General features: G+C 37.3%; 5 protein-coding genes across 11 annotated transcripts in view; 3 read left to right on the forward strand and 2 right to left on the reverse strand.

Annotated features, from left to right (window-relative positions):
• The window catches only part of ago3a (argonaute RISC catalytic component 3a), a 56,954-nt gene extending 47,557 nt beyond the window's left edge, over nt 1-9,397 (forward strand). For all 4 annotated transcript variants that reach the window (XM_079627075.1, XM_079627073.1, XM_079627074.1 and 1 more), the window contains exons 18-19: nt 1,634-1,833; nt 3,370-9,397. In XM_079627075.1, the coding sequence (XP_079483201.1) occupies nt 1,634-1,833; nt 3,370-3,478 (309 nt within the window). In that variant the 3' untranslated portion in view covers nt 3,479-9,397. The remainder of the gene's footprint in view (nt 1-1,633; nt 1,834-3,369) is intronic.
• Nucleotides 9,398-13,834: 4,437 nt separating this feature from the next.
• Nucleotides 13,835-21,991, reverse strand: LOC307005263 (uncharacterized protein). Its single transcript, XM_079625245.1, has 6 exons — nt 21,858-21,991; nt 21,728-21,787; nt 19,743-20,084; nt 18,000-18,236; nt 16,903-17,002; nt 13,835-15,200 (listed from the first exon to the last, which is right to left on the reverse strand). The coding sequence occupies exons 1-6, from the start codon at nt 21,862-21,864 to the stop codon at nt 15,137-15,139; spliced, it is 810 nt and encodes a 269-aa protein (XP_079481371.1). The 5' UTR covers nt 21,865-21,991; the 3' UTR covers nt 13,835-15,136.
• A 596-nt stretch (nt 21,992-22,587) lies between these two features.
• Nucleotides 22,588-31,215, reverse strand: LOC307005264 (uncharacterized protein). Of its 2 annotated transcripts, XM_079625246.1 has the most exons (6): nt 31,078-31,209; nt 30,919-30,975; nt 30,089-30,412; nt 29,685-29,912; nt 24,985-25,060; nt 22,588-22,731 (listed from the first exon to the last, which is right to left on the reverse strand). In XM_079625246.1, the coding sequence occupies exons 2-6, from the start codon at nt 30,965-30,967 to the stop codon at nt 22,674-22,676; spliced, it is 735 nt and encodes a 244-aa protein (XP_079481372.1). In that variant the 5' UTR covers nt 30,968-30,975; nt 31,078-31,209; the 3' UTR covers nt 22,588-22,673. The 2 variants fall into 2 exon arrangements, with proteins under 2 accessions (XP_079481372.1, XP_079481373.1); XM_079625247.1 differs by lacking the exon at nt 24,985-25,060 and having other exon boundaries at nt 22,596-22,731; nt 31,078-31,215.
• Nucleotides 31,034-43,858, forward strand: LOC307005262 (uncharacterized protein). Of its 3 annotated transcripts, none has more exons than XM_079625244.1 (9): nt 31,034-31,231; nt 31,852-31,909; nt 32,823-33,176; nt 34,738-35,004; nt 36,804-37,088; nt 37,412-37,516; nt 37,601-37,662; nt 38,136-39,758; nt 42,654-43,858. In XM_079625244.1, the coding sequence occupies exons 2-9, from the start codon at nt 31,867-31,869 to the stop codon at nt 42,678-42,680; spliced, it is 2,766 nt and encodes a 921-aa protein (XP_079481370.1). In that variant the 5' UTR covers nt 31,034-31,231; nt 31,852-31,866; the 3' UTR covers nt 42,681-43,858. The 3 variants fall into 3 exon arrangements, with proteins under 3 accessions (XP_079481370.1, XP_079481368.1, XP_079481369.1); XM_079625242.1 differs by lacking the exon at nt 31,034-31,231 and adding an exon at nt 31,501-31,618; XM_079625243.1 differs by lacking the exon at nt 31,034-31,231 and adding an exon at nt 31,549-31,746.
• A 3,882-nt stretch (nt 43,859-47,740) lies between these two features.
• LOC307006227 (free fatty acid receptor 3) lies at nt 47,741-48,884 on the forward strand. Its single transcript, XM_079626990.1, has one exon. The coding sequence runs from the start codon at nt 47,744-47,746 to the stop codon at nt 48,725-48,727; it is 984 nt and encodes a 327-aa protein (XP_079483116.1). The 5' UTR covers nt 47,741-47,743; the 3' UTR covers nt 48,728-48,884.
• The last annotated feature ends 8,288 nt before the right edge of the window (nt 48,885-57,172 follow it).

The raw sequence follows: 57,172 nt of genomic DNA on the forward strand, positions 1-57,172 counted from the left end.
AAAAAAAAACGATGTTTTTGCCTGCCGTGTCTCGCCTTAAGACGTCTGCTTTAAGCTAGAGATGCACCGATTGATCGGCTAGTGACCGGAATTGGCCGATATTCGCTTGATTTTATGCCGGTCAAATGCACTCGGGCGCCGCATGATTAACCTTTTGAGCGGTAACGTTACGGTCTCACATATGGGATTTTTATTTCTGTGCCCCTGAGAGTACGGTGCCACATTTAGCATGTTCAGTGACGTCGCGTCACTGCCAGATTCAAACTGTGCTTTCGCGCGTTGGCTAGCGCTGAGCCAGAGTCGGACGCGTTCAGCGCTGTCGTATACAGTATCACAACTATGTAGTGTTTTCAACCTCGTAATGTTTACTTTAGGTTTCAGACATTTAAATACACATAAGCACGAGTAAAACAATACATTTGGAGTTTGTAAAATACACACTGATGTCTGTTGAAGCAGCAATAACAATCCATTCAAATATAATTTGCCGACGTGTGTTATTCATATGTCAGACAAACATAGTGGAAGTAACTATAAAGTTTACTCTATTCTTCTCACAGTTCACCGGCCACTTTCTTGTATGTATTTCGGATTCACGTGCTGTGAATCCGACTCGCAGGACAACATTGCGGCGCCCATCTCACGTTATAGATCAAGATTATTTATAAAGGTTTTTAAACGGCCGAACACACTCACTTACACGTATTTGAGAATTGGAATATCAGATAGTTGATGACATGGTAAGCAAGTTTGTGAATATTTTGAATAAAAAAGGAAACGCGAAATAAAAGCGACACATCTGTCATTGTGGCTCATGGCTCATGTGACGTGTCGCCATGGAAACATTAAAGGGAACGTTTGCCTCGAAAAAACTCACTCTGAGGGGTCGGTTAGAATATTTTACGCGTGAAAGGGTTAAAGAAAAGATAGAAAATAAATATTTGTGTGTGCTGTAAAGTGGTTACAAAAAAATGAAATCGGTATCGGCAGGTCAAACTCAATGAAAAATCGGAAATCGGAATCGGCCTAGAAAATTGTAATCGGTGCATCTCTACTTTAAACATTACAATCCTCATGCTAACTTTCGTTAACTTTACATTCCTCATGCTAACTTTCGTTAACTTTACATTCCTCATGCTAACTTTCGTTAACTTTACATTAAGTAAATCCACTTCAAAAGCTAATTACTCCTGGACAGCAATGCCATAGAGATATACCAGCCCGATTTCATCCCAAGGCGTCATATACTGACGCTTTTGACATATCGTCTACATCCAACGCACATGGCACCCTTTAGCGTCAATATGAGACGCAGATAGATATGGGCCAGAAGGTGCCTCCTAGCGGTCTAACCCTAACCCTACCCCAGACCTAAACCCAACCATAACCGAACAAAGCTCTGTGCGTGTCATATTGACACTAAAGGGTGCCATGTGCGTTGGATGTAGACGAAATGTCAAACGTGTCAGTATATGACGCCCTAGGATAAGAATGCGTTGGATATGCAGAGCGACCGCAAAAACAGAAGTTCAAAGACAATATCCTAAAGATGGCTGTGCCCTCGTTTCTCTGGCGTAAGGTCTATAAGATGTTTGTGAAGGCATGAGTTGGACTCTTCTTCCTCTCGTCTCAGGGCACTAGCCGACCCTCCCACTACCATGTCCTGTGGGACGACAACTGCTTCACTGCTGATGAGTTCCAGCTGCTCACTTACCAGTTGTGCCACACGTACGTGCGCTGTACCCGCTCCGTCTCCATCCCTGCGCCAGCCTACTACGCCCACCTGGTGGCCTTCCGTGCCCGCTACCACTTGGTGGACAAAGAACACGACAGGTGTGTGTGCCATTGTTTCCGCATTGCACTATTACTGGTGATATAGCAGAAAAATTATGTATTGTGTTGTGAATTTTCAGTATATTGCTCCAGTCCCACCAGGATTTGTTTTATTTTTTGTGATCAAAATAACTGATTTTATGGCTGTAATTTCCAAATATTTGTGATGTTTGTTTATATATATATATATATATATATATATATATATATATATATATATATATATATATATACTTGACTTGACTATATATATATATATATATATATATATATATATACACACACACACACACACACACACACACACACACAGGTGAAACTCGAAAAATTTGAATATGGTGCAAAAGTTAATTTATTTCAGTAATTCAACTTAAAAGGTGAAACTTATATATTATATAGACTCATTACATAAAAAGTGAGATATTTCAAGCCTTTATTTGTTATAATTTTGATGATTATGGCTTACACTTTATGAAAACCCCAATTTCAAAATTAAAATATTGTGAAAAGGTTTTCATAAGCTGTAAGCCATAATCATCAAAATTATAACAAATAAAGGCTTGAAATATCTCACTTTTTATGTAATGAGTCTATATAATATATAAGTTTCACCTTTTAAGTTGAATTACTGAAATAAATGTACTGTATTTATGATGTTAGATATCTAACAAAAAAGTTTATTTTTGTGCTATCCAAGTAAGAAATGCTACAAAAAACGAATAATTAAATGTAAAATAAAAGGCTACAAAGTCTTTTCTGTATGAATAAAATCTGTTCAGTAAAGAGCAGTGAGAGATTTTCTCTTACGGTTGCACAAAATTAATTTGAGTAAAATTAATTGTCGCCATGTAATTAAATCAAATGTAGCATTAAATGTAATTAAATGTTGCACTTTTAGTGTGTGATGGATGTAATAATGTGATTTCTTGTGTTAAAATGGCTCCTGCAATAAGCATTATAGTCGGGCATTGAGGAACATTTGTTGTCTTTCAGTAAAGCAGTGACTTCCATCTCACATTTAGTGTCTGTTCTTTCATTATTAGAGTTTGTGGCCTTTTTTTTTTGTGCATAATAAAATTAAAAAGCCATTTTTAATTGTAATAAATTGTACTTTTTGTTTTCACCCTAAATTGCAACAGTGTTTCTGCGGGTCTTAAAGTCTTAATTTGCCATTACACAAATTAAGGCCTTAGAAAAGATTTAAAGTCATGGCATTAAATGTTGCATGTATTTTTTTTTTGTCCTTTTACCCAATGTAAAATTAAAAATTTTCTCTTCATTTTGATCGATTCAACACAAAAAAACACACCATTTTCGATCTCATTTTGAATATTTAAGTGTTGCTAGTACAACTCATTATGTTTCTCCTTAGACGTTTACATTTAGAGATGTTGTGTTTCCCTTGTTTTTACTTCTTTAAAAGGTCTTAAAGTCTTATATTTACCTTCTTAAAACCTGCAGAAACAGATTTTCTGTCAAAAGGATTGCAAAAAATGTGTGCCTTCTGTAACACAGTCTTCCTCTTTTGTTTCTCAGTGCCGAGGGAAGCCACGTCTCCGGGCAGAGCAACGGCCGGGATCCCCAAGCGCTGGCCAAAGCTGTGCAGATTCACCACGACACCCTGAGGACCATGTACTTTGCCTAAGCCAGCTCACACCAAGCCCATGTTTGACTAGTCATGCACACGAACCCGACAACCACACACACACACAGTCACACCTCCCAAAAGCCTGTGCGTCCCGAAGGGTCGATCTCCGTGTCGATGGAAGCACGGCTCACCCCGACACTGTGCAGCAGGATGAGGAAGGCCTGCTTTAATTCCACACGTGGACCTCGGCACTATTATGCAATATTAAACCAGCCAACTGAGGCCGTTCTGTCATATCCCCTCCAAACCCTCGACAACAACCAAAAGGGAAGCCCGTTTATATATCCCCGCTCCTCTTCCTGTCTGTAGACGTAACGTTTAATTACTTCCCCTGCCCGTCACGCCTTGTACCTCAACGTTTTCTAACAGCACTTTCCCCCTATTGTCCTCCCCCCTTTCCCCCAAAATGAGATTAGAAAGGAAAGACTGAGTTGGGAAGAAAGAAAGTTTTGGGGATAGAGGCGTCACACGCTCTTACTAGCAATTTTCTCAATGTACTTTTCTCCCGCTCTCAATTATTTTTGTAGCCAATGGTGACTTAACTACGTGTTAAAGTGTCAGTCGTGAAGAACCAATTGTGCGTTAGAGTTTCAAAACAGAAAAAGAAGCTTTTATTGTTAGAAAAGTGCCATTGCCGAGCGTAAAGTCCTTCGTGACGTAACCCCGCCAGGGGGGCAGAGAACTGACCGTTGATTTTAAAGCAAACGTTCCCATGTTACGCTCAGTAATATCTACCTGGCCTGTGAGCTTTCATGTACTACAATGGAAAGTGATCATGTTTTGATATGCTTTTTCTTTTTTTAACGCCTAAATTCCCTCCAATATTTATGTCTCGATCAACTCCTCGCAGATTTGTCTTGTTCACTTCCCTTCCGCACTTTGTCTCAATTTAAAATGCATAGTCCGTGTTATATGACCGATCATAGTTTAGTGCAATAATTAATTTGCGGGATGAATACCTCCTGTGCAAAGACTCCGTAGAGGTGAAAAAGGCTGCATGTGATGAGCATTGCGCTTGGTTTTTAAGGTGGAGGTGTGCATGTTTGGCACTTTTATAGTTGAGTTTTCTGAAAGTAGAGGCGGCGATTGACCATAGTGTGTTAACAAGTGCCTGCTAGAAACGCTTGATGTTGGGGATGTCGAACAGAAACGGATAGATGTTGTCAGAATTAACAAACGCACCTCATCTAGTCCAACCCAGGGCACAGTTGCGACCACACTCGACTGTACGGCCTTAACAAAATCTCTTAAAATGCGGTTTCAACTCACCGGTAACGTCTTGATTTTCACTGCCCTGCCTGTTCAAAGGATTTCGCTGCTATTGTACGTGTTAAAGTCAGACTGGCGGGTTCATGCTTCGGTTTCGCCTGAGCACGAGGGACTGCCTGGCGTGTTCAAGCAGCACCTGATGTGTGCTCGTTCACTGGAGGGCCACTAGGGGTCAGTATAGTGTTTTACTTGAAGAGTGCATCTCGGTGCAGTGAGCGTTGGGTGCCTTACCGTCTCTCTGTGCGCCATCTGAAGCATATCCAGCTGTTTAAAGGTGATAATCTGCACTAAACAATGCGTAATGCATGGTGCTATTAGGTGCGGCCCATCAGAAATTGGCAGAGACTTAATGTGTAAGACGGGAACATTAAATGGTGCTGGTTGCATATATTTCTCTCACTCCGAGGAGACATTTCTCACCAGGACAGACATTTGGTCGTTCTGTGTGTTTGTTTGTTTGTTGTTTGTCTGTTAGATTTGCATTTGATTTTATTGCGTAGAATGGTACAGCACTGTGGCCAGTCAGATTACGATTACGGTCAATTGCACGAAGCGCTAAAAACATTTTAATGCATAATTATGACTTTTCAATAACAATTTCAGCCCTTTTAAAACCCAGAACTATTTATGCAATCAGTTTGCTTTTCAGATTCTAATGTATGAATGATAAATAATCGCCTGTTAAGAATGAAACTAACGCAGTTGGCTGTTATATAGAGAGATTTCTGCTATTTTAGTTTTTTTTAAGTGTGCATTAGAGGTCGGACCTGTAGAGGAAGGTACATCATGTTTTCTGTCTATCAAAAGTGGTTTAAGTGAAGCTGTGAGCATCAGAATAGCAGCTCCTGAAATTGCGCCCTTTTTTTATTTCTCCTTCCCGAATGAAACCACTATTGGTGCTTCAGAGCCGTGGAAGTCAAACCGTCTGTGTGCGGATGCCAAACAGCTAGCCGTTTAAGAAGCAATCATGCAATTTTATTTTTGTGTAGTTTTAACTTCAAATATATATATATTTTACTAACCCTTGCCTCTTATTTTGGCAAGAAGTGTCTCTTTAAAGGAACGGTTCAGTTATAAGTGAGTACTCGCCCACACGTTGCATGACGTTATCGCTGTTCAATGAGTGTGTGAGCTGCTGTTTTCCATGCAACAAAAGCGAACGGGACTATTTTTACATTAGTTTTGGGGCTTGCTAGTAAAACTCAGTCCATTTTTTGTTGAGACGGCGTTCTGCACAACTGCTTCTTATGAAAGAAGTGAATTCTTGAACGACATGAGGGTGAGAAAATGATTATTTAATTTGTTCATTTCTAGCTGAACGATTCTTTAAAGTGACGACACGTTCTAACCGAAGATTGTACAGTGTGTGTGTGTGTGTGTGTCTTGTATTGGCAGTGGAGGGAGTAACTGTGGTAGCAGACGTTGTTGCAGGGAATGTGTAGCACAGTTTCAGTTCGTGACGTGGCGTCCGTTACCCATAAACCTAGAAGCGAAGTCAAACGGCCCCTTTTCTCCTCTCCTCTGTTCATCTCCAGCTTTTCGGGGGTCTTCTTTTAGGGTCTAAAAACGTAACACGAGTTCAGAGTTCATAGAAAGTGCCTTTCCTCATGATGGTGCTGAATAATCTGAGACTAAAGTGAGAAATCAAAGAGCATATTAGTCTTATTCTTACCTTGAAGAAGGTGTTGCACACACGCAAACACACACACACGAACACATTTGTATCTCGATCGGGAGGCTCTTTGTATATTCAGATATTATATTGACGATGATATATGCCAAGTGAACGGTATCATACTGTATTAGGAGTCCGGACCAATGCAATGGAAGCTCTTCTAGGTGAATGTGCTATCTTTAGATAGGGGGCAGAGCGGACACTCATATGACACGGCCTGACCCTGGACAGAAAAGCCTAGCACAGCACTTTAAAGACTGCCACCTAAACAAGGAAACAAAGTCACGGTGCTTTGCTCTCCTTTTCCTTTCCCCCCCATAAGCCCCTTTTTTCATGTACTCCAGCAAAAGTCTCCAGCTCGAGATTAATTGAGGTTTACACAAGGCTCCGGTGACGTCTTTTTGGACTATAAAATGTCTTCTTTTTTTTTTATTGCCGTGGCTTATCGATCCCTCACAATGTGCAATGGCCCCATATAAACCTAAATGCATACAGTATTTGTTTTAAACATGAGATTGACCCCCATGGCCTGTATTTTGTCACATGGGTGCCCGTCGGCCCAGGAGGATATACCTCGATGTAGATCTCAAACACACTGCACCTCACTTACCTTGGTATGCTGCAAATGTTATAGTGAATGGGTGAATCTCACGAAAGAACATGTCCTGCTCACATTTCATGGCCAAACTAAGAAACTATATTTTGCATGTCAAAAAATAAGCCTTTATATTTATTATATAAATAACTCCCCCTCCCCAAATTCTGGATAAATTGTGATGCATTTGTTCACACACACTAATATTAGCTGCATTGCTTTTTATTTATGCAGATTTAATGATTTAATAATAATTTTATCACTATTGATGGGAATTAGAAATCTGCTCAAAACTTTAGGGAGAAATGTGCTTGATTGTTACGAAAATAAAACAAATAATGTAACCGTTGTATTGGTTGCTATAATATGCTTCATTTTTGTCATGCAAAATGTGATTTATTTATTTTTATTCCATCACAAAACAAAAATAAGCATTTATTTATTTGCATAAAGAAAATGAAGCCTATTTTTGGCACTGTGATTTATTTTTATGACAATTAAATGCATTCCCCCGCTCTAAATACTCATTATGCAATTTTTTTTATAATAATATCATGGCAAATTTATTGCATTTCCTTTCATTTAAATGCTGATTTAATGTAATACAGCAAATATCATTCCATCGCCACCGAGAATGATGGGAATTACACAACTTTGAGGAAAATGCGCTTAATTGTCGTGAAAATAATGCAAGCATGTTAAATAGGCTTAATTTTCCCCGTGCAAAATATGTATATTTTCTTCTGGGGTGGTTATGTTTGTCTTGAGATTCAGCCAGATATTACTTTGATTACAGTATATTGCTCGACTAATGCCTGACAACAATATCCGTTACAGTTTTAGAGCATTGTCCTAATTGTCAGAAAACAAGTTGTTTTTAAATCATAACGCGTATCTTTATCTTCCTTTTATTGAGCCAACTTTTATTTTGTTGTCCTATTTAAATGTGTTTTTTTTTCTTTTAATATATTGGAAATATATATGGGAAATATTTAACGGTGTATTTATTGAGGGAGTGCTTTCGCGGCTGGAGTCTCCGCGTTGTTGGCCAGAGTCACGACGTCGAGTTAGGGGACGGGGTCAGGGGGTCAGACACCCTCTCACAAGCACAACCACAGAGTGGGCGGGGCCGGCACAAGCCCCCGAAGTGTTCGACGACATCACTTCCTCCTTGCCCTTTTGACTTACGTAGATGGTCCACCTCATTCTTCAGCTCTCCGGCGAAGAGGCTCGTCGCATCTCATCTCGCTATGGGACGGAGAACCACACTGACTTTGTTATTCCAAAAAGATAAAAAGCTGATTGTTTTCATCCAGAGCTGCTAAACTCTTAGCCATACACGTTTCCCTGGAAGGATGTTTGATGCGTCCGGTGCTTTAAGTGGAGTCGAGAAGCAGATAATGCTATTTGTCCTTTATCATTTGCTTGAGTTCAATTGTCTTCGTGCCAGAGAGGGGGTCCCATTCCACTCAGATATATATATATATATATATGAGCCTCAGCCTTAACTGTACTCTTGTTTTTCCCATTGGACTTGAGACGCCTGTCGAACGCCTTTAGTTGTGCGTAGAGAAGCATACTAACTCCCTATGTGGCATCTCGGTTCTCTTTTAAACCACTAACTGCGTGCTCTCGTTGCAAGCATCGCTTCGAGACTCTGAGAGTCTGTGTTTCGAACGGTCATGTTGGCATTTTTCCAGGAGGACAGAGACGCCGAGATCCGGACGAAGTTGCTCTGAAATCGCTGTCGATTTCCCTAAAAAAATGTTTACAAAACGGTTTACTGCAACGCAAAGCTCCAGCATTCCAGGAAAAAGAAAAAAAAAGACTGTGAACCATCCGATGCAAACGTACGCGAGTCTGTCCATCCTCCGTCTCCGTGATTTCACGTCCCGCGTCTCTTGGTACTCGAGGTCGGCGATTTCCACTGCTTACGGAAGAGCCAAAGTTCTGCCGTTCCTTTCCGTGCGAGTCGTGGCGTGTGTCTCCGGGATCTGGCGTCTCTGTCCTCCCGTCTCCTCTCTCTCCGTGTTTGCAAAGAGTCTCTGTAATGTACCAAGGGATCTTTCTTTTACTTTGAAATGTCTTTCTTTGTTTAATAATACTCTCTTTGTAGATCAATGGCCTTTTAGTGTTGCTTTGCTTCAGTTTGGAGTGTATCTTTCACTAATACTTGCAATAAAAAGCTTTGCTTTTGAAACACATCGGCTTCGTCCATTTCATCCGTGCGCTGGAGATTAAATCTTCACATTGGTTTTGTGTTATAATCCTAAATCGACAGACATTACATCCAAACTATATGAGCCTCACCTCTTCTACATCAACAGAATGCACCAAATTAAACACTTAAAGGATTTGTTCACTTTAAAAAAAACTTCTGCTGATAATTTACTCTCCCCGATGTCATCAAGATGTCCATGTCTTTCTTTCTTCAGTGGAAAAGAAATGAAGGTTTTTGATGAACACATTTCTCCATATAATGGACGTCAATGGGCCCCAAACGGGTCAAGGTCCAGATGACAGTGTCAGCGCCGCTTCAACGGGCTTTAAACGACACCAGACGATGAATACGGGTCTTATCTAGCGAAACCATCGTCATTTCAAAAATAAATAATAAAGTTTAAGTTTTATAAGCACAAACGCTCGCCTTGCTCTGTTCTGTGATGCGCGTTCGTGACGTCACGTAATACACAGTTACGTTGAAAAGGTCACGCACGCTTCTGTGAAAAGTCAAAAATTTCTGTCCTGACGAAAATTTTCTTTTAGGCTTTTTAATATTCCAACACCAGGATACGCACACGACATGGGCATTTTAAACTATAAACTGACACAAAGACATTTGAATATGTGTGTATGGTCCTCCTTCCGCACATCTGTAAACACTGACTCGTCAAGCGTGACCTTTTCAACGTAACTGCGTATCACGTGACGTCACGAACGCGCATCACAGAACAGAGCAAGGCGAGCGTTTGTGCTTATAAAACTTAAACTTGTTTATTTATTTTTGAAATGAGCGAACGTCTCGCTAGATAAGAGCCGTATTCATCGTCTGGTGTCGTTTAAAGCCCGTTGAAGCGGCGCTGACACTGTCATCTGGACCTTGACCCGTTTGGGGCCCATTGACGTCCATTATATGGAGAAATGTGTTCATCAAAAACCTTCATTTCTTTTTGACTGAAGAAAGAAAGACATGGACATCTTGGATGACATCGGGGTGAGTAAATTATCAGCTAAAGTTTTTTTAAAAGTGAACTAATCCTTTACCATTAAGATAACCATGATGTCCACTCGGCTTAGCCTTAAAAATGGTTTTGCATACATTTTTTAATATATTGTCTTAACTCTCGGCTGTATATTACATTAACTTCTACATTTTCTGTGTGTAAAACGTGCAGATTATATATATTTTTTAAAGTAGCATGCAACATTATCACATGATCTCACTTTGTGCATGTTTAATTGCGTGAGTGTTTCCAGTTATTTAACTTATTTTTCTTATTCTATCCAGTTTTACCACATCTTATCCTCTGGCTATCACATCGAATAAAGAATCTGTAATGATGCATTCAAATAAATATAGGTCGGATCAAGTGCATTGCTTTGGTGGAATACAGAGAATTGTTTTGCGTTTTAATTAGTGCTGGGCAAAGATTAATCACATCCAAAATAAAAGTTTGTGTTTACATAATATATGTGTGTGTACTGTGTATAATTATTTTGTATATATAAATACACACATATGCATGTATATATTTAAAGAAATATTTGCATATACACTGTATATACATATACATACATTATATTATATATAAATACATATTATATATACATATATAACACATTTTTATTAAATATATTCTTGCATGTCTGTGTATTTATTTATTTATATATATATATATATATATATACAAAATAATGACACCATACACACACATATATTATGTAAACACAAACTTTTATTTTGGATGCGATTAATCTTTGCCCAGCACTAGTTTTAATGTTTTTATTTTATTTTTATAATTTAAATTGAGTATATATTTAAATTAAATATATATATATACCGGTATATAGCTTTGTAATAATAATTTTAATAATATTAGCACTTCAACTTTATTTTTAGTTAGTTGCCTGGAAACATTTGTTTTTTTCAAGTTTTTCACCTATTATTTATATTTAAGTTTATCTCAACTTTATTTCAATTACCAAAAGCTATTTTTAATAGTTTTAGTTATCAAGAAACAACACTGATGATAACAGTACAAAATAAAACTATTGTGAAATATGAAATGAAAGCTGTATAAATCACTTAAAGAATAGAATAGAATAGAAAAGTTTTATTGTCATTGCCCAAGAAATGAACAACGAAATTTAGCAGCAATTTCACTTAGTACACATAAATGTAAGACAAAAACAAGAATGTACTTAGTAAAAAGATATAAATAAAATAAATAAATAAAAAAGATAAAATAGAACATTTTGTACACTGACATAATTTTTGCACATGGACCATATTGTGAATGTGTGTGTGTGTTGTGTGTGCGTGTGTGTGTGTGTGTGTGCGTATGTATGTGTGCGCGTACACGCGTGCGTGTATGTTTATGCGCATGTATGTGCATACGGGTGGGAAACAGTTAGTGACCATGTGTGTTCAGTATGGTGATGGCTTGTGGAAAGAAACTGTTTCTTAGTCTATTTGTTCTGGTCCTGATTGACCTGTAGCGCCTGCCAGAGGGCAACAGCTCAAACAGGGTGTAGGCTGGATGGAAGCAGTCTTTGGTGATGGCCTTTGCTCTATTCAGGCAGCGGGATGAGTAGATATCCTTTAGGGAGGGAAGGGTGCAGCCGATGATTCTCTGTGCGGTGTTTACCACTCTCTGAAGCTTCTTCCGTTCTGCCTCTGTGCAGTGAGAAAACCACACCGTAATGCAGTACGTCAGAATGCTCTCGACGGTGGAGCGGTAAAAGATCACTAGCAGCTCCTTTCCAACGTTGTTTCTCCTGAGGACCCTCAGGAAGTGCAGACGTTGCTGTGCTTTTTTGAAGACAGCAATGGTGTTTATTTTCCAGGAGAGGTCGGCGGAGATTATGGTGCCCAAAAGGGTGAAAGCGTGGACCCTCTCCACGCAGTCACCATTGAGGTAAAGGGGTCTCAAGTCTACCCGATGCTTCCTGAAGTCCAGGATAATTTCTTTGGTTTTTGTGGTGTTTATAGTCAGGTTGTTTGCCAGGCACCATTTGGACAGTTTCAGAACCTCATCCCTGTAGGCTGACTCGTCATCCTCCGATATCAACCCCACCACCGTTGTGTCATCCGCAAACTTCAGTATGGTATTACTGTTGTGGATGGGTCTGCAATCGGCAGTGTAGAGGATGTAGAGCAGCGGACTCAACACACAGCCTTGCGGGGAGCCCGTGCTCAATAATCGAGTAGAGGAGAGGTTGTGTCCCAATTTTACTGACTGTGGTCTGTTTGTGAGAAAATCTTTTATCCATGAACAGGTAGGGTAGGGTAGGTCAGAATTGTCTAAAAAAACTTTTATTCAAATTAGTTTAAACTGTCTTTATATACCAATACATAATTAAAATGCAAGTACTCTGAAATAGAGAGTATAAAAAACTGAGTGACTCTAGTGTATTTAATCTTCAATAAACACAGCTCATTAATTCCATTCACTCCCGCCTAAAAACGGGTGCGCGACTGCGTGTGGGCAGAGCCAGTAATAGCGGCGGTAGTCATGGCGACGGAGAGTGACAGTCGCGCAAGCCAATCACTTGTTTCGTCCCGGGAGGAATTAATGAGCTGTGTTTTTTGAAGATTAAATACACTAGAGTCACTCAATTTTTATACTCTCTTTTTCAAAGTACTTACATTTTAATTATGTATTGGTATATAAAGACAGTTTAAGCCAATTTGAAAAAAAGTTCTTTAGACGATTCTTACCTACCCAACCTTTAAGAGACTGAGGAATAGTTAAACGGCGGATATTAAACTCCTTTCGCAGTGATGGAAACGTGTTCATCCAGTCCATCATCTCTCAGGAGAATGGGTTGAGGTCATAGACAGTATGGTTGAGGTCAGTGGAGGGCGGCGATTCGGCGAAGCTCCTCGTCTGACCGGGTCAGTGTGTCTGTCGACGTGAACACACTGATTTCTGGATCAGATTCTCCAGCACTGATTGGCTGAACGCAAACTCCCAGCGGTGTTCGAGAGCTTTCCTCTCTCTGGAAGAATCTCAAAGCTGGATTAACGCTCCTCCGAGACTGTGACATTTCACGCTCTTCATGTTAGCAATAAGCTATTGAGCCGTGAATATGCACAGCTTTCCATAGAACATCAACAGAAGCCAGCTTAGATTAATGACATTTAGGCTAACGATACAGAACAACAGATACAAGACAATACAAGCAGAAATTAAAGGAAGTATTCACCCAAAAATTAAAACTATCCAATCATTTACTCGCCCTCAAGTCATGCTAGGTGTAGCAGCTAACGTTATATGACTTTCTTCTTTCTTTAAACACAGAGTTATATTAACAAAATATCCTGGCTCTTCTAAGCTTTATAATGGGAGTTAAAGGTACCTGAGATTTTTGAAGGGTGTTTGTAAGAAAAATATCAACATTTATAACTTTATAAACTATAATCACTTGCTTCGACCCAGCAACGACCGTGCGCGCGATCACGAGAGAGTTGCGTGGTTTTCGCGAGACGTCTTCTATCATCTAAGCTTAATATTAATTTCATATTTTCCCTTAATATGGTTTTCATTTTTTTGTGCCCTCTTCTTTTTTCTTCTTCTCTTCTCTCTTTTTCAAGACTTAATAGATTTAAATTTCCTCTTTTATTGCATAGTACTGAACTATAATTTATTTTTTGTTTTGAAGATTGCTTATATTTCTTGTATGTATCAAATTGTTCTGTTTGTTAATATTGCAATAAAAAAAAAAAAAATTTTTTTACTACATCCTACATCATGTGTCCCATAAATTATGGGATAATTTCCATTTTTGGGTGAATATTTCCTGTAATTTCTGCTTGTATTGGCTTCAGAAGGCCTTTATTAACCCCTGAAGCCGTATGGATTACTTTAATGATGGATGGATGCACTTTTTTGGGGCTTCAAAATCAAAACCATTCTCTCCCATTATAAAGCTGGGAAGAGCCAGGATATTTTTAATATAACTCTGTTTGTGTTCGGCTGGAAGAAGTCATACACCTTGGTTAAATTATGGCATCATTTTCATTTTTGGCTGAACTATTTCTTTAAGTGCAGGAATTAGAGAAACCGATGATACTTCAATCATCATTCTTTACACGTCTTTCCCATTTGTAAACTTTTGGGATTTTGACTTCATAATTATGGAATACAAAAGAGCTCATTATGCAAATGTCATGCTGATGTAGTTTATACTGATGACTGTCCAGGAGAACTCACACACTTGTCATCTGTGCTGAAATATCAAGGTTAAAGTCATCTTCAGAATCCACTTTTGACTTATAAATTATAGTCCAAAATGCAGATTATTGTGGTTAACTGTCTGATTGACAAAACGTGAGCAATCACGTCTGAAATATCTCATATCCAGCACAGAAATAAACATATCAGACAAAATTTGGAACCGAAAAAATCTGTGCAAACTCAAGTTTTTTTACTTGGCAATTTATATATATATATACACACACACACTTTTTTTCATTCAAATTACTTAAAATATAAAAACAATTCTAACCCAAAATGTGTTTTTATTTATTATTATTTTTTACCAGAATGTATTTTATCATGATAACTATTTATCACATTTTACCATATTATACAATATTTCATATTAAGATGGACTTTGTTGAAAAAGTGTGGATGTTTAGCTATGCATTTTAAGCTTAAATGTACAGTGTATAAAAAACAAAAAAATTAGATTAAGTATAAGTATAATATTTCAAGAATATCAAGTATTTCAGAAAAGAGCGTATTAATGAAACCTCCTAGTGATCCTAGTCTACATTGGTTATATAAACATGTTTGTCAATAAATATCTAATATTATACAAAACCGCCTCTAAAGCATGGATCAATAAAGTATAGAGATGTATTCTGAAAGCTTGAGTCAGAGTTCGAGTCTCACAGATCCTCTTCATACGGCTCTCTCAGTCTCTCTCTTCTGTGCTGTCCGTGCCGGTGTCTTCTGCGTTGGAGAAAGTGGGACATTTGAGACAAAACTGACTCGAAAAGTCAAGAAACTCTATAAATCGAGTTGATAATGGAGTTCAAGCGCTTTAAGGCTTTTAAGCGGCACGCCTTTTTTTAATAGACACGAAAATCACATTCCGAACTTAAATGGTTGTAATTCAGGAATGCTTTGGAATATAGATGTAAGATTGGTTTTGTTTTAAAGAAGACATTTCTCAGATTTTTGTAGAAGTGAAAAAAATTAAGAAAGTTAAACGGAAAAAAAGATATAGAAATTTGAGTTTATTAAAATGTACAATGTTAAAAATTTAATTATTCTTATTTTATATAAAATATATATTTTCAAAACCTGGTGGACTCAAAAAAAAAAAATCAAAGCCAAAAATCTGAACAAGTTGTGTTTCAAATTTTAGGTTGATATCTCAAAAAATCAGCTTTCAGTGAGATATTGTTCGGGCGCAGTACCACACTTCTCCACTAGTGGACATTACTGCCCATATAAGGGCGCCTCCATTTCCATATGTTGTTTGAGGATCTGAACCATTATTTTTACAATTTTCATACAATTTATGAAGTAGACATCCCATTCAGAAGTAGCATTGGAATTTTGGCAGATTTTGAAATTATTTCAACGTCTAAGAAACACAAGAAGGACACGTATGTGCATTATAGCTCGCTGCCACATCACTAATGCTGAATCTATTATTTTTTTCTTTATATTCAAAACATTTTCTACCGTACCGTTAGCCTGGTTCTACTAGACTCGCATACATTTCATTTGTACAGAGAGTCTGGCCTCTCTCCATTGACAAGCGTTAACTTCTTTGTAGACGGGTCCTCTGTTGAAGTTTAAAACTATTGGATCTGCCCAGAGCCGCTCTGGATCTGGATCGCTAACGTTTGGTCGTGACGTATGTCATGCGCCGGCCGTAAACACGTATCCGAATGATCAGAGGATTGTGTTTAGGGTCTAATCATTAACAATACGCCGCTGCGCTCGGTTCGGATCTGCTGCAAATGCTGTGCAGTGATCAGTGATCGCTCGCATCTTTCTCCATTACTGAACTACAACTCAAACTAACGCACGACATCAACGTCTTCGTTCTCAGACACTCCCTCTGTTCGCTGATTGGACCGGAGAAATTTTGATTTCAGAAAAAGAAAGAATACACCACAATCCCAGACCTAGTACTGAAGGAAAATGAAAATTGAGCGGAAGTATGTAGGAGGGCGGAGCCAGGCTAGACACCGCATGCCAGTTTTCCGTCAATCAGACTGACCGTTGCGTAGCTATAGCCGTTTAAGTTTTTTATTTTATAGCGCCACCAGGTGGCCAGTCGCCACATCCTTTTTAACACGATTGGAGGTTTTTTAGAAAAATACAAAATACCGGTACATTTCGCCAGGGTGACGATCAAACCCGAGACGTGCGTTTTGTTCGTCTTGAGACACGGTGACGTTGTAGGTGGTGCGAGTACTACCAGCCGTCGTGTAGGTCTGTCCGATCACTGTTAGGGGAGATCGCTGATCCTGGGAGATTCTAACAATAGTGTTTCACTCTGATAAAGTTTTAGTTTTCAGGCTGCATATTTCTGCGTTTAAGCCTCACAGATGTCGTTGTAAGTGTGTTACTGTGACCGTGATGTTTAATAAAAACTTAAATATGAACTAAAACACCGTGACTTGTTTAAACACACCTCCACAGTAGAAAGGCCAGAGATGCGGCTCCGAGCGCCAGCAACAGCAGCAGAAACACAACGACAGCGCTAGCGCTCCTGCTTGTGCTCTCACACGGCTCTGAAACACACACACACACACACACACACACACACACACACACACACACACACACACACACACAGCCTTACAGATGTTAGTCAATCTGACATTTATTCAGACACCTTCAACATTTTCTCATATTATCACAGTTTATTCGCTGTAGTTTAGAAAATGGTAATAAAATATGACAAGAACTCAGTTGATATTTCACTGGTTTTGTCCATCCTTCTGTCAGACTGTCTCACACATGAATTATGTTGAATATCTGTCAGCTGGTAAATTTAACTACACAATTAGATAATACCAGTTTAGCTCAACCAGTGACCAATGCTTCATTGTGTTCAGTGTGTGTAAAAAGAGCATTAGCAATTAAAGAAAAAACACATGATCATGTCAAAGTGTTGGAATAATTTTTAGTCCCAAATTTTTATACATTTTATTGGTAGTCACTGTATGAAGACTTTTTGTGTATAATATGTCAGTTTACTTTATTTTGCTCTCCTCACTTACATAAATGAACTGTAGTGTCCTGCACACACTAGTAAAACAATATCAAAAATGATATCTGGTGCTCTCTGAACCATTTTTGGTTTGACTGAAAAAACTAGAAAAATTTAAATATCGTGCAAAAGTTCATTTATTATTTTAGTAATTCAACTTAAAAGGTGAAACTAATATATTATATAGACTCTTTACATGCAAAGTGAGATATTTCAAGCCTTTATTTGTTATAATTTTGATGATTATGGCTTACAGCTTATGAAAACCTTTTCACAATATTCTATTGAATTTGGGGTTTTCATAAGCTGTAAACCATAATCATCAAAATTATAACAAATAAAGGCTTGAAATATCTCACTTTGCATGTAATGAGTCTATATATAATATATTAGTTTCACCTTTTAAGTTGAATTACTGAAATAAATGAACTTTTGCACCATATTCTAATATTTTTCGAGTTTCTCCTGTAATAGCGTTCTCCTACCATGAATGGCCCTGATGCGGAGTGGCGTACCTGCGGTGTATGTGGCCGAACTGTGTCCCAGTTTGTTGCTCACGACGCAGGTGAAGTGTCCACAGAAGGTCCCGGAGACGAACAGAGACGCTCCGTCTGCCGAAACACGGCCCACTGTCCCCGTCACGAGGACCTTCTCATGCAGCCACGTGAAGGACGGGTCAGTTCCCCAGGCCTCCATACAGTGAAGAACAGCGTGAGACACATTCACCATCACTGACACGTGATTCACTGCCACTGACACACACACACACACACACACGAAACCGACTAAATACTGGGACATAATGAAGAAAGTGCCATTTTTACCACTTTATAGAATATCACAATTTGTGATGTAAAGTGCTGCTTAAAAGTGTGTGAACCCCTTGCAGAATCTGTGAAAATGTCAATAATTGTAACAAAATATGAGGGATCATACAAAATGCATGTTATTTTTATTCCGTACTGTCCTGATTATGATATTTTATGTTAAAGATGTTTAGTCCACAAGATAAAATAATAGCTGAATTTATTAAAAATACTCCTTGATTCTTAATACTGTGTGTCGTTACCTTATGTGTAGACTTGATCTTATTCCCCGTATCCCCCAGAGTTAGATAAGTCCACACACACCCTTCTCATCTCCGTGCGTGCCGTAACTCTGTCTGACGCACACACCGCTAGCCTAGCTTAGCACAAAGACTGGAGGTAAATGGCTCCAGTTAGCATACTGCTCCCAATAAGTGACAAAATAACACCAACATTTTCTTATTTACGTGTTGTGATTTGTATAGTCACAGCGTGTACACATAACAAGGTCACATGAGACACACATCTAACCGTATACACACTGGGAACTATATTCTCTATATCACTCCGCCCAAGTAGCAGTGCTTCGCCTTCTGAGAATATAGTTCCCAGCATGTATACGGTTAGATGTCTGTGTCTCATGTGACCTTGTTATGTGTACACGCTGTGACTATACAAATCACAACATGTAAATAGGAAAATGTTGGTGTTATTTTGTCACTTATTGGGAGCAGTGTGCTAGCTGGAGCCGTTTACCTCCAGTCTTTGTGCTAAGCAAGGCTAGTCTTGTGGGCTATATGTAAACATTTTACGTAAAATATCATAATCAGGACAGTACTGAATAAAAAATAACATGAATTTTGTATGATCCCTCTTATTTTGTTACAATTATTGAGATTTTCACAGATTCTGCAAGGGGTTCACACACTTTCAAGCAGCACTTTACAGTATATATATATATAAACACTACAGGTGAAACTCGAAAAATTTTAATATTGTGCAAAAGTTCATTTATTTCAGTAATTCAACTTAAAAGGTGAAAGTAATATATTATATAGACTCATTACATGCAAAGTGAGATATTTCAAGCCTTTATTTGTTATAATTTTGATGATTATGGCTTACAGCTTATGAAAACCTTTTCGCAATATTCTAATTTTGAATTTGGGGTTTTCATAAACTGTATAATCATCAAAATTATAACAAATAAAGGCTTGAAATATCTCACTTTGCATGTAATGAGTCTATATAATATATTAGTTTCACCTTTTAAGTTGAATTACTGAAATAAAAATATTCAAATTTTTCGAGTTTCACCTGTATACTATATATATATCTATACATACATATACAAGTGTGAATAGTCTGTATGTTTAGTGGTGCAGAACAACAGTGTTTGAGGAGTATCATCAGAGCTCATGTGCATGAGTGTGAAGCTTTAGCTGATCTTACGATACTCCTGAACGCTTCGCTGAGCAGAACGTCTCTGTCCTGATTGGTCGGTTACTGTGACGGTATAAACGCCGCCGTCCGCTGCTTCATAACCCCTGATCTTCAGTGTGGATCCCTGTGTCTCCACAGTCACTCTCTCATCAGAGGGATCTCCATGAGGAAACTCAGCCACTGGTGAACTCTTCCCAGAAGCCTTTGCGCTGCGTTCCCATGTCACTTTAGCGACGCGTTCACCCTCCAGAAGCTCGATTTGTGCCTGTAGGATCAGATCCTGGCCTTTGACTACATACACAGACCGCTGGTTTGAGAAGTGGACGGACAAACACTGGCCGCTCCAGAGCCCTGCGGTTACACCATATCTTATAAAACATACTTATATCTCCAAATTATGATTACATGAGCTTGATGCAGAAGCATTAACTGGAAATTCACAAACACATGGCGTCGAGTTATTTACATTACGGGGAACTTTCCATAAGATCATCTCTCAATGCTAATCAATCCAGCTATTAGGCGAACTGAGATAAACCCATGCCGATTTCTAGGTTTGGTGAAGTGTGTGTGATGATGTGCGGATATTTTAATCCCAAAGGCCAAGGGAACTTTATCAGGATCATAGTATCCCGGATCCATGAAATAACTGGCCTTTAAAAATATAAATCTGCCGGCCTCTATGGGGATTTAACATAGGGGTGTCCTGACTTATGCACCCTGTATTTTAAGGAAGAACATTTATTTATTTACGATACATTATTCATTCATAAAGAAAATTGGTGTCCTCAAAGGTTGGAGTTTTCATCATTGTTTTAATTAAGACATTAAGATCAATTTCCAGAAGATGATTTTTAATTCATCTTTTTAGGCAACTTTAGCATGGACGTGTTCACTTATGCATAACACTGTGTGTATACATATATATATATATATATTTTTTTTTTATAAAAGTGACTTTTTTTTAGATAATATTATTATTTTTTTAAATAATGTAGTTCATCAATCTAACAGTAGACCATTATGGTTGCCAAAAAATGAAAATGTAAAAAAAAAATATTTTTTTAAATAATTTATTTAAAAAAAAAACAATGGTTGACTACTAATCAAAATATTGGTCATGTGTTGTGTGAGAAACATTGATTATTATTATCAATGTTGAAAACAGTTGTGCTGTTGCTTCATATTTTGTGGAAACTGATTAAAAAAACATACAGGATTCTTTGAAAAAGAACAGCATTTATTTGAAATGGAAAATTACACATAAGACACCAATGTTCAATAATAGTTCTTTATATAATAAATAATAATTATTGAAACTACATAGTTCAATAATAACTGTAGTCCGTTTACTGAATTGTAAATGTTAAAAAAGGGAAAATGTTAATTATTTATTTAAAAACAAAAAACAATAATGATCTAAAAATATTGGAGGCGTTACCTCTCCCATAATATAAAAAATAAACATTTCTCATTGTTATCAATTTTGAATAAAGCTGTGCAGTATTTGTGTGGAAAACGATTCATTTTTCTGGATTTTCTTGATAAATAGAAAGTTAGAAAATAACAGCATTTATTTGTGGTAAGTATTCAACATTCAATAAACACATTTTTTTATATATATACATAATAATTTCAATAATAATATAGTTAATTAATCTAAATGATTTATGGTGTTTGTTTATGCCAAGAAAAGTACATGTTAAAAAGGAAAAATTATCGATCTGATTTGCCGATTTATTTGCTGATCAAGAAACATTATAATCATATTATTATTATAAATTTTAAATAAAGCTGTACTGCTTAATATTTTTGTGAAAAGCATGTTTTTTTTTTGGGGGGGGGGGGGGTGGATTCTTTGAAATAGAAAGTTCTAAAAAACAGCATTTATTTGAAATTGAAATAAAAGTAACATCAAGAATTCTGTAATCGGTGTTCCCGCGAGCCCGTATAAACTCTACATAAACACATAAAGACATCAGATAATAACTCACAGCAGACTTGCAACAGCAGGACGGTCCGGGTGAGTGTCTGCAGCCGAGGCTTCATGTCTCCTGTGTGGAGAAGAGGATCAGAAACATGCGAGCAGAAGTCGGAAACTTTATGATGCTTTTCATAACTCACCTCTCATAACTTCCTGAAAGAGACGCTTGTGTCCACAAACTTCTGAGCCATTAAACTCCCAGAGCAGAGCGGTTACGAGTGCGGGACTGGTGTGTGACGGGACTGTTGTGTGGCGGGACCGATGTGTGACGGGACTGGTGTGTGGAGTTCAGCGAGTCAAAGGTCTCGAGGCGTCGCCGTGTTTGCAAAGCGACTCGTTTCCCTTTCCCTTTCCTGTGGAGTAAAGCCACTATTCTCCGTTTCAACAAGCAGATCTTCCATTCACTCAAACCCCACCGTCACTTCACACACTTTTATTCACTGAACACACTCCTTATCTTCATACAGCACTATAATAAGAACAAATGAGGTAGATTTGCTAATGAAGAGTGATATACATTTTAGGCATAGATCTTAAGAACTGTCATTTTTAAAGGTTTAGCCAAGTGAACAATAAACGCAAGCATAAAGCATTCTTCTGTCATAAATTAATACAAATATTAAAATCTACAATTTGACCAAACAGAAAAACTGCACAGAATCGAGTCAAAAACGTAAGAACTATACGTGATTTCCCTGAGAACATGTAAAGCTGAGAACCGTTTATAAATATATTCAGAATGAGAAATCGTTTAAAACAACAACAAAAAACTATGCAGATTTATAATAAATGCTCAACATGTTTGGAAAAAAAGTGGGAAAATGCATGAACATCAACATAGGTAAAATAAATAAAATCAAAACAATCACAATAAATGCCTAAACATGTAAATAAATGAAATAAAAGCTGTCTGTGAGTGTATGAGTGACAGCTCATTGTCGCTGGTTGGTGTTGATCTATTCATTTGGTACCGGTAGGCCTACATGTTCTCTGCGTTTCTTCATGACAAATAACCTGGAATAATAAAAGTGAACAGTGTGTGAAAAATATCAAAGTAAACAGGCAAGGGCTGGGCTAAAAATATTATTTTTAAATGTCAACAATAATTTGACATATCAATTCTTATATTTGTTTTAAATGTATAATTTACATGTCTATGTAAAGTTGATATTTATATAGACCATTTCAACGGCTATTTGTAGATGTAAGGAAATGAGCGTTTGTTATTGTTCACGTCCTTGAAATGATATATATATATATATATATATATATAGGGTACAACGGGGCTGAAGGCACATGTGCTTTTCTATACCCATATATGATTGCAGAGAAAATATATATGTTTGTAGTAAACATTGATGGAGCAACAGATTTTGTGTGAAAATAAATCATAAAAGTGGTTTGTTTGTTTGTTTAAGATCTTATACATGTATGAGGTGGCAAGGTGGGCTTTTTACCCCACAGAACCGGCACGGGGCAAAAGACACACAGTGTTGATATAAATACCTCAGCTAAAATAATGCATTTTTAATAATGTCTAAGTTAATACTTGTTCAAAACAATCATACTATTTTAAATAAAATAATTCCCTTTTCAATAAATATACTGGCATTCAAATATGTTAATATAAAAATATATTTTACACCTACAGAAAGTGAAGATTCTGAAAGTATTGAAGGAGATCCCATAATAATTTAATTTAGATCTACAGAAGTAACAATACACTATATTTTATTTTATTATTTGATATGATTAATATCATATTTTTAAATATGGTTTCATTATAAGTATTGTGATTATCACTAAAGTGGTGGACACACAATTTACTATATGATATTTACCATCGAAATCTAATAATGTCATGTCAACAAATGGAAAAGTCAGCCACTGTTTATTATAATGTTAATTATTGCGCCTCTTAACACAAATACCATACTTTTACATATTCTTCCGTTATTGAAAAACTGTTGCTTTAATTACCTTGAACAAAACTGAAAATCCGTAACAAGATCTTTGTCTCAAAATATAGTCTATAATTTGATCAATTTTCATTTGCTACTTAAATCTACAATTTAAAAAAAAAAAAAAAACATTAAATATTAGATAAATTAGCACAGAATCAACTTTGTGCCGCTGCTCGCGATCAAGGATCAGACAAACTTCCACATGCATCTTGAAAAGCAGATGTTTAGGACCGTTTTTGTGCCATCAAGTGGTTTAGAGGACAATAAAATGTTGTACCCTATATATACCCCAGCCCTAAAACAGACATATACTGTCTATTATATATATATATATATATATATATATATATATATATATACACACACTGTACTAGCCTAGAAATCTAGACGCACCTTAGCGGCAGCAAAATGTATTTAGCAGCCAGGGCAGTCTATAGCAACTCTCCATAGACCTTCTTGCTGCAAAAACCTAAATTGGGTCAGGCCAATCACGTCGTGTATAGAGTAGGCGGGGGCGGGCTTAACATATGACGACAGTTGCGACGGCTGCCACTTGAAAACAAAGAATGGCGGCTGCGGATGGAGAACAGCGGTCTCTCGAATCGGCTTTGGCCGCGACTCTGGAGGACTTGGAGTTAAGTTTTTCTTTAAGAAAAGAGAAAGAACGGCACTTAAGTCATTCTTAAAAAAGGAAGAAGTGTTCGGAGTTTTGCTGGACCGGATCTTTGCCGCTCTGACTACGTCACCTTCTTCGTGTCTCTGGTTGGTTGTAGCGCTATCCTATTGCGTGCAGAGGGATTTTGAGAGACAACCGTTTATCCCGCCCCTCGGATTGAGCCGCGTCTATGGAGAGTTGCCAGACTAAACATCTTGATGTAAGTTGGGCTTGCCAGGCTAACACTGTACTGTACAGGTGAAACTCAACAAAATTGAATCTGGTGCAAAAGTTAATTTATTTCAGTAATTCAACTTAAAAGTTGAAACTAATATCTTATATAGACTCATTACATGCAAAGTGAGATATTTCAGGCCTTTATTTGTTATAATTTTGATGATTATGGCTTACAGCTTATGATAACACCAAATTCAAAATTAGAATATTGTGAAAAGGTTTTCATAAGCTGTAAAAATTATGGCAAATAAAGGCTTGAAATATCTCACTTTGCATGTAATGAGTCTATATAATATATTAGTTTCACCTTTTAAGTTGAATTATGGAAATAAATGAACTTTTGCACCATTTTCAAAAAATTTCTATACATGTTTCACCTGTAAATATAGCAGAAGAGATAAGAAGTATTACCCGGCGGCCACACACACAGCTGTTAGTATCATCAGTCCAACTGCAATCAGTCCCGAACAACAGGACCGGACAGATTCTGAAGAGTCAAACACAACACATTAAACCCAGCGGCAGACAAGCTGACTGACATATGCTGAGTGCAATCTACTTGACATTTACCTATTCCAAAAGTGTACACCTCAAGAAATGAATCGATATACAGCCACAAGCAGCAATTTTGGGGCCCAAAGACACAGCAATGATTTCTAGTGCACTGCATTGAGCAAGGTTTCAAAATCAGAGCGTTTGAGAAAAAAACACTGAACTTGGCAAAGACAAATATATAAATCAAGTGTTCTTGTTTGACAGTTCAGTTCAGAAGTGGCGAGGACCGTTTGCACAGACAAGCAGGTTATAATGTAATGAAATAAAGGCTTGTTTTATTAATATGAATTATATTATGCACAAATTTCACAAAAGGTTTGATGAATAACAGCCCTTTACCAAATATTTGGTAACACTTTACTTTAATAAAAGGTTCGATTTATTAACATTATTCAACTAAATTTAGGGTTGCCACTTTCAGTGTGGCAAAATAAGGGGATAAAACAAGGGACACCCACCCCCATTGTTATAATTGTGATTTCATAATATGTAGATATGAATCCAACTAAAAACTAGTGAAAATATGTATTTTAGTCAAATAGAAATGGTGTAGCTCTGCAGCCATCTACTAAAGTGATCATTTCTTTACTTTTAAAACGGCATTTTCCAAAAGATGGGCAAAAATCTTACACTAAATCATGTCTAATTATCTATATCCATGAACGTTAGAAATGTGGGTCTTTTTTTTTACTGTTTTTGTATAAAAAATATTTCTTTATTTATATAGCCTAAATTAAAACATATTGAATAAATCCTCCTAAAACTATAAATCCCCCAAAAAAAACTATTATGTTGTTTCAAAATTACATTTTGTTGAAACAACACAAGTGTCATTTGTTAACATTAGTTAACAAATCTGAACCTTATTGTAAAGTGTTACCGCATTTATTAATCTTAGTTCATTTCAAGACTTAATAATGCATTAAAATAAAAAAAGTTGTATCTGTTAACATTATTTATTGGATCTGAGCCAACATGAACTAACAATGAGTTGTATTTTTATTAACAGTTTTCAAAAAAATGTCTTTATCATTTAATCGTGTAAATCAAAAGATCAGATTTGATGCATCAAAACTAAATCTAGATGTCAAACCACCCAGTCCTACATTACGGGTGATTTGGAGACATGACGGACATCACGTTAACAACCCCACAGAGTTTCTGGAACATTTACTCCTAAATATTCAAAAATGCCATAATTTTCCAGATTTTCAAGAACCGTGGATTCGATAAGACACAAGCATTTCCATTCCGCTTGTCGATTCCTGTGTGTGCATTTTAAAGGATAACTCTCGCCAAAATCTAACCTAGGCTCGTTTTGTTAAGCTACCCGAGTCAAACATTCGTGTAAAATCATAATTAGAATGGAAACGCCACTTTTAAGATTGACTGTATTTTCGTTTTAGCTCAAAATGCCGTTTGAATGGGAGTGAATGGGGCACTTCTATGATAGCATCAAAAATCGCTATTTTTAAAACACTACTGCGGCTCGACACAACATGAGACTGTGCTGGAAGTGTCACCAGCGGCTCTACACATGAACTCCAGCATTGACTACACTGTTTGTGTACACAGAATTGACTAAAAATAAAGATTTTGAACAACTCACTGTTTCCATCCGCCCGCCCGCCATTTTGTCAGTCAAAAGTAGTCGATCTCCGAATGCAACGTAATGAACTGACTCCATATGAGGAAATGTCATGAACTTGTAATTCCAATGTTTTTTATAACTCACTTGTTTAGTTGATTAATATTTAAAGTTCTGCAAAATTAAGGGTGTGTCCACTTTTGAGTGACAGGTGGATTCCCGCTGATGTAAATGCTAGCCGGTTAGCCGTCACTTCACCTCAGCAAATTCCAGCTGCTGAATTTGCCATCTCTGCCGTGTTTGTTCTTTTTTTCGGGATTATTTCATATAATTTAATACACCCATTACCTCGCTCACGCCTTTGGATTCCGCCGTTGTCGTCGAGTGTCATCGAGTATCGTTCAGAGAACAACCAGCGCTGTATTCCAGTTGTTCTCCTCTGTGAACATGCACTACTGGATGTCTGACAATTTCGTTGCTTTTTGGAGTTTTCAGATTTAAAAACGTCTATAGATATAAGGCTACACTCGTTCTGCGGTGCCGTTGCTCTGGAACAGATTATAACATGCTTATGTACCGTCAGATGAGATCCTGCAGGTGTCTGTGTTTCTCCGTCCATGCAATAAATGCACATCCGTGAATGAGCGCGGATCTCTAGCGCATTTACTTGAACGTCATAGGTAATATATCTATGTTTTGACCCATTTGAGAATTGAGATGCGGCCAAAATCAGAATTTAAAATGGACTGAATAATAAAGCTCTCTACGAACTTGACGAGCGATGCCGCGCTGAAGAACCATAGACTGTAATAAAAGAGTGACTGACATGTATGCACATAATCACGGTCACACTCACACACACTCTCGGAGTGATATTGTAAAGTTACTGCATAATACATTTTCAACTAGCAGAATAGCTGTACAGAATCACGATACACAGTCTCACTTGTAGCTATGTCTTTTAACTATTATAATATTTCGAAGGGCAAAAACAGGACCTTTTTAATTGGCATTCTGATTTTAATCATCAACTGTCACTTTAGCGCGAGCCCCTGTGCAGTCGCAGACTTGGTACTGTCAGTAGCATATAGCATTAGCTCCCAAGCCTGCGCTAACCATGGAGCTAACTCCATAACGTCGCGCTAGGTGGGCGTGGTTTCAGATAGCCAGGCTCCTCAGCTCCGCCTCTTTGCCCATATTCTGTTATCCGGGAGTGACGAGCGGTGACACGAGGCCAAGATGGCGACGGCCGGCTCCGCCCACTTTAGGCTTCAAAAATGCTCTTCAGAAACCTACGGGTGACGTCACGGACACTACGTCCATATTTTTTTACAGTCTATGGTTACGTTGCATTCGGAGATCGACTACTTTTGACTGACAAAATTCCAGCCACCGGAAACACTAACTGATGAAGTGAACTGATCTTTTAGTAAACTGTGTGTACACAAACAGTGTAGTCAATGCTGGAGTTCATGTGTAGAGCCGCTGGTGACACTTCCAGCACAGTTTAATGTTGTGTCGAGCCACCAGTGTTTTAAAAATAGCGATTTTTGATGCTATCATAGAAGTGCCCCATGCACTCCCATTCAAAAGGCATTTTGACCGAAAATGAAAATACGGTCAATCTTAAAAGTGGCGTTTCCATTCTAATTATGCTTTTACACAAAAGTCTGACTCGGGTAGATTAACAAGAAGAGCCTAGGTTAAATTTTGGCGAGAGTTATCGTTTTATATGACTTTAAGAATTAAAGCGCAAAAAGAGCCGCACACTGTTTTCTGTGCCGAGTTCTCTTCCATGCCTTTTGTATTTAAACGGACAAATACACACAAAAATATGTCAAAATGTCCTCGTAAACAGTCAGTTCTGTCTTAAGTGAACGTCAACAGTTGAGAAAGAAAACGCATGTGTAACAGTGTATTGGATCCGTGCAGCTCTTAAAGTGACAGCAGCCTAACACATGCCGTCTTTATAATAGTTTAGTTTAGTAGTTTATTTTGAACATGTAGAATATATATATATATAATAAATATATATATATATATATACAGACATGCATATATATACAAAATTAAAATTAAAATAGCAGCTAAATAAGGTCATGTACTTCTCAGCACAATCTTCCAAAAAATTCAAATGAGAAATTCCCATGTTCAAAAAGTAGGAAGAAGTTCATAACAAACTTTTCAAGTCCTACCGCCTTTCTCTATTTTTATCCTTTAGTTAAATACAAAATAATTTGATGCTTCTCTTATACACACATCTTTACATACACCGTATATCTACCTACAGTCCACATAAACCCATGCATTCACATAAATATAGATGCATACATACAAGCATACACACACATTCACAATTTCCCCCCTTTTCTTTTCTTCTTTCATTTCCATCTATCTATAGCAAATCAAATAATAACACCTCCATACTAGACTTAATATATAGACAAAAGACAAAGAGAAAATATAATAACAAGACAAAGAGAAAATGCACTTGCTGTTCTTGACTGAATAACTTCTGTAAATATTTTTTAAAGTGCAGTGTTATTTTACATTTGATTACAGTTTAAGTACCCGAATACCTAAAAATCTTAAAATACTTTTTTATTTCAATCATATCTTTGTTCTGTTGTATTTATATGTGCGTTTTTTTTTACTGCACATATAAATGTTTTATTTGTTTTATTAAGTCTTTAATAATGCTTGAAATGTACATTAGTTAGGCTAGTTATTTTATGGTATTTCTAAACCATAGGCAAAAGTTCCTTGTGTACGTGTTCTTTAGCCTGTATATTTGTCTTTATGGTATTCACCTACAATGAAATGTTTTGCAATAAGGCTTAAAATAAATGTGAATGATATCCAAGTTTGTTTATTTACCTTCTTGCAATCGAAACTAGGAATTGCTAAGAATGGGGATGGTTCAAATTCAAACGATACTAGCCATACATTCTTGACATTGAAAAAATACCTCTTGGTGCTTCATAATGCGTGGCGTGCGTTACGTTGAGGCTGCTCTTGATGACGCAGGTGTAGTTAACTCCCTGAACCTCTGAGATATTGAGTCTTCTGCCGGTTTGATTGGTTACTGGAACGCCATCAACCAGCCATGAGAACTGAGGACTGTCCCACTGGGCCGTGTCATGTTCACCCACCACACACTCCAACACTCGTGCAATCCACGCCTTTGGAGGGTCCTCTAAAAGGAGAGAAAGAAGTGTGTAAAAAAAAAAAAAACTTGTTTAACTGGTTTGTGTGTGTGTGTGTTCTGCATGGCATGCCTTTGAACTTAAATAGCATGACAAGAAAATATTCAAAACAGCTGTGCACAGGTCAGTCAGACAATGATTAAACTGAAACTGTGGTTATATTTACCTATCTTTCGCACTTCTATAGAATCATGCTCCTGATATCCACTATTGTCTGTAACGGTGACCTTGTAGATCCCAAAGTCTCCTTCTGCAACATCAGTGATCCGCAGAAGTGCATCGTCGTTCTCCAAAGATATTCTGCTTCCTTGAGCACCTGAGAGTCTGATAGTCTCCTTCCCTCTCTCTCGTTCCCAGGTCACCATGTCGATCACGTCGTCTGGGGTTTTCTTGAATTCGGCTTCCAAAACAAGAGTTTGACCAAGCGCAACATAGAGAGGTCGTCCAGTCTTAAAATGTACGGGTATTGATCCATCAAGACACACAGGCACTGGGGACAGTTATTCGAAATTATTAATATGTTATAATAATTACATATATAATATGCCTTTTACAGTTTTATTTTGAGAAATGCATGCGTAATAATTGTAAAGCAATAGGTTTAGGATGTAAAAATTTCACTCTTCCAAACTTACAAGCATGAAAATGATTTAGAAATTGACTTTGTCACTCCAAATGACTCAATAATTGGTGAAAAATAATAATAATTAATGTAACTGTAAAGTAATTTTTGAAAATGCATTCTAATATTAAAATAACATCTTTATTTACAGTGTTTATTTTGATATATTTTCTGTATTGATGTAATTTCCATGTTTTACTTCTTTTTTAACAATATTAATTCGATGAATGTTTGTGGATAAAACTGTTGTTTGCTGCCGAGACAACATTATTTAAGAAACACAGAGATTAGACTAGTCTTTGAAGTCATATGACTTGCCCAAGTTTTATAGTTTAATAATGAACTATTTCATTCAATAACACAGACACACTCACTCAGAATGACTGTGGAACACAGAATCCAAACCAACATCCACGACCCCATGATGACACCTGACAAATCATTAGAGAGACAGAAATTATTTCTGCCTTTCTTTCTTCTTCTTTCATTCAGGTGAGACTGACTGGCTGGCCAGGTCTAAAAAACAATCTTACCTTGACTTTCGAAACTTAAACTCCGTGTTTACTGTCTTTAGATCGTATTGCGGTTATTACAATGAACGGAATGAGTTTTCAGGAAAATGATTATCGGTTTATCCTCCTGAGCAGGTGATCACTGATCAGACGTCAACCGCCACACCCAGACTACGTAAGTTTTAGGATAACGTTTTTTGTAATGAAATCCTATTAAACGTTTGCTCTATCGAAAGCAGATTTTTATGATGAATATGCTAGAACATATATTGTAATAATGAAAAAAAAATGGTTTTGTCATAATTAATAAGTAAAAAAACATATCCTATATAAAATATGTACAAATATGAATCGGAGACTTTTTAATTCATTTACTAAGTTATTTATTATTACATTTCCAATGTATATTTTTCCTTCTAATAACGATGATCGATTATCTCAGTTGTTGTGATGACGCCGTGAGGCGACGACAGGTAATCAGGAAGTAAAAGCGACGCATCGTTTGTTGCCGAAACCACACACGGACTTAAATACACGAAAATGAAAACCAAACGAAGACTTAGTGAGTCTATATAACAGTTTGAATTTCTTATTTTAATGCTATGATAATAATCGCAGGCTATTTCGTCGTGCCTGAGCACTGAATTCCAGCTTGTTGTTAAAGCAATCCCTTATGAAACAGTGATTGATGTCAGTATCGCTTTTAATTTGACAGAATGTCTCTTATTATGATTTATATGCTTTAATGTGTGATTGAATGAAACATCTGGAAAGTAATTTAATGTTTTTGCGCAGGCCCTCCAGACTGACATGAACACACTGCTGCATCCTGGTGTGATTTTCTCATTGATAAGTGAGTTTTGTGTCTTCAATGTGTCACGATTGCCAGATGTGATTTTGTAGAAGATACACCCGTGCATTTTTACAGTACCCCGTTTAAATTAGACAACAATTATAATATATTTAACTTGTAAAACACTTTATTTTTCACTGAAAATACAAATGATTGATAGGCTATACATCAACAAACCTAAAAAAAATATAATAATAATATAATGAAAAGCATGATAATTTAAGACACTTAGCTCATGGCAATATTTAACGGAAACAAGCTTTAGAAGCTTTCCATCTTTACTCTCCTCATGTTACGTTGCATTAAATAATATAATTTGAATATAAAATATTAGGAAAATAATGTGAAAACTATTAGTTCATATAATAACCAACACTTTAGTGTTAGGAAAGTCTGGATTATATCAGACGATCACTTCAAAACACCAATGCAGCAGATCGCAGACACATGCACAACATATTTAAAGGTCTGACGAACAAGTACTGAAGTTTGTGTCACACACAGTTGTCCTGTTTGACAGCATTCTGCATTTTGTTTGAGCTCTTTACGTGCATCATTTGCATGCCTCTTCATGCCACACCTATATGAATGCATTTCTTTCAGATGCACTCGTATTTTCCCTATCTTTCTTTCTTTGTGTTTGTGTGTGTTTGTAAAACATTCCCATTGCTAAACTTGCTACTTTGCAAGGACATCTGTGTGAACTTATGGAGAACTGACTTTATGCATCCAATTAAAATCATATTTACAGTAAATTAAAAATCTTTTGAGAAGCAGCATCAGATAACACTTGCTTAGATCTTTTTTTAATTTTTTTATGCAAATATATTTTTAAGCCTGTAAGTGTACAGTTAGTTGTTAAGACCTTTGTATGAACAGCTTCCACTAACCTTCCATCACTAACTCTCCATAGGTTTTCCTTTGGTCGCTGTGTGTCTGGACCCGGTTCCGGTTCCAGTTCAGCTTGAGAAGACCCCAGTGCTGGTGGCATCAGGGAGAGATGCTATCTTTACAGTACAGACCGTGTCTGATGCGTCTCTTATCAGATGGACTGATAGTGGAGGGCTTACACTGGCGATGTGGGTAAACGGTAACCCTTCTGTACTGCCCGTCCAACAGTTTCAGGGCAGAATCTCAGTCACTGCAACTCAGCTCAAAATCAATAACAGCAAGCTCAGTGACTCTGGAAACTACAGCGTCTCTGTCGAACCCTCTTCTGCCTCTGGACTCGGTGTGAACACCCGTTCAGCGCAGCTCAAGGTGTTCGGTATGATGCCACACATGACTTAAAAGAATAGAAAACATTGTTTACTCACCCTGTTATTGAAACTTATTTCTGCCACAGAATACAAAAAAAACAAAAAGGTAACTGCAACTTTTTATCTTGCAATTTAGACTTTTCTTCTCAGAATTGCGAGATATTCGCAATTGATCATATGCACGGTTACTTCCTGGTTTTCGATAAGCCAGCTTGGGCATTTCCAGTGAACTGTCAGCTGTGATTCTGAACTCGCTTTACATCGATACAAAACCATCAACCATTGACTTTTTAATGTAATGCAGCAATCACACTTACCTAATTTGCCAATAAACCAGTGTTATTGTTTGCAATAAAGACTTGGAAGCTGATGGGAATGTTGGAATTGGAATAAGAAACACGGATGTCTGTAATTGGACATGCAAAAATGCATTAATTGCAAAAACAATTGCTACATTTTCCACATTTTTAATGTGATGACCAAAAACATTATTTGTTCATTCTTCTGAGATTGTCCCCGAACGTCTCAAGATGTAGGAAATCCAACATTTGATAGAAAACACTTATATATATATATATATATATATATATATAAAATAAAAACATTAATTATGACTATAACCAGTAGATGGCGGCAGAGAAAAATGTATTGTCTCATATTAGTAATTTCCTATAATATTTTTTTTCTGCACGTTTTGCTTTTGAACAAATATTAAACATTATAAAATCACTAGGTTTACATTTTTGTAGTTAAGTATGAAGTAGGAAACGTAACAAAATCTCATGAAAAACAAGAAATTTTCTTTAAACTGTGGATTACACAGAAAGCGTATACTCACTTTATAATCACAGAAGCTGTCAGTCAGTGCAGCCCAAGCTCTTGTGAAAACTCCCATTTTGATCAATTAATTTAACTAAAGTGCACAATAAATCTTTCATTTGCACTCTTGACACGATTTTGTCCAAGCGAAAGTGTGAAAACTAATGGTCAAATTTAATTTAGCTTTATAGGAAGACTGGGATGCGTCTTTTTTCATGTTGTCTTATGCTTGAATAACTAAATTAATGCTAGGCCTGACTATTTAAGTGACCATATTCTGATTATAAACTAAGTATTGCACTATTGATGCTGTTAAAGCTACCTCGGGACATTGAAGATACCAACACACCACACTGGCTTATATTATTTCAGAAGTTCTGTGCATATATGGTCAGTTCTGAAAAGAAAAGTCTGAATTGTGAAATGAAAAGTTACAATTACCTAAAAAATAAAATAAAATAAAAACTGAATTACGAGATGTAAACTCAGAATTACGAGACAAAATGTCAGAATTGCGAGATTTAAACAGAATTACAGGAGAGAGAAAAAAAAATATCACGAGATATAAACTCAGAATTGCAATATATATTCTTGAAATTCTTAGTAAAAAAAATTCTCGCAATTGTGCGATACAATCTCGCAATAAAGTCAGAACTAGTAGAAATAAATTGCAATTGTGAGACAAATTGTGAGATGATAAGTCGTGGCGTAAACTAGCCTCCATACCCTGTCCTTGTTCTCCGTCTGCAGATGCTGTGAACGGAGTGAGTTTGTCTCTGCCTCCTCTTCCTCTGGAAGGTGGGAATGTGACGCTGAGCTGCAGCTGGTCTGCGGGTTCAGAGGTCAGTGTGGTTTGGGGTAAAGGAGGCGCTGCTCTGTCCTCTGACTCCCGCTTTACTATCAGCGCTGGATCTCTGATCATCACGCCAGCCAGGAGAGATGATGCCGGGGAGTATTCATGTACCGCCAGCAACACCATCAGTGCACAAACAGCCAAGGCCACGCTCAGCGTCTACTGTGAGTCATTCACATGTTGTGTTGTGTCATTGTTGCAGAAGCTAGTCACCATTAGGAATGTCACAGTAACTGTATATATTACAGTTTTTGGCTGGAAATGCAACTCCAAAATAGTATATATGGTACATAACCGTAGTAAACCATAGCCTATATTTAAATTATTTAACAAAATAAAAATCCATTATTCCAGTCGATTCTCCAGAATTCACACTTTTTATGACTAACGAATTTGTATCAATGAACATTTCCAGTTTTCTTGTGATTACTATATACGTTTTAAGCAATTTCTTATTGAATTCTACTAAAAAAAAATATTATAGAAATTTACATAACTTTAAGATTTTATTAATTTAACTTTTCTAGGTGGAGAAATCACAATTTAAAAATTCCCTCAAAAATGAATATATATATAGGTCAGGGTTATTGTAGTTAACTAATATACACAAATTATAAATATATCAAATTAAATTTGATATATATATATATATACACACACACATTTTCGTTACTTGAAATAAAATATACATGATATATACATAAAAATATACATAAAATTTTTTATATATATGTATATATTTTTTATTTTCGTCTACCGTAATTGCTTCTCATTTAGTTAATAAAAGTTTTATTTTGTTTTACTAAAATAACAGCAACTAAAACTGAAACAAACATATAAAAAATATATATCAATGATACTAGGTTTTCCGTGACTGTGGAAATCTTTGTTCTTAAATGGGAAAAAGACAGTTAAAGAAACGATGTAAGAAATATGAATGACACATTCAAATGAGAAATCTGTCAGTTTACAGAGCTGTTTAGCTTACTTTAATGTTTGATTTGTCATATGTTAAATCATTTTAATATATTGATCTATCAATAATATATTTAAGAAATCATGCCGCTCCATAGTGGGTCACGGCCCCTGGTTGAATGGGTGAATGTGAGGCCAAATGTAAAGCGCTTTGGTGGCCATTGGGTCTGTGAAAGCGCTATATAAATGTAGTCCATTTACCATTTAGTAAATTAATATTATTAATGCATCTGTCCAATAACAAGACATCAGAAGAGTTTATATTCTTTGCACGTCAACCTTGTGTGAAAATGTCTTGCATTTTCTCTGGTAACTGCATATTTTACATCAACAACATGCGTTCAGAGACAGGGCAGACATATGACATACAATTAACCAAAGAGCTTATAATGTTCCAGTTTGTTGGACAACCATAACCATGACATACAAGACACAATTTAGGATTAATTTCTGGCCCACTAGTGACAAATTGCAATCAGTTTGTTTGAAGAACATGACAACCCCGACTCAACCAATAGGCCGGCCTATGACTACAGAAACTGAACCGTCATTCTGTTTGGTTGAGTTTTATTGTTTTAAGTGTTTTGTTTTGTTTTTCATAATGTGAAGTTAATTTTGCACTGATCTCAGGCTTATTCATGCATCATAAATAATATTTAGCTTTGTGTCACAGCAAGTTACAAATAAAAAGAAATGAAAATAAAAAGCACCTTTTATTTGTATTATTGTATAACACTTTTAAAATTTGAGTTCCTTTTTATTTATTAGATTATCAAAAATAGACATTACCACATTGCAATTTAATGCATAAGCATTTTTTTATTATTATTGAATTTCCATTAAAAATAAATACATTGTGACCTATACAATTATAGTGATATAAAATGACTCAATACAAGATTTTGTTCATACTGACTAGCTTTACAGTTTGACAAGCCTGGTAAATTGTCATTAAGCTTTTTAATCTTTAATATTGCTGGTTCATCAGATGGTCCAGACGTCCCGGTGTTGACTAAGACCTCGAGTGAGTGTGTTGGCGGTGGAGATGCAACGGTGGGCCAGACGGTGCGTCTCACCTGTACATCTACCTCTCTACCTCCTGCCCCCTTCTCATGGGTCCTCAACGGCCAGCCGGTGACCGGCGGCCAATCAGGCAGTGGCGTGCTGAGTCTGCAGATCTTCTCCACCAATCAGAGCGGCACTTATACCTGCACCGCACGGAATGACATCACAGGAGGAACAGCGAAGCAGCAGATAGACCTGGCCATTGTGGGTGAGTTAATGGCTCTCCGTGGCACTAGTGACGGATGCATCTGTCAGTTCATTCTTCGGCCTGACATTAATTTTCTTGACCGGAGAGGGAGTAATCAACTACAGGATTGATAAATTCATGTGTCACTACACTGGAAGGAGTCATAATTTCCATCCGCCTACAATGCATTTCCTCTGCAGGATACTTTCTCCTATTTTCTAGCTCTATTATTGATGATTCTGTGATGTGCTTTTCTCTCCATTTATATCTTCTGTTCTTAGGGGTGCTTGCTAATCTAAGTCTTCAAATGTAAAATGTAAAAATCATGTTCTCCTGCTTCACAGGTACGTGTCTCAGTGCAGGGGCCGTAGCAGGGATTGTTGTTGCATGTGTTGTTGCACTCATCATTATTATTATTGTCATTATTTTGCTCCTGCGACAAAGAAACGGTATGTCCCTCCTCAATGCTTCTGTCTGCTGTTTTGCTTTTTGATGCTAAAGGCTCTGATATGCTCATATGCTCATATTCACAGTTGATCGGAGACTCAGAGATGCTATTGGACCTCAGAAGACAAACCAGAATGAAAGCACCACAGTACGACAGTTCCACTTTCTACTATTGTGTTTTGTGTAAAGTAGATTAATACCCTTTGAGCTGAAAAATATATATGTATTTTTTTTTTTAGATATTGTGATTTAAAAAAAATTTTTTTTTACAGATGACATAAATCATTTAGTTTTGATTTGTTTGATAAAATTGGACATCAATGACTTCTAAAAAATGTAATTCTTTAGGATAAACTCCTTAAGATGCACGTTTTAAGATCTCATTAAACGTCTCATTTTCAAGGGAGTCCTAGATTACACTTACCAACTCTAGCACTGTTTTTGCTACTTAAGATGGTATTAAAACATCTTTATATTAAGACTCTCATATTCGCTAGTTGCAAGATAAGTCTAATGTATTTTAGAAAACATAATGGCCACATAAAAGTGCCTTGTAATCAAAGTTCATGATGTTGCCCAGCCTTAACATCTTTTTCAATTTAACAATAAAATTTTTTTCAGATTGCAAACAGAACTCTTGTCAATGGAAACCACCCTGATCCAACATTACACAACTCACTGCCTCAGAACTTCACCGCCATTCCCAATTACAACAATGGGAACATCAACACAATGCCACAAAACATTCCCAGCAGCTCCAACCCACTCCATCATAATGGCCATGTGAACACAGATGTAGTTCACCACAACTTCAGTGCATTCCCAGACAATGGGCATCAAAACAACAATTCATATCCAAACAATGACCCTCAGAGGTCGTTCCCACAGCCCGTCCAGCACAATCCTAATATTCTCATACAAACGGGTAGTTCTCAGCCTGGTGCACTTGCTCATACAGTTCATGTAAACCTCAACACGTTGCCACACACTGACCAGCTTAACAATGCACAACCTCAAACAGTGCATGTCAACTTGAACACGTACCCTCCAGGGGCAAACCAACCAAGTCAGGCAGTCTGGCAACATGACGACCAGAGAGAAAGTGCACCACGGAGTCAGCATACGAACAGCAACCATCAAAATCTTTCTCAGACTGGTTTGTTAAACTCTGAGCCTTTGAGTTTGGGTAATCAAACACAGACGAATGCTTCAACAAATGGATCTCGCCAACCCAACGCCCTCATTCAGACGGGCCACTCGCACCCTACCAACCAAACCAATGCGAACCGCCGAACTACCAACTCACAATCTTCAGCAGAGGTTCGACATTCAAACCCTGTTCGGACCAACAACCAGATAAACGACACCCGCACCAACACGCACCTCCAGCAGATGCCTTGGGACCGTTTGCAGGGAACGCCGGCGTACCCCAACCGTGAAGTCGACAGCTCGGACAGCGGTGGATCTTCGGATCGGCGGTCTAGATCTCCACAACGAAATGCACGGCAAGGTCGTTCTGGTGGGAGATACCAGGAGACTGAACCTACAGGCAGGAGAACCCAAGCTCCTTCTGCTTCCCAAAGACGAGACCTCCAAAGAATCGCTCACAACATGCACAGCCAGTCTCAAATGGACCCAAATGTGCAGAGGCAAGTCACACAACAGAGAATCAGCACACAGACGCAAATACAAACTACAGTACCTCAAATCCAAACTTCTCAAGGTCAGAATCCAATGACTACATCTCAAACACAAACTGCCTCCAGACCAAATCAGACCGTGGCTCAGCCATCCGTTCCTCTTACTCAGGCTGCACTACGCCAACACACTGCCCAGACCGATAACCCTTATGACAACCGGATCCAGCGGACTCAAACTGCCCTGCAGAACCCTGGACCGTCTCAACCCATCATCCAGCAGACTCAAGCTGCCCTGCAGAACCCTGGACCTTCTCAACCCATCATCCAGCAGACTCAAGCTGCCCTGCAGAACCCTGGACCTTCTCAACCAATCATCCAGCAGCTCAACAAAGCGGGTCAGAAGCCTCCTACTCCACCTCCAGTGTTGAGTCCGGATCAGTTCCAGATGCTTCCTCGTGAACACATGCAACAGGCGCGCAACATCCAGCCTGTGAACGTGCAACGCAGACACAGACCTCCAAATGTGCCTCGAGTGCGGCATACGAGCCCTCAACGATTGCCAGGAATGCATCCCATGCCTGGACTCCCAATGCACATGCAACAGGTTAGTAACATTAAATGAGTTAAATGCACAAGCTTGTCATGATCCTCGGGTGCTACACTGTAAAAAAATGATATGATAAATGTGACTTAGTGACACAACCCAGTCAGCGTTTGTAAATGTAAAGATTCAAAATGCATTTTATTATTATGTTACCTCCTAAGATATCTTGTTTAGGCCACATTTTTTTATGGTATCCTATAGAGATGCACCGATTACAATTTTCCGATTCTGATTTTTCATTGAGTTTGACCTGCCAATTCGATTTCATTTTTTCCAACCACTTTACAGCACACACAAATATTTTTTTTCTATATATATATATATATATATTTAAATCAAACACCATATATTTTTACCCAAATTGAATAATAAAAACAAGTTTAAATGGGTACATTTTCTATAAATATTTTTGAGTCTTCATTTTCTTTTCTGACATAGCCTACTCCAGTTCTTGGCAGACTAGACACTTTTTGTGTGAAATCATATTTATTTTGTCCATCAAAAGTGTGCTTTCACTTTAATTGAGCGTGAGCAGTGCAGCAAAAATAGACTCTGCTCCGAAACCTGCGGTCCACTGCTGCTCGCGTGTGAACGCACTCATTGATTAACATGCACACCTGTAAAAACACGCGCCGCTCACGCTTGCGATCACATGAAAATCGGCCAATTCCGGCCACCAGCTGATCAATCGGTGCATCTCTAGTATATGATGCATGCAATCCCACAATGCAATGCACATAGCTCAGTGAGTACCGGTAAATGAATCCAAGATAGCTGACAAATAAAGAGAAATGCACAGTCATATTTTTCTCAGTATTTGAATGTATTTAAATCTATATTAAAATATCACACTGTCTCAGCTGTATGCTATTTTTGTTTGACCAATGTGGTGCGTTTCAAATCAGTCACTTAAGAGGATGTGAATATGTTAAGGCACTTTCATATGACTCCCATCAAGGCTTAAAGGGATAGTTCACTTTAAAATTAAAATTATGTCATCATATATATTAACCCTCAAGTTGTTTCAAACCTGTATGAATTTCTTTCTTCTGCTGAACACAAAGAAAGATATTTTGAAGAATGTCGGTAACCAGAACAGTTAACTGTTCCCATTGACTGCCATAGTAGGAAAAAAAATACTATGGCAGTCAATGGGAACAGTTAACTGTTCTGGTTACTGACATTCTTCAAAATATCTTCCTTTGTGTTCAGCAGAAGAAAGAAATTCATACAGGTTTGAAACAACTTGAGGGTGATTATATGATGACATAATTTTCATTTTAAAGTGAACTATCCCTTTAATGGCACTTTTCCACTGCTCGGTTCGGCTCGGTACGGTTCGACTCGGCGCGGAACGGTTCGGCTCGCTTTAGCTTGGTTGCTCTTCCACTGCAGTTAGTACCGCTTCAAAGTGGGTGGGACTGATCGTTAATAGTTGCCGCCTCTACTGGCTCGGTAGTCACTTTTTATTTTTCTTAATTTGTCCCTACACCAGGGATAGGCAACTCCGGTCCTGGAGGGCCACTGTCCTGCAGAGTTTAGCTTCAGCCCTGATAACAACTCACCTGCCTGTATCTATTCTAGTAATCCTGAAAACATTGATTGCCTAGTTCAGGTGTGTTTAATTAGGGTTGGAGCTAAACTCTGCAGGACAGTGGCCCTCCAGGACCGGAGTTGCCTATCCCTGCCCTACACTGTTTGTAGGTCCGGTGGTAGCCGTGTGCGGCTAAGAGCTGTGCTACTTCTTGGAACACTTTTTCATTCCGTGTTGCCCCATCCGCAGCTCTCGCTGGATCCGCTCCTCGGCAACCAACGAGAGGAACGTCTGCACCTCGTCCACTGACCACGATTCAGCCATTTCTTGTTTGATTTTTTTTTACTTCTTTTGTCAAGTAAATACTCTAAAAACAGGTGCTACCGCGTTGGCTGTTGTCTGGCTATTTAAATCTAGCGGGTTTAGTGTCTCGTGTCGCAAATACAATGACGCTGAAGTGACGATTCTGTCTGACCAATCAGTGATCTGCAGTGTTTTCACGTCACATTTAGTATCGGTACGGTACGCTTGGAACCTCAACAGAGGTGGTACCATTTAAAGCGAGCCGTGCCGTGCCGTACCGTACCGTACCATGCAGTGGAAATGCGCCATAAGTGCACCGTTGTGATCTCCATGTGAAAAGCACTGCAGATGGCATCACGGAAAAGCAATTTTACGAGGTCGCTAGCTATGGAAGAGGGCAGTGGGCACAGTCAACGGTGAAAACACGTATTTGAGCCTGGTACAGAATCTGCTGTGATTGTTTTGATACATTATAGAAACCAAAAATATGTTTTATAGTTTCTATTATTAAACAAAAAATATGTTTTATAGTTTCTATTATTAAATAAGTTCTAACACTTTACAATAAGGTCTCAATGGTTAACATTATGTTATGCATGAGCTAAAATGACCTAACAGCATTTATTAATATTAGTTGATTAAAATAGTTGTTCATGTTAGTTCACCGTGCTTTACCTAATGTATTTAATGTTGAAATTAACATTAACTTAGATTAATTGTCAGCTCATGTTTACCAATTAGACGTTTGCAGTACATTATGATGCATTCAAGTTTCTTGAAAGTTTGACTTTTAAATGATTTGGTGTCTTTTACTCTAAACGATTATTAGTTGTGTGCAAAGTTGGACTTGTCATTGCACTGGCAGACTTTTCATACATCATGCAAATTGTCTACTAATCATTAGAGGCAAATGTTCAAAGTTGAAATTGAACTTTAAACTGAAGTAACACTGACACTGAGTTCAGTGCATTGGGCAACACAGACTCGGGTGATGTGAAAGGGCCTTTAGACATGATATATATCAAATGAAGCATTTTGTTCTTTCTTCTCTCCCCCAGGTCCACAGAGGCAGACCCAGACGCTGAGAAAATGCAGTGCTCATCTAGATCGACACTATTTGCACTGCAAAAAACTTTCTTACAAAGCACAATGTCTCTCTGGTGGGAAGAAACAAATGCTCAGCCATTCCTCTGGCCCTCCGCTTATTGTGCCATACAAATCTTTGTATTTTGTCAGAGCGACCACATTATTGATAAAGAGACTGATCTTTTTGTTTCTCCTGCACAACTGTCACGTAGGCATGTGAAAGCCATGGCTGTTGAATAGGACACAGTGTGAATTTTATCCATCGGAACAATGCTGCCATGGGATTTTTCTTGCGCTCAAGTGTCTGAAAATAAAACACAATACAGTGTTTTTCCACAGACAGGAAGACTCGGAACAAAATCCAAATGAATTAGGATGGCTGGCAGAGCTGAACTACTAAATGATAAATAATGGACTGCCACTATTTGTCCTCTCGCATCTATTTATTCAGCTCTCTGCTCACAGATGCTTCTTGTAACGCCGCTCAATTACTGCGATCCGCTGCGGTGCGTTTGTGGATGGATTGCGCATTTGAGTATGAAGGAGACCCACCTAACGAACGTGTAATTAATTAAGCTCTTTCATTTTTATGTTAATGATGTGGAAAATGCTAATGACTTTAAGTAAAATAGGTTGTTGACAGGCCTAACAAAAAAACATGATGAAAATGCTAATGTTTGATCAGGTGTTTCATGTACTTTAAGCACACAGGAAGTTGTTACAAATAAATTCTCCCAATTTTATTCGCTTTGTTCTTCATTCAATGCACGTTTTTTCAGTCATACTCAGTAATCAATTTTAATTGAACATTCAGTCTCACGTTCTTCTATTTGTAACACTTTGTGTGTGTGTGTGTGTGTGTGTGTGTGTGTGTGTGAGTGTGTGTGTTTTTGTGTGTGTGTGTGAATTCTCATTAAGATGTTTTTAGAAGAAGAAACTTCCCTCTGACTGTCTTTCAAGCACTGAGTAAAATTAATATTAGTTCAAAAGTGCATGCATTTATAAATGTCTGCAATGTACAGAAAAAGCATTCTGTGGCTGATGTTTAAAAGAAACAAACCTCTTTCAGTGAAATGAAAATTGTGTTGCTTCTTTCCTGTTTTGTCATCATATACTGTATGCAGCATGTGCCAATATGACATAATGAGACTAAAGACTGGAGGAGCATCACATTGTCACTTCTGTTGTGCTGGATTGATTTAGTAAGGTATAAAATATTTTGCTTCTATATACAGTATATATATATATTCCAGACTGGTTTGTGATGATTCTTTTGAATTATCTTATGCTTCAAAAGGTAATCTTTTTGCAGTTTTGGTCAGAAAATGACAATCACAATGACTGAATGTGGAACCCATGTTTCTAAATATTTCATATTTCTAGGATTATTAGAATGCAATACTATATACACAAACATATATCGTATTTCATTCTAATAATTCATTATTACATAAACTCAGTAAAGAAAATCACATATAGAAATATGGTTTCCCTAAATACCAGATAATATGTGTTGTGATATTTACAGTATACATGTGAAATGATAAAAGTATTTTCAGGGCTTATTTTTCATTGCTGGTGAGAAGGAAATATGTCTTTACATTTACTTTTACACGTAGATGTACATTAAAATGTAAGGTGTTCTGAAACATAGATGTTGCTAAATATATGTATTTGTTTCAGACTTGAAAGTGTTAGTGCTGGTAGTATTAGTATTGTTAGTGTTAGTATTATTTTCTAATAATGTTTATATTTTAAATGTCACTTCACTTATATTTGCCATTGCACAGGCTGGTATTCCCCTTTAAGAAGTTTCCCATCTTTGACTGCTAATGCAAACTGAATTAAAAATGTATTTATAGATCATATACAGTCATGATGAAGCTGAAATCTGCAGTTGACCAGTTTGGAAGTGTTCTAGGAAATGCATTTTAAGAAATAATATCTTGTAAGTAACTTGTACTTTATTAGTTGCCAAACTTGCCATGTAGATAAATACCAAATACCCAGGTGTGAAAATGCATCACCTAATCATGCATTTTGATCTCTGTATGTGCATTGTGGAATACTTTTTTTCACAGTAATAACACCTGAATGTGTGATATGTGTAAATGCATTTCCTGAAATGCTTTGTTATATATTAAGAATAATATATATTGATGATATCCTAAATGTACTGCATGTTTATTTATAATAGCAAGCATAGATGCTTATTTAGCACAGATGTTTAGTTTAGTCAGTCTAAACTACTAGACGTGTTTTTATTAATGCATTAATACGTGACCTGTACTTGCCAAAAATAGGATTATTTCCTACCCTAAAGCTCCATTGTGTGGGCAATTACGTTAATGACAATAACAAGCAATATTTTACTGATACTAAATGCAATCAAACGGGTTAAAACAATGCAAAACCTTTGCTTGCTCACCAGAGTTTGGGTTCCTTGGCACTGTCGCCTCTGGCTCGCTTATTTGGGCACACTTAATATTCAATAATATCATTGATCTGACTATACTGACACTGAACTGATGATAACATCACTTTTTTCTGCAATACTGCTTTAAAGATGAAAATAACGAATTGAATTATTGTTGATCTTTACAAGGGAACTGAATCAACATTGAACTGACTTCAGCTGAACAATGACACTTTCTTTTAGAGCTGCTGTACACTACAGACCCATCATTGAATCATTCTCCTGTTCATCTCTGTACAACTGCTTTGAAATAATCTGTATTGTATAAAGCGCTATATAAATACAGGTGACTTGACATTTGTTTAGTATTGAGGAGATTATGCAAAAAAAATTGCATTGCATTAACCCTGTTTGCATTTTAATGCATTGTATTTTTAGGACTTACATTTTTATGGGCTGAAATTCAACATGGTTGTATATTTAAGCTGTGAATATTTAAATTCAAATCATTTCACACACATTTTGGCTAGGAACTACTCTCATTCCGGCGTAAGAATCAAGGAACTGTGCGGCCGTACCATGGGTGCAGCAGGCGTAATGATATGACGAAGCACCTGAAAATAGTCCCCAGCTCGGTAACTTCCAACATGACCGGGACTAAGTTTGTGTAGTTTTTAGGCGGCAAATTAGGTTTCCAAATAAATAGGGTTCGGGATCAGCACCAAAGTAAATGTCATCTAAATCGTCTCTCACAAATGTCTCCATGCTACAAGGCACGCTCCCTGTGCAAGCAGGTTGTCACGTTGGTTTGTTGACGGCAAGTGCTTCGTCATATCATTACGCCTGCACCCATGGTACGGCCGCACAGTTCCTTGATTCTTACGCCGGAATGAGAGTATAGTTCCTAGCCGTATAGTTGGAAAATCGCAACTTTTCATTTTCTGTCGATCTTAGTACACGGTTTAACTACAGAAGAGTCAAGTTTTAATTAGGAAAAATATTGAAACTCGTTGGTCATTTTGAAAGAAATGCTACTGGACTCATCAGAATCAATGATCTATCTATGCTAAGCTATGCTAAAAGTGGTACCGTCAGACGCGGAGTTCGGCTGAATGGATTCGAAAACGGTAAAACTCAACTGTTTAACTCTGGGGGAGTTGTAAAATGAGCCTATTTCCAAAAAAAAGTGTAGTATCCCTTTAAAAAAATTGTCCAATACAAGTCTGAGCAGGACGAAATTAATACAAAAAATAAACAACATTTAAACTCCTAAAAGAACAAACTTGAGTAATTTGATGCAACTCGTTAGTAGGGAAAGGCATTTCAAGCAAAAATTATATTCGAAGATCACTGGGTATTATTCCATTATTACTCTAAAATGGCACCCCTCCCCCATATGCACACACACGTGAGAAAAGTGTAGCGATGTGACGCTTAAATATGACAAACTTTAATATACGTTTCATATTTATGTTTAAATGATATAATGATTTTTATTTATTTATTTAATCTATGTTCATTATATGAAAAGGGAACCGCATCAGATGGGTAGGCCTATAAGATCATAAGATGCCCAATCAAGAGACATTTGGAGTGGGTCAGACATGATTTTGAACACTTAATTAAGTTCTGCTTTGTAGAAAGCCATTCTTTAAAGTGAATTTAATTTGTATAAATTCTTAATTTAAACCAATGTTTCATCAACCAATTGCCTGGATTTAATAAAGAAGCAAATATAGCAGACAATATAATCAGGACACGGAGGCGCCGGTGCGTGTACTGGAGCGCGTCTCATAAATGAACAGAAATGAACAGAAACTCAGCGTAAGCTTTGCCTCACAGACTTGAGAAATATATGTAGGCTTATAGAAAGCTTGAAATAAAAACCCCAATTCATATCGCAAAGAAACGGGCTATGTATAGGCTTATACATAGACACGGGCTATGTAACTCTGCTTATGTATAGGCTAATCCGAAGTGTGCATTTCTCGCGCGTTCCCTAAGTTACTGCGAAGATGGCGAGTCAGCAACACCAACTTTATCTTTGCAGCCAAAAAACACGTGTTTATTAATAAACAATTATAATGTATCATGCTGCATAATCATTACTTTTTCCAGTTCTTTGTGGCAAGCTTTATGCACGTGCTTAAGATGCAGAATAGGCAACATTTTACGATAACGCTTATATTCTCTCCCATATATTTAAGTAATTAAATTAATATAAATATGCGATTAGACAAATGGCTTAAATTAACTACTACTAGTCGACTAGAAAAGACACTGCAAATAGTTAATTTTTCATTGTTTCTCGAAACATATAGTAATTCCACACCGATTGCTGCACCGAATCATTTAAGTCCCCGCGCATCATGTACGTCCTCACGTGTTGAAGTTATCACATTGTGATTGGTTTGTGAGATCGGCCAAGTTAGTGAGTACCGATCAAGTCATAAAACGTGATTATTGGCCAATACCGATCGATCGGAGCATCCCTAGAGCCAATTTGATTTCTGCATTGTATGTAGGCCTACAGTATGTATTGCTCTTGCTTGAAGTCAAAAATATGAAACAAGGTTAAAATGCTTATCTTAAATTAAATCTTTTTTTTTCTCGTACAGGTTTGCATACATGGAATTAACAGTGACGATGGTGTGGACGGTGGGTCTCAGTAACCTGGTGTTAGCGGTCTACGGATTCACGTTGATCATAGGCCTTCCCGCCAACATCTTGGCTCTTTACGCCTTCTTCCAGAAGGTGCGCCAGCGCTCCACCCCGATGGACGTGCTGTTACTCAGTTTAACCATCTCTGACCTGATCTTCCTCTTTTTCCTGCCGTTTCGCATGGTGGAGGCGGCCAACATGAAATGGACGATGCCGTACTTCCTCTGCCCGCTGTCGGGATTCATCTTCTACTCCGTCATCGCCAACAGCACCTTACACCTGACGGCCATCAGCGTGGAGCGATACCTGGGTGTAGCTTTCCCCATTAAATACAAGCTGAAACGCAACCCTCGAAATGCCGTGATAGCCATCGTCATATTCTGGATGGTTTCCATGGCGCACTGTAGCGTCGTCTACATCATGCAATACCACAACTACTTGAACCCCAACTTCACCGATCCATCCAAGCGTAACACCTGTTATGAAGAATTCAGCGGTGAACAGCTCAAGATCCTCGTGCCGGTTCGCCTGGAGCTTTTTTTTGTTTTCTTCCTCATTCCTTTCCTCATCTGCTGCTTCTGCTACATCAAGTGCATCTGCATACTTTCCCGTCTATCCAAAGTTCACGCCAAGAAGCGGTATAGAGCCATCGGGATGGCGTTGGGAACGCTTCTGGTCTTTGTCATCTGTTTCATGCCCTTCAACATCTCACATGTGGATGGATTTGTCGGTGGCTACAGCTCTAAATGGAGAAATTATGCTCTGCTCACCAGCACACTGAATGCATGTCTCGACCCTTTCATATTCTACTTCTCTTCTTCAGCGCTCAGAGAGACTTTCAAGAAGGTGTTTCAGGAGCTGGTGAGGCGGCTGCTCCCTCACTGCTGCCGCTCGACTCTCTGCTGCCCTTTATTCAACCGTGGGAAATCAGACGAGAGAACCCAGAGCTCTGATGACAGCATCCGCTAACATATCAAGCCAGGTTTTGCATTGATTGATGTGCTTTTCCTTGCATTTGCATCTTCAATGCATGTCATTCTATTACGCCACCGTGACCCAATGCTTTATGGATGGACAGAAGAGGAGCAGCTTAAAAATGGGTTTCGGAAGAGAAAATCAAGCATGATTGTACCAATATTTGATTTAAATCTTCTCAGCAGCGCAATTTTATTTACAATGAAATAAAAAGCTTGACCAGTTAAACAAATTGCAGTGCAAAATCTAAAATTTGAACTAATATGCAGTATTTGCTTACAGCAATAATATAAATGTCAATTAAACAAAGATATTTTGACACAACTTATTGTAACAAGCTATTCGTTACAAATATTTCAATAAAATTTGTGATTATGCTTCTGTTCTTTATTCATCCATTCTGAACCATTCACTCATTGCGAATGAATACAGTTTATTTATTTTCTACGCAACACTCGAATATGAATATTGCTTGTTTTTAACTTGCCATCTCTTCAGATAGATCAACACAAATCTGTTCCTGTTCTGAGTTATGTGTGGAGGTAGTTTGATTTCTAATAATTTTTTTAAATAATATATATATATATATATATATATATATTTGATCTGTTCTCTTTATGATGGCTAATAATTCATGTAATGTGAACATTTGGCGTCACTGAAGCAGATATTGAACTGTGTCATGTAGTTTTCTAACTTTGATATCAGATTTTGGTTATCCCTTTGGTTCATGTCAGTTTTGTTTTTCACCTAATTAAATGACAACTATGTTGTATCTGTGTCAACCTTATAGCATCTGCGGTTGCAAGATGAATGGAAATGATAACAAATAGACCAGGTTTCCTTAAATTAAAGGTACACTATGTAACTTTTTTTAATATACATACAATATACATCAATCCTTCTTCCAAACCATGTGCTTGTCTAACCATGATTCATATGGTAAGCCTATTATATGTGTTTTTATTTTAGACCTGACGGGATGGTTTTTGTGGGAAATTGTGTACATACGTCTCGTCACATCCGTAAATAGAGAAAAGTTGCTCCTTTGACACGTGTCTGGTGTGGGAGTAGCACAGGTTAGTTGTTACAACGAGTGAGAAAGGTTGACATGGAGCCGCTAAATCTCCAACATCTGGGGATCACCCGTTTTAAACAAACGCCGAACAGAAGAGAGTCTGCTGGCGCGACAGAGCTCGTAATAAAACAAGCATCAACATTAGCTTGGCTTTTGAGCAATGGCGAGAACTGCAGGGATTTGAAATGTTGTAAAAGCGACGCAGAGATGATTTTATTAATCAAAAGGTGAGTAAGGTATTTAATTGAACAGATGAATTGCCATATGTAGCTTGCTAACATTCATTGTAAAGCAAGATCTGTTGTGAAGGGTCATTTCATTATGGTTGTTGTAGCGCTTTGCTGGAATTTATTTTTAAATAAGTACCATGTCTATTAATGGATATAGCTAAAGTAACTACAGCTAGTCAGCCTGGGATGCTTTCCATCTAAACTGGTTATATCTTTTAAGACTAGTAGTAAATGTTTTATGAGTAGTAGGAAAACATCTCGGGTTACTCAAATGCTGAGTCCCAATTCAGAGGCTGCATCCTTCGAAGACCGATCGCGTCACGACAAAGGCTGTCCCATTTAAAAAGGCCCTTCAAATGCGGCCTCCAAATGTGTGCTGCTTTTCTTGTGAAATTCAGGATCCAACAGATGGACTTGCCTACCCTAGAATTCATTGCACGCCAGACGCCAGTTATGACATGATTTCTTTTAAAATTGCCGAATTACACTTTAAGCGCAAGCATTGGGTTGCAATTTACTCAAATATCTAATCATACAAATGTAAAAAAAATGTTTTTAAAGCAGTTCAAATTATGAATTATCTTACTAAAATGCAATTATATATAGTTTATACTCTTTATAGAAATGCACCATGGTGAACATATTTAGACAGTTTGTGAACCCTGTTTTGTTTTCAGACAGTTTAATATAACTTTCAAAAAAGGATATTACAAACGTTACTGTCACTCATCAATGGCAGCTATGACAGTTTCTAGTCAACAATAACAATCCTTTAACAACACTCAGTCCGATCACCGCGGCCTTCGAAGGCGTTGCCTTTTAATTGGGACACAGCCAAAATTACCACGGTTCTCTGAAAAAAGGGAGCGAGACATTGTGTCACAACTGACGCATATCGGGAAACTCCCTTTCTCCGAAAGTGCTGAAGTCTGTGTGTGTGTGTGTGTGTGTGTGTGTGTGTGTGTGTGTGCGCAGGCAGCATCACTGAAGTCATCTAAATCTCACAGCAAATTCTCATTAAGATGTTTGTAGAAGAAACATCCTTCTTTGACTTTCAACAACAATCCATCTTGTAGTTTCAAGCGCTGAGTAAAATTAATATTAGTTCAAAGTGCATGCATGTAGAGATGTCTGCAATGTACAGAAATGTGATGTTTAAAAACGTGAATTTCAGTGAAATGGCAAATGTGTTTATTTTGTCCCTGTTTTGTCGTCATAGATGCAGCATGTGTAAATATGACATAATGAGACAAAGCTCTAAAGACTGGAGGAGCATCACATTGTCACTTCTGTAATACTGGACTAAGGTATAAAACATTTTGCTTCTATATCTTTTTTCCACATTGGTTTGTGATAAATATATTTCACATTTTTTTGTTTTGTTTTTGTGGTTTTGGTCAGAAAATGACAAATCTTCTCTGATCTACAGACTATAGAAAAAAACACATGTATGTCGAACCCATATTTCTAAATGTAATTTTCTGTACCGAGTTTTATGTAATAATGATTATTATAATGCTATACGTACACAAACATACAGTATATTGTATTTCAAAGATACCCTCATGTCACGATTCGAAACATATCACGATACTGAACTCCCATTACGATATTATTGCGATACTCCAAGACATATGATAAAAGGTTAACAAAAAATGTACTGTTGGTTAAAATGCTAAATTTGATATTACATTGTGTGTGTAAATGAATAGGCTTGGACATGATGCTGGAAACCCAATGTACTGGACAATAGTGACACCAGAATAAAAATATTCATGATTCTGAAGCTGAAAATACAGAATTATTTTAGATGAATATGCTTGCACTCCGTCACTGACTAGATATATTTAAAATAATGTAGGCCACTTTTTACTGGTAACAGACATTTGGCATTATCCAGACCCACAAATATTCCCCCATTGCATTATTATACATTATATATAGTAGTTTAATGTAGTACTGACTCTGAATTTTTTTTCACACAGTAATTTTTATTTTGGGTGAACTATAAACAATACATATTGTCACTATCCACGATACATATTGTAGCATTTTTGTATTACAATATATTGTTACACCCCTACATCCTAATAATTCATTATTACATAAACTCATTATTATATAAACTCAAGAAAATCACATTTAGAAATATGGGTTTCTCAAATACCAGATAATATGTGTTGCGATATGAAATGATAAGTATTTTAAAAGTATTTTAAAGGCTTATTTTTCCATTGCTGGTGAGAAGGAAACATTTCTTTAAATTGACTAATTTATCTTTACATTTACATATCTAAAATCTAAATTGTTCTGAAACATAGATGTTGCTAAATATATGTATTTGTTTCAGACTTGAAAATGTTAGTGCTGGTTAATTTTCTAATAATGTTTATATTTTAACTGTCATAAATGTCACTTCACTTTTATTTTCCATTGCACAGTCTGGTATTCCCCTTTAACAAGTTTCCCATGTTCGACTGGTAATGCAAATTGAAAATTAAAACATTGATTAATACATATACACCATTTACAGTCATGATGCAGCTGAAATATTTGACAGCTGAAATCTGCAGCTGACCAGTTTGGAAGTGTTCTAGGAAATATTTAGTTTTTAGCTTGTGTTGAGTGTAACAACTTCATCAGATGTTGTATAGATATTACAAAAAACCCTAGTGGTGTGAAAATGTATCACTTAATAATGCATTTTGATCTCTGCATGTGCATCAGTTATAACACCTGAACAAGTGAAATGTTCCCAAATGCATTTCCTGAGATGCAATGTTAGAATTTATTTGATAATTCCCCTAAATATACTACATATTTAGCACAGATGTTTGGTTTAGTCAGTCCCATCTGTGTTGAACAGTTTTTATTGCCATTAATAAGTGACCTACTTTCCAAAAATAGGATTCTTTACTACCTTAAAGCTCCATTGTGTGGTGAAGATACTGCTGGATTAGATACCAGTGCCTGTAGAGGACAATTACGTCAATGAGAATAATTGTAATGCAATATTTCACTAATACTTAATGCAATAAAACATGGGGTTAAGACCAGGGCTCAATTTAAAGGGCATGCATTGTGTGGGGATGACATCCCCTTGTTGAAAAAAAAAGACAAAAAGCATCATGTAAAACCACCATCCACCCCTTATCTCAATTCATTTAACAGTGTTATACATGTAAAACTTATCATGCAAATGAAAAATTCTCTACGCATGATAATTAACAAACTATAAAGTATGGCGATTGGCCAACCAGAAGTCAATGTCGTAACGAGTTGTGCGCAAAGTCACGCACGCTTTCGTCATTTTTCACGCTGTTCAAAATGGCCAAGATAACTATTTCAAGAGCTATTGACGTTCTTTAACAAGACTAGAACAATGATAATTCTTTGATAAGTGTTTAAGGACATCCACTTGACATAACATTAGGAAGAATAACGAACATAGCTAAAGTGCGTTGATTAACATCATGTCTGCACCGCACGTGAGCGGCACTACGGGACAAAGGACAATAATACCCATTATATCAGTGATACTGTCTACACTAGATGTGGCGTGACTCAACAAATCCCCAACAGTAAACTGATGTGCCATTCTATTTCTGATGTACTCAAAGCGCTCATGCTATTTCTGACATGAAAAATATGGATTTGAAACCTTTGTTTTGTGTCCACCAAAGCGTTTTTTCACGCGGCTGGCGTGTTTTTGTCAATTGTTTTCAAGACTTTTTCACGGTGAAGCGCTGAGCGTTCGGCGTTTTTTACAGGTCGCCGAGAGTTGAAGAATGTTCAACTTTGATTAAAACGCCGCGCTCATCACTGTCACTTTTTACCCAACCGACCAATCACAGTGGAGGAGGGGCGGGACTAATACCACACCGACCAACGGATATTCTGTATCATAGCAACGAAGCGTCTCAACTGAAAAATAAATAAATAAATAGCGCTACCAAAACGCTCTCAGGCGCCCGCAGCTAGGGGGTTTCAGCAGAGCGCTTTGGTGGACACACGGCCTAAATGAAGTCCCTACTCGCGAGGTAGTACTTTTTCAAAGTTCAGGAACTTTCAGGGGTGGGACTTGGGCGCTTTATAGTTCATGCCGTTTTATTTCAACCACCATTTTTTAGTATCTGTTGTGGTGTGTGCGGTAACAGTTGTTTGCAATTAGAATCAACAATGGATTTTAAAAAATACGACAGATGGACTGATGACGAGGTTCAGGCTTTATTAAGCTTAAATTCAGAGGATGAAATCCAGTGGGAACTGTAAAGTAGCGTGCAGTCCTGGACTAATTTGCCAAATCTTCATGGTACTTTAGACCGTGGTGAAAACGCAGACAGCAACAGTTCTGGGGGGAAAAAGTTCCTGGGACAAATTGTTCCAGGTAATTTCGGTGGTAACGTGGTTTAATAGTTTGACATAAGCACTCAAGCCGCCAGCCCCTAATAGCTCGAAAGCGGCACTTTTCTGTCACAGATTCTGCCTGTTATGTGTGTGTGTGTGTGTGTGTGTGTGTGTGTGTGTGAGAGAGAGAGAGAGAGAGAGAGAGAGAGAGAGAGAGAGAGAGAGAGAGAGAGAGAGAGAGTGAGAGAGAGAGAGAGAGAGAGAGAGAGAGAGAGAGAGAGAGAGAGAGAGAGAGAGTTACAGTTCGACCACTTAGTGCCAATTTTTTGTTTTGAGAAGATGCTTATCAACTTCCTGTCATGTCTAAAGGATGTTGCTATTTTTGTGAGGAGCCAAAGGTGAGAATCTTAACAACATCAGTTAAACACACTCTTGAAGTGTCTAACCATCAGCCAGTTTGAATTCTGGAGTGCATGTATTGCTTTTGCCTCAAGTCAAAATAAAAATATGACGACACAAGTCATAATTATTATTTTATATTATATTAAGTAAATTACATTACAATGTGGAATTAATTATGGTGTAGTATGTCATGATTACTTTTTTAATAATTTGCTTTTTAATAATTTTGACGCTTTAATCTCATAATTGACTGTCAATTTAGACTTATCTCATAATTATGACTTAATATATATAAAAAAATTATTATTATAATTTTTTTCTTGTTATAAGTATGGCTTTATAAAGACATTATCTTATAATAAGATAGAAAACTTTTTTTACCTTTATCTCTCATGATTGACCTTTTATGTCATAAGACTATCTTATAAGTATGGCTTTTTATTTCATTATGACTTAGTTATAATTATTATCTCATAATTATGATTTATTATGTCATAATTTTGACTATTGCATAAATATGATAGTATGTTGTATTTTTTTACTCTTTATCTGATAACTGACCATTTATGTCACAATACTTTTTATCTAAAGATAGCTTTTTATTATCTTTCAACAAAACATTTTGAGTGCACAAAATTCTGTTCCACTGGCTCATAAAAAAATAATACAAAAATGGTACAACGTGCATTAGAATATAGCACTAAAAAGAGTTTGACAGCGGCATATAGATATTGATATTGCACATGGTAATTGGCGGCATATAAATCAATTTTTTTTGCACTTGGTGACAATTGCATATAATAAAAATTATTCTACATTATAAATAAATACTGTTATTGCAGTAACCCAGTCCAGTTCACATGAGGCAGATGATTCAGTGAAATATAGAGGTTAAGGGGTTATTTTGAGTTCAGGAATCTGATAGCTTGTGGGAAGAATCTGCGCAAAAAGTATAGACGCTGCTGTGCTCTCTTCACGTGTGTTGACCATGTCAAACTATCTGTGATCTGCACCCCCAGGAACTTGGACTAATTCCACCGCAGCGTCGTTGATGAGGAGTGTTGTGTGACTGAAGTCAACAGTAGCTATGTTTCCATCCACACGTTTATATCCGAATTAAGTGATATCGAATGAAAAATGCCTTATGGAAACAGTAAAATTCAATTGAATTTCATGAATATCGACTCAAATGAAATACGTTCGGTCTCATCGGATTTGATCTTGATTGATATACGGCTTATGCGCTAAACGCTGATGGAAACGTTATTTGCAGAATAAATAATGAATTGCATTTTGTCTAGCAAAACTTTGTTCGCAAATGTTGTCTTGAATGTTGTGCGATTCAGTGCGAAAATAACTGGAAACACCTTAAAATGTCTCAAATCAATTCGATATACCAATTTGATCGCCAAACAGCATGTGACGTCATTACACACACGTTTTTATTCGCTTTAAAGCCGTTGGATGGAAACACACTTTCACCAGCTTAATTCGCATGAGTTTTTTTTTACCCAACTTCAGATAATTCGATTGACAAGTGGATGGATACTTAGCTATAGGGCTGGGTATCGATTCAAATTTCAAGAATCGATTCGATTCCGATTCTCAAGATCTTGAATCGATTCGATCTGATCCGATCTTATATTTTTAAAATCAAAAATTTTAACTGTTCATGAACAATCAAGTGTTTGTATTAAATAACATTCACAAACATACATTAATGTTGTAAAAATATATTGTTCACTCAATGTATTGATGTTAGATAAGGCATTAATGTTAATGAACGGTATCTTAATGTAGTGTTACCAACTAAACAGGAGATAAAACGTGTTTTATTTGACTTGACTGTCCTTTTATTTAATCCAAAACTGCGTTCATATTTAAAAGGCCTTTTAAACTAGATACAACCGCACACGATACCACTTTAGGGGCCGTTCACATATCGCGTTTTATGCGTGTGCAAATTCAGTGAGAAGCACTTCAATGCATCTCAACAGGTCATGTGACAAAAACAGCAGCCTTTCCGTAACAACATGGAAATCTCGGCCGAACAGCTGATCATAGCTGTACATGGCGGCTTTTTATTTCTCATCTCAATGAATATATCTAGTTGTAAAGCTAATGCAAGGGCTAGAAATCATAAAAATTTTTGATGATACTTCCTCGTCATCATGGAGAGCGCAGTTTGCACCGCTTTCTCCTCTCCACAAGCGCGTGCTTTCCCGTTGTGTCTGCCGTTGCTATGCAACCATGAACAGAGGCGCGCCTGGAAAACGAATTTGCATGCGCAAAAAACGCGCTATGTGAACGGCTCTTTCCTCCTTTCTTGTCAACAAGTGGATTCAGAGAAACCGCATTAGCAGCGCCGCCGGTCGCCATGTC

The sequence above is a fragment of the Phoxinus phoxinus genome, assembly GCF_949152265.1.
Source record: "Phoxinus phoxinus genome assembly, chromosome: 10".
Classification (NCBI taxonomy): Eukaryota; Metazoa; Chordata; class Actinopteri; order Cypriniformes; family Leuciscidae; genus Phoxinus; species Phoxinus phoxinus.

Bases quoted from the DNA above. Each gene is read 5' to 3' on its own strand.
- LOC307005263 (XM_079625245.1), bottom strand. The intron at 18,237-19,742 runs GTAAGATCAGCT...TGTGTGTGTCAG, and splicing joins GCGAAGCGTTCAGGAGTATC to TGGCAGTGAATCACGTGTCA. The intron at 17,003-17,999 runs GTACGCCACTCC...TGTGTGTTTCAG, and splicing joins TTCGGCCACATACACCGCAG to AGCCGTGTGAGAGCACAAGC.
- LOC307005262 (XM_079625244.1), top strand. From the start codon at position 31,867: ATGAACACACTGCTGCATCCTGGTGTGATTTTCTCATTGATAA. The intron at 35,005-36,803 runs GTGAGTCATTCA...CTGGTTCATCAG, and splicing joins GGCCACGCTCAGCGTCTACT to ATGGTCCAGACGTCCCGGTG. The intron at 39,759-42,653 runs GTTAGTAACATT...TCTCTCCCCCAG, and splicing joins TCCCAATGCACATGCAACAG to GTCCACAGAGGCAGACCCAG.
- LOC307005264 (XM_079625246.1), bottom strand. From the start codon at position 30,967: ATGGGGTCGTGGATGTTGGTTTGGATTCTGTGTTCCACAGTCATTCTG. The intron at 30,413-30,918 runs GTGAGTGTGTCT...AACTGTCCCCAG, and splicing joins GTGTTCCACAGTCATTCTGA to TGCCTGTGTGTCTTGATGGA. The intron at 22,732-24,984 runs GTAATACTTCTT...TTATTATTCCAG, and splicing joins GCTGTGTGTGTGGCCGCCGG to GTTATTTGTCATGAAGAAAC.
- LOC307006227 (XM_079626990.1), top strand. From the start codon at position 47,744: ATGGTGTGGACGGTGGGTCTCAGTAACCTGGTGTTAGCGGTCTACGGA.